General features: G+C 41.7%; 2 protein-coding genes across 7 annotated transcripts in view; one reads left to right on the forward strand and one right to left on the reverse strand.

The window, feature by feature from the left end:
- Window positions 1–11,448: 11,448 nt before the first annotated feature.
- On the reverse strand, window positions 11,449–39,921 carry csnk1a1 (casein kinase 1, alpha 1). 6 transcript variants are annotated; one of them, XM_070836300.1, is made up of 11 exons: window positions 39,181–39,921; window positions 38,818–38,924; window positions 30,338–30,464; window positions 29,829–29,927; window positions 24,285–24,368; window positions 20,672–20,811; window positions 20,328–20,406; window positions 19,875–19,949; window positions 19,687–19,793; window positions 18,937–19,049; window positions 11,449–12,225 (listed from the first exon to the last, which is right to left on the reverse strand). In XM_070836300.1, exons 1-11 carry the CDS (start codon window positions 39,301–39,303, stop codon window positions 12,218–12,220), a joined length of 1,062 nt encoding a protein of 353 aa, XP_070692401.1. In that variant the 5' UTR covers window positions 39,304–39,921; the 3' UTR covers window positions 11,449–12,217. The 6 variants fall into 6 exon arrangements, with proteins under 6 accessions (XP_070692401.1, XP_070692399.1, XP_070692400.1 ...); XM_070836298.1 differs by having other exon boundaries at window positions 18,901–19,049; XM_070836299.1 differs by lacking the exon at window positions 11,449–12,225 and adding an exon at window positions 17,515–17,774.
- Window positions 39,922–66,123: 26,202 nt separating this feature from the next.
- Window positions 66,124–72,089, forward strand: part of LOC139207243 (storkhead-box protein 2-like) — a 78,972-nt gene continuing 73,006 nt past the window's right edge. Inside the window, exon 1 of the mRNA XM_070836903.1 lies at window positions 66,124–66,577. Within this exon, the coding sequence (XP_070693004.1) occupies window positions 66,238–66,577 (340 nt within the window). The 5' untranslated portion in view covers window positions 66,124–66,237. The remainder of the gene's footprint in view (window positions 66,578–72,089) is intronic.

Genomic DNA, 72,089 nt, shown 5'->3' on the forward strand with positions numbered 1-72,089 from the left:
AACACCTCCGTCTGAGGACTTCCTGTTTGAAGCCTCCAGTGTTGAGGTGCTGTTGATCAACTGTTAGGTGTCGTCTTGGTCTCATGATGTCAGAATGTGAACAGCACGATGAGGAGGACTGTTTAAATACCAATTCTAACTGAAGCAGGAAATGTATTGGTGGATTCATGGATCAAACCTGTTGTGAATGTTGCTGTTAAGCTTCTTGTTAGAGAACAGCAACTTGTGCAGAAAGTACTGAAACACTGAACAGTTGGACATGTGCATTCAAAAGTTTAGAGAAGGTCACATTAAGTTCACCTGGAAAGGTTAGAATGCATTTTAGGTTCATCCTGAAATTTCACCTGAAAGCTGAATATCCCTAACTTTTTGTGAGTAGTGTATATGTGTGAGAACATTGTGTGTGTTGGGGCTCCTCCTGCAAACATAAAATCTGAATATTACACAGATCCAGTGTGGTGTGGGACCAGAGGGTGGTGCAGTTGCAGCACGGAGCTGCACGCAGCTAAACTAGACCCGGGAACACGTGGGGCCTTTCTCTTGTGCAAGAGCTCAACATCTCGGACATGAAGAATGCGCGCTGGGATGGGACGTTCTCAGCTGTCAGCCTGCCGATCGTTTCCCGTGACTTCATGTCATGAGCCGACATCAGTAAAGAGACACAATCCTCTCATGCCGCTGTCAGCTGTAGAAGTATGGGACATTGTAACACTCCTGTCTTTCCTGTTCTAGTCCACGCAGGTGTTTTAAAGGTGCGGCTGCCACGCACGCAGCATATTGAGGGCCTTTCTTGAGGACGACTACGGCACGTGTATGTTAAAACTGAATTTGATCGAAATGTTCTGAATTTAAAGTAGTTACATGTAGTTATAAATCTCTGACGGTGCCACCCTCAGCAGAAGTATGAAGAAAAGGGGGGGGGGGGCAGGAAGACGCGAACAGGTGAAACCACCTGAATCCCAGTCGGCACCAAGCAAGCTGAGCGCTGAAGGAAATATGACATAAGGTATGATGGAGGGGAACAAGACGGGGCAGGCTGGTGGGATTTTGGCAGCTGGTCTCCACCCACAGGCAGGTAGAGTCTCTCCTGTCACAACACGCAGAGCAGGTTCCAGTCGCAGGCACAGCAGCTGTGGGGGGTTTGGAAGAGGACGGTGTGTTCTGCACAGGCGCCGTTCAGAATCATAGAAACCACCACTTGCTTCTCTACAAAGTACAAGAGCTGCTGTGTTTGAAGTTTTCACAGCCAGATATCAGTTACAGACATTCACACCTGAAGCCCCCCCCCAGTATAAAAAAAGTGTCCATCTCTCTACATAAAACAACTGCATAATGACCCTTGACAGCAGCTCGAGAGACAAACGTCCCGCTTCACCAATCACGGATTCACAGTATAAAAAGTACCTGCTGTATAAATTCTTGTCAAGTTCCCAGAATCTCATCCACTTATGTCTTGTATCTTACATGCAAGTATCAGTTCATACTGTACTGGTGCAGAATTCTGCTGCAGGTTGCAGGTTATAAAGTTAAAAAATAAAAAGTATACAAGGAGAAGCAGTTGAATTTAAACTTTGAAAAATATGGTTCACTCAGCGAACGTACAAATATAGGTTTAGCGGAGAGTACCACAAAATCAGAGAGTTGCTGAGTGGCAAGGACATGAGACAGACACACAGACAGAGATCATATAAGACCCCCCCCCCCCCCTCAGTGATATAGTGTATCACTGCAACAGAATATTAGAAGTTAAAGAACTGGCTTATTTGGGGCCAAAAAAAAATTCAAATTCAAAACACTACTGTGCTCATTAATTGAAGGAAGAGAATTTAGAAGTTACATTAATGTTAAATGAATAAGATAAAAGATCGACTAAAAACTTACAAGGCGGGGAATCATGTGGAAACTCACCATCCACCGAGGGCAGCGCGGTGACTGTTGTACTGGTCGAAGAGGAAAAAAACACATAAATAACATCTATAAATAAGAGGAAACAGGGAATTTGGCCGAGGGCGTTTCTTCAGTCACATCTCATATGGAAAGCAAACAGCGTGAGCGCTAAACATTCCCACTGCTTCACTTGGTCATGTGATCAGAACAGTTCAGGTCCCTTTGGAAGACCAGATATTGTATCCTGGTTTTGAAAAGCCACCTGTGTTTCTCTACAAACTCACTCAGTGCTTGTAAAATAGCCAATAAGTAGATATAACAGTGAAACTCCCAGATTTGAACGCTGTGGGGACAATGTGGGAGTTAACAGTGATATAAAAACTGATGTCCATGTGTCCGAGAGCATATATGGCAATGTTATACTGCAAGTACCCTACAGCACATAGAATACTATCTATTTACTTTTCTTAAATCGATCAGCACCGTGGCTCATAAACACTCTGCAGCGTGGAGAGACCTCACTACAGAACACAGTCAGCACAAACAAGCACACGCTATTTTCTAATGATTCCAGTTATTCGGGACTCTCGAACTGCAGCAGCAACAAATGCACGGTTTACTACATTTGGTATTTAACTATATCCCTTATAAAGCTCATTAAAAAACCATCCACGGGGGCTGCAAACACAACACATTTATTTACTTACAGTCCATAAAAGTTCAAACCTCCAGCACAAGGGATCTCTTGTTCCCTCATGCTTGCTCTTGAGTTCTTCACTTTGGAATTTTGTGCCATATAGATAAGAAAAAAAATTGCTTGATGAATTGATTCAGTGATCAGTTTATTGTGTGCAGAGTTGATCACATTTACATAACATCGTACGTCGTGTCTGAACTTGTCCCTTTGCTTCAGAGCTACAGAGCCCCCCCCCCCGTGAAGGTCTCTTGGAGCAGATGCTGACTAACCTTTACTCACTCCCCACAATGATGTGTACTATAGTCATGTGTACCATAGTCGGAGCATGTGATGGGGTGACCGAGTGCTGACTAACACTGAGTAAACAACGTTGGTAGCACTTATTCTCTGAAGCTCCTCCTTGATGTGCTGTGACTCAGACTGTACCGAGGCTCGTGTGTGTGTGTGTGTGTGTGTGTGTGTGTGTGTGTGTGTGTGTGTGTGTGTGTGTGTGTGTGTGTGTGTGTGTGTGTGTGTGTGTGTGTGGAATAAAGCCTGTGATGAATGGATGGATGTCAATATCAACCCAAATATTTGTTTGGTGAGGGAGAAGTTCAGGGTTCTGTAGTTACAGGATATATTGTGTCTATGGGAAGTCCCCACAGAGATAATCCACACATGGTGTGTGTGTGTGTATGTGTGTGTGTGTGTTTGGTGTGTTTGAGGTGTCAGCAGGTAAAAGCTTGTCCCACAGCAGACACACAGTCTGTTGAAACTCAGTGAGAGGATCTGTCAGAAAGGAGTGGCCCACACACACACACACACACACACACACACACACACACACACTAATATATCCTTCCGCATTTGTGCATATCTACATGAGCGGTAAACTTCTTGCTGGGTGTGGCCCTCCTGAACTTTCACTGACTCATTACACTGCCATGGGCACACACACACACACACACACACACACACACACACACACACACACACACACACACACACACACACACACACACACACACACACTCATTGTACGCCTCCACTGTCATGCTGCGTACCTGGGGAGGGGCGCGGTAGTCGCCTGCAGGTTCAGGACACGGACCTGCAGCGTTCCTTACGTCACATGCTGCTGTCCCTCCTCCTGTTTTCTGACTCTACCGCAGCCAAAATGGCGCCTGAGTTAGCAGCTAGACCTCACAAGTTCAGCTCAACTATAGGAGGTTTGAAGCTACCGCAGTGTTCATACAGGGACATGTTATTTTCTTGATCTCCGCTAAGATCAGGCGAGCGACTCTGACCGTGTCCTGAAAGACTGCTCTCCTTTCTCACCCTCTTCTTATGAAGGATGGTTTCCAGTGATAACTTCACCCTGACATGCACTACTCATGTCTGCTCGTCGTTTTCCTCTCCACTAACTCAAACAGCGTAGCTGACCTGAATCCTCAGCTCTCTCTCGCCCCTTTGACGCCGACTAACACACATCACCAGGAGAGAGAGAGAGAAGATGCCACACAAGCCCCATGCTGAGCTTTCACAACGCAACTTAGACCTGAATGGAACATGTACCGTTTCTTGGCTGGCAGCCTACTACTCTCTCTACTGTAGTGACACCTTCAAGATGATGGAGGGGGTGGGGGTGGGGGTGGGGGACTGATTGGTGTCATTGCTCCCTTTCCAGCAGAGTGGTCACACACACACACACACACACACACACCTTTTTTACAGAACCCAAAAGTCTGGCAAGCAAACTTATTTTGGGTTAGGGTTGAGTGTCTTCCTCTTCATGGTCATCTTGAAAGGGCAGCAGTAGCCACATACTGTGGTAGTACATTAGCTAGCCAGGGGTGTGTGTGTGTGTGTGTGTGTGTGTGTGTGTGTGTGTGTCCAGAGTGGAATGAAAGTGAAATTTTCAAAGGTGCTTGTCCGTCTCTGTGTGTTGGTCCTGCGACTGTCTCTCACCCACAGTCACGGTACAGACAATGGATGGCTGGATGTTTATTGTCAACACTGGTATATCGCGACAACCCTAAATCCCACAATGCAATGCACTTGATGGACATGAAAATTACACTGGCGTGACACGTTCTCCGTGCCTACCCTTACTCCTAGCCCTCAGCCTGACCTGAATCACTGAACTAAACTCAGGACACTGCCTCTGTTCCTCACTGCACAAGTCTTCCCCAACCAACTGGTCCTAAGTATGAGCATCCCTGAAAGTGACAGTCACACACACACACACACACACACACACACACACGGAGGCAGAGGCTGTAGAATTCGGAAGAACAGAATGCAGGAGGAGTTGTTCCATGCTAGGCTATCAGATATCTGCTGTCTGGACACAAGGGGTGCGTTCAGTGTCCGTTTGGATGACGTTCTATACATCTACAAACAATGCAGTGGAAAGAAGGTTTTCAACATAATTCCCATTTTCCTAAAACATTTGCAAATGTTTTCATATTTTGAAGGTGACACAGTTATCAGGCAGTGGTGTTCTCTTCTCCTTTACATCACATTGGAATATTGCTCTTAATATCACCACCCGTTGTGTGGATGTGCAATGTTGCTGGTGTTTCGTGAAACTTGCAGTAAAAAAAAAAGAAAAACACCTGTGGAATCCTGTTTGAGCACCACTTGTGTGGTAGAGCAGTGTCATGATGAGCAGGTCCAAGGGTACAAGGGTTACCTTACCTTCTAGTCTGGTCCAACACCACCACAACTGCAGAGCCACTCGTTAAGGTTCGGCTCAGCCTGAAGGGCTCAGACTGGTACAGAATGTTCTGTTCACAGTCCGCACCTTTACTTGTCTGACCGCTTTCTGTTTCCTCTTTGGAGGGGTGGCTTCAGAGGTTGTCGGAGAGGCTTCCTCCAAACTTCTGCTACAGGGCTGTGAAGGCAACACAAACCATATGTACCATATATGTAGGCGTAGACTTTTAAACCACAGCATTTTTAAACTTGAGCCCCGTATTTACATATTTTGGATTCGAAATGACCACACAAAAATCTGTTACTGAACACACACACACAATGCTCATTTTGACCACTGGCTCCATCGCTTCAGAGTTCTTTCAATGCAGCGGGTGTATATTTTCAGTATTTGTAATTGTGATGTTGTCCTCTGAAAAGTGTGTAATATCATTGATTAATCTACTTTGCTGTAAGCGGAGAGGTGAGTCATGTGTCAGGAGGCAAAGTACCGCCCCAGTGTGTATGTGTGTGTGTGTGATCAGTCACAGCACACTGGCTTTTGGGTCACAAAAGAGGCGCGACATGTAAGACAGCAGATGTCCCGTTCTGCAAGCACACTTTTTTTTAAACACTTCATTAGACTCTGTAACTACCTCCGCTGCCTCCATGAAAATCTAATTTCATAATCTCAATAATTTGCTTCATGTATTTTTGTGTCAGCTGGCACTGAGCTGCTGAGGAGGACAGTGTACGCACAGCAGTACTGAGCACGGTCAAAATGTTCACACTGGAGAATAACAAGGTAATAGTAAGCACATCAGCTATGACCTCCCCTGGAACAATCTTTGGACCTATAACAATATTATGAAAAATATGTTCCAAAATATAGTTTATTTTCATCAACTGACAAAATTTAAAGACAGCGAACAGAAGTCTGAATCAAATCAATATTTAGTGTGACCGCCCTTTGCCCTCAAACAGCATCGATTCTTCCAGGTACACACAGTCAGGGATTTTGTAGGATCATAGTCACGTGTGTGATTAACCAGTTATACCAAATAGGTGCTAATTATCATCAATGTCATATGTAGGTTGAAGCACAGTGATTAACTGAAACGGAAACTGTAGGAGGCTTCAAACTGGGTGAGGAACAGTCAAACTCTGCTACCAAGGAGAGGATAGAAGACAGTTTCATGTCTCAGGTCATCATGTTCAGACCGAGCACAGCAACAAGACACCAGGTGGTTCTACTGCATCAGCAAGGTCTCCCCCAGGCAGAGACTTCAAAGCAGGCTGGAGTTTCAAGAGGTGCTGTACACAGCGGTCTCCCCAGGACACTTAGTGCAGCAGATGAAAATCAGAGAATGTCCAGCAGAGCCAGTAGAAGCCACTGAGAGCCAGTTACACCATCTACTGTCTGGAGAAGTCTGGCCAGAAGTGGTCTTCACGGAAGAACTGTGGCCAAAAAAAGCCAAACCTCTGAGGTGAACATGGCCAAGAGACTCAACTATGCAGAAGAACGTAAGAACAGAAAAATGGCAGCAGGAGCACTGATGAGTGAAATTTTGAAATATTTGCCTGCAGCAGAACAGTTTGTTCACTGAAGGGGTGGAGAGCAGCACAATAATGACACGCTGGAGGTTCCCTGCAAGTTTGGAGCTGCATTTCTGCAAATGGAGTTGGGGATTTGGTCAGAGTTAATGGGTCCTCAATGCTGAGAGATACATGCAGATACCTTACCCATCATGCAATACCATCAGGGAGGCGTCTGACTGGCCCCAAATGTATCGCACCGCACATCATCCGGGTCTGTCTGAGATCACATGAGGAGACATGTCTAGAAAAACCTTCCTGCTGAGTTCCTGATACTGTTTTGAAGGCAGAGGGAGGTCACAGCACATGTTGATTTGATTTAGATTCTTCTTCTGTTCGCTCACTTTGCATTTTGTAAATATATCCATATTAAATGTTACTATTTTTGAAAGCATTCTTTACTGCATTTCTTCACACCTGCCTAAAACTCTTGCACAGTACTGTCCATGCAGAGCCAGACCGAGCAGGCGGAGGAGGGATCTACCTCTGACAAACACGAGAGCAAAGTGAGGACAAATGCGTCGAGTTTAAGAATTTTAAAAAAAAAAAAAAAAAAAAGGAGGAACTAGCAGATATAAGGAGTTACTGAAGGCTCAGACATTTTGGAGGGAGATGTTGGATTTATTGTCAGGTTTCCTTCTTCAGCTAGAACAAGCCCATAAGTGCCTCCAGTAGAGCCTGTCTGATGAGAAGGCTCCTTAACCCTTTCATGCACAGAGGTCACTACAGTGCACAGCTATTCAAAAGCTTTCCTTATAAAAAAGTTTTCTTGTATACACACTACTCACTAAAGTTAGGGATATTCGGCTTTCAGGTGAAATATATGGAAAATGTAAAAAAGTGAATGCTACAGTGACATTATATCATGAAAGTAGGACATTTAAGTAGAAGCATGCAATGGTCATTTTATTCATCCTAAACAATTTATTGAAAGAAAATCTAACAACAGTGGTAGGTATACCACAACAAAACATTTTCAGTGTCTCAATAAATTGGGATGTGGCCAAAGGACGTCCACTCCTCTCCTTTCTGTGACTCTTCCAGTCTCTGTATCACTGTTACAACCTCCTGATGACACTCTGTGACCCTCTAAGCTCAGTGAACACCTCCGTCTGAGGACTTCCTGTTTGAAGCCTCCAGTGTTGAGGTGCTGCTGATCAACTGTTAGGTGTCGTCTTGGTCTCATGGTGTCAGAATGTGAACAGCTTGATGAGGAGGACTGTTTAAATATCAATTCTAACTGAAGCAGGAAATGTATTGGTGGATTCATGGATCAAACCTGTTGTGAATGTTGCTGTTAAGCTTCTTGTTAGAGAACAGCAACTTGTGCAAAAAGTACTGAAACACTGAACAGTTGGACATGTGCATTCAAAAGTTTAGAGAAGGTCACATTAAGTTCACCTGGAAAGGTTAGAATGCATTTTAGGTTCATCCTGAAATTTCACCTGAAAGCTGAATATCCCTAACTTTTTGTGAATAGTGTATATGAGTTTTGGTGGCATAGTTGCACCTCAGCCACTACAGTGGATGTTATTGCATCATCTCGTCCACTGCCACCCAGTACCAAGAGTGAAGCCGAAGATGGTCGACAGACAGCCAGAAACACCAAGTTGTTGGAGTCATGCAATGGCTAAATTTTCCAAGTATTGATTTTATATTGGGAGGAAATGATGATTAATCACACGTCCACTGAAGTGTACATCATGCATCAGTAGCTAGATTTCAACTACTGGACATGTAAATATATCTAAAAAAAAAATAAAGTTCAAACCTTGTTTTTCATGGCTAAAGATGAATACAAAATCCTGACTGAGGTTATCATAATTCATGCATGAAAGGGTTAAGGTTGCTGTGAGATTTGTCAACCACCAACATTAGCAACAGGTATTCAACCAATGCCCGGCACATCGTGTATGGACAGCGACTACTCACCAGCCACACAAAAAGAAGAGATGTGAGGTAAGCCAGGATCAAGAAACACCTGAGGGAGAGAAATACCTGGTTCACTCTGTTAGTTTTGGCAAAATGTACAAACTTTCAACTGTGTTCAATGAACAACTCAAATTAGAACAACTGAAATAGCTCAACTAACATTACAAGTAGGTTTGTCCAAATCCAACACGATATGGCTCTTTAGATGGCTACTGCAGTCTCTAAATGATTCAGCCCCCTGAATAGAATCCATCAAAAGATCATTTATTTGCAAATCAGCTGTTGTCTCAAACACACCTGATGCAGCTAATCAAAGGCCTCAATTAGTTGCATCAGGTGTGTTTGAGATAGAACACATGGAACACCAGGGGTTCACAGTGGGGCATGTCAGAAATATGGGTCAAGAGAATCGTCCAAAAGGTTAAGAGAGGAGAGATCGTTGCCTTGCCCAAACAAAAAAAAGGAGACAAAAAGACAGCAAAGGCACTGACTGTTCTTAGAGATACTGTTGGAAGGTCAAAGCTAAAGGAACACTGGCTGCACTACGTTGATGTGGCAGAAAGAGGAAGCTGTTAATGGCTGCTACCAGATTTCTGAGGAGGCAGGAGGACAAAAACCTTGGAGCAACTGTATGAATGATGTGTGAATGAGGATGTGATGTAAAGCGCTTCGAGTAGTTGAAATAACTAGAAAGGAGCTGTACAAATACAGACCATTTACCATAACTGCAAAAGACCTGCAGCAGGACTTGGTGGCAGCAGACACTGAGGTTTCAGTTCCTACAGTAAGGAGCATACTAAAAGCTGAAGGCCTCCATGCCTGAGCTCCAAGAAGTAACCACTACTGACCCAAAGGCACAAGACAAGTCGGCTCAAATAAATGAGCTACAGAAGTTTTGGGATTCTGTTCTGATTAAACAAAACTGGAACTTTTCAGGTCTATGGATCAGTAGTACGTCTGGAGGAGGAGGAGGAGGAGGAGGAATGAGGCAGACGCTGAAAAGAACACCTGCATCATTTGGAGGTCAAAGATGGATTCAACCAAGTTTCAGGAAATCCAGGAGAAAACATCATGCCGTCTGTGAGGAAGCTGAAGCTTGGGCGTCACTGGACAATGATCCCAAACATACCTTTAAGTCCATCAGGGCTTCAGAAAATGTCCCGGAACGTTTTAGAACGGCCGTCACAGTCTCCTGACTTGAATACCTTCGAAAAACTCTGTGGAGGGTTTGGAGAAGGCAGTTGCAGCACACAAACCCAAGAATATTAGCGTATAGCATAGAGAGCTGGAGGCTGTGGCCCATGGGACTCAGAATGGGTTGAATCATTTTGAGACTGCAGTAGACATTTAAAGTGGCATTATTAAGAAAAAAAATAAATAAATAAATCAACATTAATCCCCAACATCTCATGATCAACTAAGGAAGCTGTTTTTAAACTTCAGTGACCTGTGCTTTGATAAAACAAGGTTCGCTCTCATGATTCCAGCACACTTTGACTCTTCAAACAAAGCAAAATAAACAGAAGAGGAAGAGCAGAGGGCTATCTGAAGTCACTCAGGCACATGAGCTGACCCACTTTAGGTATCACATTTAACAAGTGCTGTTTCAAATGGAATTAAGGAGACTAATCTGTAGGTTCATCTACTTTGACTGCATTACGTTCATTACTGCATCTGTTACAGTTTGTACACTCAGCCGGTAGGGATGTAGCGAAAGTTTACAGTGCGAGTTTACATGCACCAGTTGTCCCATCAACTGTAGCGTGCTAGTTGGCTTAGCCTGGGCAGCTGCAGCAAAAACAGATGATTAAGTATAAAGGTGCATGCTGAACACTATTTTAGGAGGACATCAGTTGAATGTGCTGAAAAACAGAACGAGACAAAAAGAGTAGAAGAGGAGTCCTTTTCCTCACAGCATGCACACGGCCTCTCACTGCTGATTCAGACCGTGTCAAAGTAAAAACTAATACTAGGAAAGTATCTATCACTGCCAATATGTGGAGAATACAGGATTTAAGAACATGGTCAAACACTGGAGTTCTGCCCCTTTAGTCCGTCTGGTCTCATTTTGAACCGTGCTTCTGCTGGTTCATTCTACGACAGAGAGAGTTCACTAAAGTTCTGCGTGATAGGATGTGAAGAAATCCCCGTTTGTTATATATGCTGCAAGTCTTTTTTGACAACTTTAAAGTTACAGGATATTACAATCACAAACACATCATGAGGACTTTAAGTTGTAATAAAAGAAAAAAGATTTGAAATGCAGTTAAATATCTTGTAAAGCTCACAGTGGTCGTGGGTATAGGTTAGCTTATGGTTCCGCACAGCAAAGAGTATTATCACAGACATAATCACATCATACCAGGAGTTTTGGGTATCATTACATCCTCATCAGCCGGTCAGAGTGATAGCAACAGATTAACAAGGACAAAATCAGCAGTGCAAAAGAGGAATATCATTGGAAAACTGTCTTTAAGTATGTGTACAATGAAAAAATATGGATACGAGTGACTTGGTAGTATCAGTGCCATTCATAGAGCGTGAACAGGTCCACTTAGCTGGGCCTGTCCAGACACATATTCACCACTGGTATTTATCAGGTTCTTCTCAGGCAGTTCTCATTGTGCGGTTGGTTTAGAATGACTTGTGCTTGGAAGTCTGAGTTATGTCATGTTTTTATTGGTATTTTTGAAGACCATAGGTTTTACAACAGATTTAATAATAATTCAGAGCTCTAAAGAGAGGGAGAGAGCCAGAGTATCATTCTACCATTGACTTTGTTGCCATCAGCTGCTTATATTGTCAACAGGCAAACTCCTAATCACCATAGGAAAACAAAAAGAAAACAAGAAAAAAAAATCCAACATTTTTTCGATTTTTTAGTAAATAACATCCAGGGTTGCATCATTCAATTATTTCAGAAACAAAAAGGGACAACAGTTCTCAGGTTTACATGTTTTAACATTTGCTTGGTAAAAGGAGGGAGTGAAATAATGAAGGAGTGAGGGGGGAAAGAGACGCTTTGAGATGTTTCCACTGGTAGAGAAAAACAGAGGGTCAGCTGACTATCTTCTTAACTTCAGTTTCCAGAGAAACCTTACAAAAAGTCAACACTGAAAGGAGGACAAAGATGGGGATGGATGGGAGAGGGGTGTATGTGGGGTGGGGGGTGTAGGGCTACAGCCTCCACATCCAAAAAAACCTGTTTCATTCTTCTTTTCTTTCGGAGTGCAGAGTTTTATTATATATACACATATGAATATATAGATAACACAGCTGACAAAGGCATGTGTAAATCTATACATTTCCATTACATAGATAGTTATTATGGAAGGAGAGACACAGACTTTCTGTTTGTCGCTTGTCCAGGAAGAGAGACTTGTTGGTCCTGGTCACCAACGCTTCTGCAGCTCTGCTCTGGGCAGAGACCACTCAAAAACCTACAGGCACAGACAGAAACACAGGAAGCATCATTAACACAGTGTCCACGAGCCCAGAGAGAGAGAGAGAGCCACGCTGAAAGCAAGAGGTAAGCAGGTCAGCAACAAGAAGGGAAGACTGGCACATGAAAGAGTAGGAATAGTCTCATTTAAAAGCTGCAGAAAATAAGTTGAAGTTTGTTATCACAGATACAAAGAGTGAATATTGGCTAGTGACAGAAACAGGTTTCAAGCTACTACACTCTCCAGATGCATAAAGCATCTTCAAATATTTTGACGTCACAGATTTTAAAACTTTCAGTCGAGCCACGTGCTTAAACACAAAAGGAATAAGAAACAAGGACACTCCGGTATCTTTACACTTTGGAGAGAGGGAAACCATACGCAATACTTTGATTATATCTTGTGTCAGACTGCAATCATTTCTTCATTCTTCACTATGCCACTCATCTGCTGCGAAGCATGGCTGCTACTTGACGGAATGTGAGCGTAAATATGAGAACTGCGAAGGCATTGGCACAATGTTTGCAGATGGTGGGCAGAGTTTAAGTGGCAGTTGTGAACCTGAATAAAAATCTTCAGTCTTCCTGAAACTGTCGCTCTGTGACAAAATGAGCTTTACCTTGGCCTTTCCCAGTGCTGCTAATTCATTTGCAAGAATCCACTGCACCCGAATTTAAACAATCGGAGAGGGAGCAGTGTCTAAGGCACTGTAGATCCCTGCTCATGCTCTCAGTCAGTCAATGCCAACCCCACTGCTCAAGGCAGGGCAGCAAATCCGCTCTCCCCTCGATCTCCCTACCTGCTGCTGTAAAGCCAAATGCATACTGGATGCCCCAACAGGTTTTGACCCACGTTACTACTGCAGTGTTCTCTCCCCTTATTCAGTCAGCTCTTCTCCCACAGCAAAGTGCTGTCCCAACTCTTTTAGCTCAAAGAAACAACAAGTGCTACAATTTCTGTTTTGAGTGTTACCAGCAAGTCTACGGACTATCAAATGAACCTGGTGCATCTCAGTGATAAATCAGGCACCATGGACAGGCTCTACTGAGAACTGATGTGATAATTTAGTTGTTTAGTTAGTTGCGATAAATGGAGATTTAAGTCGAGCATGAGATGAGTGCATATCCAATGGATACACAGAGGGCAATGTGCACATGGTAAGGATCAGGGGTCACAGGAGCTCAGTGCTGTTCTTCAGCCATGTTCAATGTGTTCAAAAATGTTTAACTCATTGCACAACTCTACCCAGAGAATTCTGTAAAGAATCAAACACAAAACACAGACTCAACCAACAACAATGCCGATTGAGAGAGATGAATTCAAGACTGAATTCAGACACTTCACACAGATGGTGCTTTAGTCATTTCTCAAATGACAAATGTCAACACTCAGCGTTTGCATTCAGTCACATGGCAATAAAACCTTGAAAACATTACTAACTCAAATGTAAAAAAAAAATACCACTTTAGAAAACCTGAACTATCTGACAATATTGTCTCATGAAGGTAAAACTGCTGTTGATCTTCACCACTTTCCAGAAACAAAAGGATATGTGACAGCCTGTTGACATTTTGATCTGCTGGGGTAATTTGCATCACGTGTGGAGCAACAGAACTAAAATATTCTATTGTAAACTACATGGAAAGATTTGATTAAAACTGGTAGAACGGCAGTAATTCATTTGTGGCCTTCAACTGTTTAACAGAGTTTCATATACTGACAAAGCAGCGGACAGACAATGAAAATGAATGTGGCTTGTCAGAGGGGGCTGAAAGGCTCTAAATGGTAAATGTAGTTCCTTTCTAGTCATTTCGACCACTCAAAGTGCTTTTCCATTACATCCTCATTCACCCATTCACACATCATTCATTCATTCATTCATTCAGCAGGACACCAAGTTGGAGGAGACTATTCTTTCACACACATTCACACACTGAAGCTGCTTCAGGACCAAGGACACGCTGACTTAAGAGGAGCCGGGATTGAACCTCCAACTTTCCAACTGATGGACGACCTCTGAGCCACAGAATGTGGATTCACACTACTGAAAATTGCCGAATTCTACATAATATTGTACTCATAACCTCCAGCTTCCTGTCTTTTTACACCATCCTTCAGCTCAACATAAAGGACTAAACAAATGGGTAAAAAAAAAAAAAAAAAAAAACTCTACATAGCTACACAGACACATTGGTGTTGTCTAGCTTCATGCAATTTTTTTCAACAGAGATTACGATATGAGAAAGTGGGTAGATGTTTCCGGGTGTGCTAGTGGAGGAAGAAATGGGACACGTCGAAGCATCCAATGAGCCTGGGGTTTTCCTCGTCAGATGAGGTGTCGCACATTGTGATGCTGCACTCATAAGGACGGTGACATTGTACAACACCGCAAGAGCGGGCAGGACGGAAGTGTTTAGCGTTAGGCTTCCGTTCTGTAATTGCATACACCACTATGCACAACTCATTTCCTTGTCATTGTGCTTGTTCAGCTTCTGGACCAGTGTCATACCATGTTCAGACTGACACACTGTTGGTGCTAAATCAGTACTTTCTGTTGGTGCAACAAAGTCGGAGCAGACTGTTGGCCGTATTCTGTTGTTTGTTATTGATGGTTTATAGAGGTTATACGTGCAGACTGCAGTTTATAGAACGCAGGCTATACTGCAGTTTAGATACATTCATTGTCTTCAAATTACAGAAACAATGCAAGTTGTTCAGTATCACAATGAGCTCCATCGGAAATTCATGTAAGATAAAATTAATGAGGAAAAAAAAAAAAAATCACTCTGGAAAAAGTCATTTATTTTATTGGTTTTTAAATTATATATTAGGGGGAGCCAATAATGTCATCTAGTTAATGTTCATTATATTATAGTAGATAATGCGTATGTTAGGATATAAAGCATCTATCTTTAATAGCTAATGACTGAGCAAGAGAAACAGCAGCATGCCAGGAACTCCTGACTGCTTGACTGTTCATGCAGGAGCTAATGAAGCCAAAGCTGAACAGCAAAACACCAGTGGAGGAACTACGAGGAGGAAGTGCAGAAAGTGCAACTCAAACTTGGCTCTCCAAAGTTCAACCTTGTATCATTTATAAAATGGACAGACAAAAGGAAGTTGGCCTTGAAATGCATAACATTGCAACATTGGACATAACACAACAAAACCGAAAACACAGTATTCAATAAAGCTGAAATGGTGGGGACAACAGCTCTTGTTCATGATTAGTCACCATATATGGAAGCTAACTCCCAACCATTAGTCACATGACAGCCCATGGGGGAAAAAAAAAACATCAGTGTGACTTTCACTACCAGAAGCCCCGTAATAGCTTGTACCTTTTTGAACTTCCATTAAGACAATGGCGTACCATCATAGTAGCAATAGTCTTCCACCATCCATCCATGGCCAGATGGTGGGACTTCTGCATTAGATCACTGACCAGTCTTGATTCCACTCTGAAATGAGCTGGGTTCAGTCTAGCCACAAACATGAACTGTTGTCCTTCCCATTAACGTTTAAAGTAACTTTGTCACGTTTAAGTGAAACATTGTTTGTGAATTGTGTTTATTCTAAAATGTGTTTTCTGTTATGTTTTCAACACTGGAAGTGAGATGTCTGATGTCGCAGTGCTTTGGACATCAGGACCACTGCACAAAACAGTCCATGCAAAGCAAACAAGTAATATTAAACCACCCTGATGAAATTCTTACTGCTTTGTGTTTGTGAGGCTGTTGCAACAGAAAAGGGAGGATATTTGGGGAAAGAAATCTATAAATTCTTTGGGAATTTAATTGAATGGGACAGCACATGTTGTCTGACCTGCTTTGCAGCCCTACTCTGGGCTGGACCACCGGTTTTCATCAACTCTACCAGAAAAGGGAATGCCAGGTAATCTGTTTGTTTTAAGACATTTATGTAACTGACAACTGTTTTTTTTTTTTTTTTTTTTTTTTTAAATACCATCAAACACAAAGTAGGTGAGAGATGCCAACAGAAGCTATAAGTATTTCATGTTCGCAGCAATGCATGTGGAAATAGCTGCCAGAGTCACTGCCAATTTTGCTGTTTGATCATATATGCAGTAAAAAATTACCATATCTCTATCAAATAAAATGGAATGTTTAAAAAAAAAAACATGTTGCATTGCTCGTCACAGAAATCCAAATCCAAATCCAAATCCACTGGAAGCAACATCAGCACACACCGCGCTTCAAAACATGAGTTTCCATGGCCGAGCAGCGACATGCGAGCCTCACATCACTGTGAGCAATGGCAAGCGTTGGCTAGAGTGGTGCGACCGCCCCAGGAGGTGAGGTTAGAGAGCTGGGATAAGAGCTAAGCTAACCCAGCTTGGAAGGTGGAGTGGATGGAATAAGACTTGGGGCAAACTAAGGGAAACCAGAGACTATGTGCACTTACATCTTCACATGGCTCCATCACAACACCTTGGATCAAGCTATTGCTCTTGATGGGAGGACCACAGTAGTCACAGCATGCAAAAACAGAACGCTTTAAACCAAACATAGCTTCATGCGCTGCCCTACAGCTTCTCAATGCTAAGGAAACATTTATCTGTTCATAGCTATTGAACATATGTAAGCGGTGCAAGAAGAGATGATCTGTCCGTCTCCTACACACACAGAGATGTTCACATAGGAAGTATAACATTCTTGTGACTCCAAATGTCAGTGTTGTCAGCAGCTGTATTGCGTCACCCCGTACCCACAGCAACCCTGTCAGTTTGCAAGAGAATGGCTTTAACTTTGAAAACTGTTGCATCTGGCAAGTCACAAAAGTGTTGCTGCTAGCTACAAATTGCCGATTATGTCTAAGGTGTCCTAGGCGGTCTGGAAGGCAGTGAGAAAGAATGTCTTGTGCCCTGGCAGCCATTAGGAGGTGAATGTGTCATGTGCCAGTATCAAAATTGGTTTGTACAGTGTTCAAAAAAAGTCTATAAATGTTCCCACTGTCGCCTCACAGTAAGAGGGTTCCAGCTTCTAAACCTGCTGGAGATGTCTGACACAGGACCTCTCTCAAAGAAAGAGCCATGACGACATCATTCTTGGCATGCACGCCTTGCCAGTGACTCCTGTAGTCACTGCCTCAAGCATGTGCCTTGCTTAAGCCAGCAGCAAGTATAAAAACAGTTAAAAAAAAAAGGTATGGAACATGAAAATATCCTTAATATTATAGCAATCAATTTCAAATATGTCTGGAAGTCAGCGTTCATTGGTTTTTGTGTTTTGTCCACCCGTGTTTCTGACTATGTAAATCAATCAATCAATCAGTCATCAATCTTTATTTATACAGCGCCAATTCATTACAGTGTTATCTCAAGACGCTTTCCATAAAGAGCAGGTCTAGACCAAACTCTTTAATGAAGAGAGACGATTCAACGATTCAGGAATTCAAAGGGTTATGGTTAAGGATTCAAGAATGAGCAGCATCAGATATTATATTAGGCAACAGTGGCAAAGAAAAACTCCCCTTTAACGGGAAGAAACCTCAAACAGAACCAGGCTCAGAAGGGGGGCGGCTTTCTGTCGGGGTCCGTGTTGGGTGGAGGTTGGGGGGAGAGGGAGGGGGAGGGAGGGAGAGAGAGAGAGAAAGAGAGAGAACAACAATTTAATGACCCCCTCCGCTGTGTTATGAACTTAATATCTCCGGTAGTGGCTAACAACCTCTCTGCTGCAACATTAGTACCTGGGCCAGCCATCAGAATGCTGTAGAAGTGGTGGTCAACATAACTTTATTATTGAGAATATTCCTGTTTGTCTGTGGACAGGCTTGTAAAAATGTTTCATTAAGAAAACCAGTTCATTAATGTTTAATTAACTTCAAACTTCACTTCACCTGGCCTCTCTTCTATTGAGCTGTCAAAGGTTATGATTGAATTTTTTTTTCTGAACCAGACCTCACACTCAATCCGCAAACAGCTTTAAGCAATTCTCCATCTTTTTGCTTTCCGTGTGAACTCATTGTAGCAGACGTGACTTCATATTTGCCACTCTGGAGAGTGGAAACGTCTGCTTACAGTAGCATCATGGGTATAGCCTTTATTTCAGTCCCCGCAAGACCACATTCCTCAAGTCGCACCTAGTCCTTATTTGCTTTACACCAGGTGTGGATGATTCATGTCACAGTCAAATTGCAGGAAATTAAGACAATGTATTGAGTAAGGAAGGAAAAACAATGAAAGTATTTTCAACATTATCCAGTTTGGAGAGGGAATGTTAATAAAGAGAGACTGCAGAAGAGTCATAGGTGTGTGATCAGAGCAAGTTGTTCAGGATTAAAGCAGATAAACCAGCCCCAACAAAGGAATGGAATAGCATGGCAGCAAAGTTAGTAGTCAAATTCCCCAAGGACGTCTTTGCTTCTGCAAGACAGACCAATTGTGCTAAATCCTTTTATTTTGAATTTTCTGTTCTTTTACGGTGCCACCTCCAACTTATAATGCCGTTTGGCTTCATCATTCCAACGGGAATAATAAGCTTTATTTGCATTTAATTACCAATTTGGTGTCTAAACTGTTATTTTTTTAAGGGGGCACTGGGGTGTAGGTTAGGGAATAAAACAATATCTATTAGTCCTTAATACAATGCTGAATGAATATATGAGCAATTGGTGTCTGTAAAAAACGTCGCTTGGCTGTTTGCTACTAACCTTTCATGTTAGGCTTGGGTTTGTCAGTTTGCTTGCCTGTGGGGGTTTGTGCCTGTTGGCCCTGGCCCCCGGAGGAGGCCCCCTGCTGGGCTGCTTTCTGTTTTAGCATGGTCCAGTCAAATGTGTAGTCATACTGGTGGTTCAGGGTCCTATAACAGACAGACACACATCATCAACACAGTATTCACCACAATCAGTTGTTTGAAAAAGATTACTGAAGGACAACATGACAAGGACTGCAGAGGGACAGAAACGAGGGGCAAAACTGGAAAGAAGAGGAAAGAAAGGTAGAACGGGTAGCAAGAACAGAGCAAATGCATTCCCATATGGCGATGGCAAGTTAGCCTGCACTTAATGTAGCAGATATAGCAGTGGACAAAAAGAAAACCAAACTGAACCAAAACTTGAGCATTCGTGGACAGTTTTACTCAACTCTCTGACCTTCTGCTGAGCAAATAGTGTTATCAACAATAATGAAATCAATAATGAATGTCAGAACCTATACAAATATGTTGCTGATGTGGATAGAGGCTGTTACGCAGCATCAACTCAGTGACCAGAAAATGCAAAAAAGTCATCATTGTAGCAAACAAGTGATGGCGCTGGGCAGCCTATAATGACTTATCTACTTTGCAAACTTGTCCTTTAACTTCATTTTGTAGTAGTTGTAGTACAGAAGACAGACTTAAATCAGAACCAATATCAAAACTGGCCAATGAAAAAAAAAAAAAAAAGCCTTTTTCCTTAAGTATCTGTATGTGTGTGTGTGTGTGTGTGTGTGTTCACCTGAAGAGGATGCGGAACAGTTGGCGCAGGTACATGTAGTCTGGGGCCTCCTCAAAGCGCAAGCCACGGCAGTAGTTCAGATACATAGCAAACTCTGCTGGGAAACCCTGGGAACACGTATTCATACATGAGTGGTGTGGTCGTGAAGATAACCAGATTACCACTCTCCTGGTTTAACAGCTTCTTACCTTACAGAGGACCTCAACTGGGGTCGACATCTTCTTCTCTGAGATCTTCTCATACTTCTGCTTCTTTGTGGCAGCCTGACAAATGCGCATAAACATTTACAATGCTACTAGCAAAACACACCACTGAAACATCGTGTCTTTTTAGACTCTGTGGCACTGATAACATTTGCCATTGCAACACGAATGCAGTATCGGAGTTACTATTTCTGCAACAAAATCATGTTGGCAACAAGGTTATACTACTAACCTGGACATGCAAAGTGGATCACTGACCAGAGTTAAGTCCCAAATGCTTTAAACACTATGCACACCCCAACACTATCGACCATTTAGCGTAAAACTGTGTACTTGAACAAAAATCAACAAATATAAGACAAACTGCAAAAAGAAACACAAAAAGACAACAATAAACTGAGAATACAGGTGGACAAATTCACTGGCACAATTTCATACCTTTAGTCCCTGCCATGGCAGACTGGTTCTGTTGAAGTACATCAGCACGTAGCCTAGTGACTCCATGTCATCACGGCGACTGCAGACAATACAAATACAAAATCACATATAGTGGGTGCCATTTATTGCTGTTGTGGAAATTCAAAAGGTTAGTGAAAGGCTGGTTGCACCAAACTGCAACTTCAGCAGATTACTCAGTAAACCAACTTAAGTTTTGCTTGGGTTTCTCTGCTAAACTCAGAAACCTATTCCCACACATTAGTAGCTTGATTTGTAGAAACATTTTGTCTCGAAAGGAGCATTTTTTTGTTTTGGAGAATCAAATATTTAATGTGATCACAGACCTCTGTTCAATGCCCAGGTGTGCATTGATGGAGGCATAGCGTGCTGTGCCAGTCAGGTTCTTGTCTTCTCTGTATGGGATGTGCTGTCGTGTCCGGTTGTCTCTGTACTTCTTCGCCAAACCAAAGTCGATAAGGAACAACTGACAGAGATGGATAGAACACATGGTGGTTATCTGTCATGCCATCCCACACACCATAATCCAAAAGTTTATCAAAAATGAAGACGCACAAATTAATGTCAACATATTTTCTTCACTTTAGACACAAAACCTGCTGAATCCTGCTGTAAAACACATATCGAAAACATTGCATTAATTGAGTACATCCCTGTGACAACATTAATATTTAGAGGCTAGAGAGTGATATTAACTAATAATATGAAGTCCCCTCTAATGGTGTCCAGATGAGTTCAGTGAAAGCTGCGTCAGACAATTTATTTCTATACAGTATGATGGTGCGTTTTGTTCTTATCAGTCAAGAACCTTTTTAAGATGTTGGAAAACAAAAGCATACAAATGAATAAAGTTAGTGTTCGATTACCACCTACTGTTGGTCACTAGGCTGTGCGACCACATTCAGTCCAAAGCACTTTTTAATAGCTGTAAGAACAGTTTAGTGCGGAGGCTATCAAGATGGTTAACACATGATTTCCACATATAACAGATTCTGTGGTTGAACAGTGTTAGCACAGTGCTCCATTTTATGCTTAACTTTGGAGTTGCTCAGTTTTGCACTCGACTCAACATCAAGCTACTAATTTTCCTACCATGTATTGGGTGGCTTACTTGTCCAGTTAAGGACCTGCCTTCCTAAAGCTAAATTGTTCAGTTACTTTTTTTGTTGGACCCTGAGCCCACTTAGTTAAACTCTTATGTTGAGAGCTTGGGTTATGTGGTTAACTTTGTTACAGCGACTGACTTTATTCAGACATCATATGAACGACAGTAAAGATAAAGTGTAAGTTGAACACTTTACGAACAAGCAGACCAGAAACTCATTAAGTCCACCCAACCTCTACAAGCCTTTGTGGCGACGGCTAATCTAAACATGTAGCCAGATGACCAGACTTTATGTTGGCTTTTCAGACCAAAAAACCAATGTATATACATTCTAGGACCCATTCCAGTTTCTGTTTCAGCAGTGCAGGGCACACAATGACAGGCTGAGGGAGCAGGGCCGAGGAGCAGTGCTGTACACTCTCTCCTCACCTCTGCTGCTGAAAAAGTGTTTCCATCTTCCAGGCTAGCTTGCTAAATTGCTTGCTTGCTAATGTGCACTGTGCTATGCACGTACTTGCAGCTACATAAATGAATCCAGGAATGTGAAGTGGATTATTAGATGTCTTCTAGCGATTAATCTTCTCTTGGTTCACTACAGGATCATGGGACAAAAAAGTTGAAACTACTTATTTTTTGGGGGGTTAACTGTAATTGCAGAAGATCGTAATATCATCTATTACTGCCCGACACTGCCCGTGTCAGCTTATCCAGCTGCGTACTTCCTTAATAGATAACACATAGCTGATCAAAGTTTGTAGCCGCTCCTGAAAATGAATGTTACTTGAGTAAATAAAGTCCACAGAACACATCTCAGCAGCCAAAGTCAGTTCAGCCAGTGCAGTCTCATATCAAGATGCATGTCAAACATCACCAGGTTTTATGTTGTTCAGAATGCTGCTATTACAACAGTTCTTGGTCAATATAAATCTACGTGATTTGTGGAACTGGAACATTTAGTGTTTCGAGTGTCCCTTATAATTGCATGTGCCATGTTTGCAAATGTTAACAGTGCAGATGTTTTGTTTATCTACAAAGTATGTCCACATTAAGGTCTTTTCATACGAACCTTGGCGTCAGGGTTTTTACTGCCATGAAGGTAAGAACATAATAAATACTGATGACATCTTACACTGAAGAAGCTGTAACGTCCAGGATCGAGACAGAAGCTGATTTACGACCTTAACCGCTACGGTCAAAGGGACAACTAGAAGTGAAACAGACCCCTAATTCTTTCACACAGAAGTTACCACAACATAGAAACCATGGTGACATTACACTGCCATAATGTACGGTAATTCCATGTCCATACACACTAACATTCTTCAACCAAATGTGACCATACCAGACAATTTGGAATAGCAGCTTACACCTAGTGTCACAAAGTTCTACTAAGTGAGACAGAACAATAGGTGTGAATAGACAGCATTTCTGCAAATTTAGGAGCACCTCCTCCCCAGTAAGCCAGAAGTACATCACCGTACCGGCCTGTCCAATATTTCTTACAACTATCAAATCACTTGATCATTATGCAAACTGCTTCAGGGAGATGTTCACCCATCTGCATATTAAAGTTATACTTGTTCCAAATTCTGAATGCAACTACATCTTCCTGTTTGTGGAACATAGACTTGCTAAGATGCATTGTTGCCAATGGTTAATTTCATTTGCACACCAAGAATTAAATTAAAATAGTCTTATCCACCCATGTTTGGGGAGTTGAAGCAAAAGCAGCAAGTGCCAATGTGAGACGCTAATTCATGGTTATGATTACTGATGTTTACACTGGCCTGAGAATGGTTGTAGGAACCTTTGGGAGAAAAAGATCTAGTGGTTAGGTTTGTTGCATAACCACCACCAAAACTTCAAAAACACAGGGCGTGGGTGTTGTGGTGCTAACCACTGCCTGATCAAAACCCTCTGGAGCTAATGCTAAATGAATGAGAGCTGCACGCTTTCATGGACACCCATGAAAAAGAGACTGCATTTCAAGTTAAACCAGCTGGACAAAGACAGTTCAAGTTTTTAAAAATAACACCGTCCATAAGTTTGCTTGTATAGCTTTAAATGACTGCACTTTATCAAAGAATAGTTTGTGTTGCTGTTTGCGTTGTACTATTACTGAGCATATTATCAATTTCTAAATAAATATGCAGCTTTCAGCTCAGCTGGAATCTCATGAAAGTAGTACAGAGTCAAGTAACTGAAATATACACATTTTATAAACAACATTAAATTATTACATTGCTCTGGCTGTGTGGAGGTATAATTTTAGTATTATTAGTTGCCTAATAACATACTCATTGAAGAGCTTTAATGTCCTTCCTTTTTCATGAGATACATACTGCTTTGGTGTTCCTCACTTAAACAGGTTTGGGTGCCACACTGCTATGTCTTGCAAAATTTTAGTCAGCTAGCCTCCTATCTAATAGTACGAAGACCTGAGATTAGGCTTGATTTTAGTTTAATATAAATTAGTATTGGATGAATCCACTGAAATAAATGCTTACACTACTGTAAGGTCAACCATCGCATTAAGAGACTGCAACTATCTTTACTTTTAATGTGGGTGAGAAGCCATTTAAGCCACAATTAGAAGGACTAGGACCCCTTGTTACAACAAATAGGGCAATAGCTACGCTAGGCAAGGCTGATGGAAGGTGTGCCTCCCCTCCCACTGTAATAAAGTGCACACTGGTTGGAGGAGTGCATACATTGGGTATGAGTGCAAGATGGGTGCTGGTGATCTGATTCACTTTAAACCAGTGTAGTTAGGCATGATTGCAAAGCAACAACTGCTGTTGAGAGGCAGCTGGTGTTGAGGTAAAAGGTCACACCTGGTTTAATCCTGAGAAAGATGGGTCCTGAGAAGAGCTAACAGCCAAGCTTCTTTTCCTCTTCCCCACTGACGAGTCTAAACACTAGGGCAGACAGTAGAGGGGCAGGGGTCAAAATCACACAGCCTCTATTGACCTTCAGTCACAGTTAGCATGAGTACAACAGGCACTTCTGATTGTACCCACATGGTTTGCTTCCTTTGATACAACTAACAGTGTCTTGTGAAGCTAAGATAGGCACCTCCTTCTGTAAATCCAAGACTGGACCTACACAGGCGGGAAAAAAAAAAAAAAAATCCACTCTAAATCGTTATGGTACAGATATGATCTGACTGGCCATCAGTCTAGAAGAAATCACATGTGATTTTCTTCTGTCAGGACAACCATGAAAGATCAATCCTGTACAACAAGAAGTGTCTCTGGAGACATGGCAATGTTTTAACCTCAATATTATGTCTGACAGTGACAATAAAGGCCAGTGCAGACAGGCAACTCCAGGGGCGATTTGGGCAGCAAGTGGTAAAGACCCCATGGTTGTCCATCCTCCTCCAGCAAAACAAATAAGGCATATAAAATGTCTACTAAGAAAGCTTTAATAGGCCCCTGAAGAGTCCTAAAGCTGACATCATTTTAACCAGGTTGTTCATAGGCAACCAGGGAGAGTTCCTGCTTCTTGTTTACATGACAAATTTAAATTCCACGCACCTAAATCAGCACAAATAATAGGTTGAATCTTCTCATGCTGGGTGGGGGTGGGGGAGCTTTGAATATTCTTTGAATAGTTCATAGTGACTATGGCATAGTATTTTTGCTTGAAACGCACATCCCTACTCTATGATGTACAAAAGCTCCATACATACGCTTAGATGTAAAATAATATTCTGGTTTAGCCACAGACTCAAGTCTTGGGGCACAAATGGCTAATGTAAGTACTTGGTACTGTAGTTACACAAGCTCAGAGGCTACTAAAAGTGGTACCATAACCACTGCGATTTGAGCCTCCCCCCTCAAATCGGACACACCGGCTGATGTATTGAGGCCTGTTTACAAAGAAAGGACACAACCCTAAACTGTACTAAGCCCTGGTCTAACCTGAGCCAGAGGTGTAGCGGAGATAGAGAGTACATGAGATACCATAGACTGCCCAACAATACATTCTTTAAAGAATTAATGTACAAAAACTTGCATCATGTTTACCGTTTGCTGTGTTTACCTCCACATTTCAGCATGGCAGTTTGCCCCACTACAAATCAAATGCCTGCTGAATATCAAATACCAAACATTAAACAATTTAGAAGATGGACAACAAGTACTGAAAAGTATAGTTTTTGCTCATCAATATCAGCACTAGTACTCATCAGGTGTTGATAGTAGTTGGTAGTTCGTATTTGCAGTCCCCAGACTGCAAGACCAATAAATATAAAAACAATGGCAAAAGTGAAAAAAATGCTTTGTACATTTTATGCTCAAGGAGGAATTAAGAAACACTAATAGCATATTCTATTTCAAACTACGCTAAAAGTCAGTCTAACAATTGGTGAGCCCTGTAATGCTGAACAAAACAAACCACGAGCCGAAGGTACCGTTACATCACTAGTGCTAGAAAAGCACCATTTATCTATGCTCATCCCTGCAAATCCTGGAAAGTCCTTCTACACACTTCATGTTGTGCCTCTGAGTTCTATAGTTGTATAGTTTATTTTCTACTAGCAATCATCCTAATTTCCTTCTTAGACAGCCAGGCCATACCTACCAAACAGTTCTACTCCCTCTACCTGTTGTGATAATTACTCATGCGATATATTGACATGATCTGACCTCAATAATTGCTGTTAACATCAGAGTGCCACCAAGATTTTCCTCAACATGATGCCTTAAATAAATAGTAGGGTTTTCCCAACCATTGAAAGCCTTGGAAGCGGAGACTATGCATTTTGCCACAGCCGAACAGAAGAACACTATGCTGAGACATGTTTTTGCTGTCATTGCTGGCACTGCTGCTTCTGTCCTCTCATCTTCTCTCTGTGTATGTGTTTTATTGTGGGTGGTAGCACCTCTATACACAAGAACAGCAAACCAGGTGAAGAGATAACATGTTACTTGAGGCCAAGGCCGGCAGTTGTTATGGGTAAAACGTGTGTCTTGCCCACCCAATCAAAAGTAAAGAGGAAGAGAGCTCTGTACAAATGTCTCCCGGTCCAATATGGCAGTGACACTTGTGTCACGCAGCAACAGGCTGAAGCAGTCTGCAGGGCCTTTACGTATCCCTAAAACAACTCCTCCAGTATGCACAGACAGAACTAATTCCATCCAACACCTGCCTGGTCTGTAACTGCTCAGAACTGTCATGTGGCTATGGGACGAAAATTCTCAATTTTCTTGTGCAGTCGAACTGGTTTCACTTCAACTGTGCATATTCTTTAGTTCAATAAATTGCAATTCATACCACAGTAACAAATTCTGTCATCTGGCATGGACATAAATAATGCAGAAAAGTTGTGCATGTAGAATGTAGATTATCGTGCTTTCTAGTTCCACATTCAATGATTGGCTGATATTGTTAAGATATTTAATACTGACATTAAACACAACCTAGCATCATGTAATGTCAGAGGGATCTGACATACACACTCATCTTGTCCTCAATTTAATCTGAGAGGACGCAGTGTTCTATGGTACACCATGAATAAACTCACCATCACTGAGGGCCCTGACAACACCAAGCAGTCCTCAAAAACTACTGCCAACAATAGCTGCCTGATCAAATGCTCCACACTGCATCGCGTCTTCTGTTAACAGTTTCACTTAAACAATGCTAACACTGCAGCCAGCTGATGGTCACCGACCTTGTCCATTTGCTTTATAATAAACTAAGACTTCTGCGTCATGGTATACAGTGGTCCCAGTGTTGAATAAGTTCAACAATTCCATTATGTTTGAAAAATTTCATGTCAACATAAACCATTCCCATCAATAGTACAAATGAACAAATTAACATTTGTCTGCAACAAACAAACCTGGCTAGGCTGCAGAGTCAGCCGTGCTGCAGCTAGTCCTCCATCCCTGTCACATCCAATGTAAATTCGCAGCAAATGTCAATGAGGTTGAGCTGAGGTTGCACACCTGTTATGCAGCAGAATGCACATTCCTTTAGAAATGTGTAAAATATGCATCCCATGCTTAACTAATCAAATGTTGCCTGTCTGCAAAGGCTACAAAAGTGGATACAGAGTATTCAAATTCAGGCAACTTGATTATGCACATCTCTTACCAGGCACAAACAGGAAAGACATCACAATAAGGTAAAATATTTTTGTTATGTGGGTAGCTTGAAAGCCAGCATCATTGTCTAGCATGCAAAATCAGTTGTTGAGCAAGAATCCAGTACAGTGAAAGTGGACTACCACCCTGCCACCGTCTGACATCAACATTTATCTTTATAATAAAAGCAATTGAAGAACTCAAAGACAATTTGTTTACATAGTTAGTCTTAATTTGATCATGTTGGCCATTCCAGCTTCCTACAAAAGGTATCTTAGTGACAACACTATTGTGTGACCCTCTATATTGAACACCTACAAATCATGAAAATCAAAAGTGAATAGGATCAATTATTTTGTTAGGGGTTTCATCTTTTTCCTTCCATTTAATCATATTAGTGGAGGCGAACCTTTGTAGAACAATTTGAAAACAATGGTGTGTTTTAAACTTGTTGAATTTAGAAGCATTAGTGTGGACATGGTAGGTTCTCTCAAATAGCACATAAATATTCTCAGCTGACTGCAGTGCCACCCAAATACAGGTTAAAATGCCCTTTTCAAACCTAGAACACAAGGACAGGTTCAAAATGAATGACTAAATCTATAGAAATGCTGTCTATGTTTGTCTGAACCCACTTTTTTATTTCATAAAAGACCATTTGTGTGGTTTAGACCTTTGACAACTCCATGTTAACATGCATTAGGGGCACTTTATATTGCTTTTCCTCTGTCTCCCAATATTCTGTGAAAACATACAGAACGTGTCTGATTGTTCCGCGCCTTTCAAAATTGTATCATGTAAAGTGCAGAATATATTGCAATGCAATATTGTATATCAGAGAAGTACCTATGCTGTGACAACATCATTATCATGTTTAAAATATTGTCTTTTATTGTCTAGTATGCAGCCAACATTTTTACAGCTAAGATTTAATCTTCATGTGTTGTACCATTTCACAATAATGGAACTGTAACAAGTAACAATAACGCAAATATTGGTGAGCAAGAATTAATGCTATCATTGGTGACTCAAATTTACTAAGAGTGCTTTAGAGTCATGGGTTAAGTTTAAATATACTGACGGCTAAGATAAAATTATTTTCTTGCTGCTAGTGGCTAAACATTTAACCAATATTGTACTACCTCTAACATTTTCCTGTGTTTGTGTATGTTCAGCCACTAACTTGTGTACTACAATGAGTAACTGGTGACAGATATTGTATCCAAAGTTCAGGTTCTGACAGACGTATCGCTAGCTTGAAAGAGAGAGAAACTCCAGAAAGGCCAGAACAGGCCGACAGGAGCACACACAAAAAAAATTTAACCTAAAATGAGGGAAAACCAACCCTGTTGCATTGTTTTTAAAAAAAGTTAAACTTTATGAATTGTGTTGTCAGTTTTAGTCAAATTAAAGATTCAAAGGAAATAGAGTGTGCTCTGTAATGAAATATCTTCTCTCATTAACTCCATTCAGTAATTGTGCATTGATAACTTTTTTGTTCTGTTTAAACAGGTAGACCTGATGATTCCAAGCATAAATAGTTGACAGTATTAAAAGAGTTCTACCTGTTAAATGCTTAAAAACGTGATAGAATTTAGATATTATATAATTAGAGCCTTTGGAGTATTAACGATTTTAAAGCTGTGGTATTTTTGATGTCATTGGGGAAAACAGGTTTCTCTCAGACCGCTATGCTGAAAGGTTCTTATAGAATTTCTGGCACCAAAAATACACTGGCTACCGCAGCTTTAATATAAGTATGACCCATTATGACCCCCCCCCCCCCCCCCCCCATGAAGATAGAACAACTTTAGAATTCTAAGGTGACATGTTTTTGTGCTTGCACTTCTGATTTCTATCAATAACTGACTAACCAGAGGTCTTGTGATTGTCATGCACATCTGTTGTTCAAGAGTTACTTGACTGATCAATATTGACCTACTACAGACATGATAATGTTGACTGTTGTTTTCATTAAATCTACACTTGACACTAGGCAAGTGTTACCTGGTGTTTGCAACATGTATGTTGCACTTCTGTTTTTCAGAACTGCTCCACTAGTTGCACTACATATGTCCTTTTTAGATTATTTTTCATGTTGCTGAAGTGATAAACGTACAACATTTAATGATGTTTGCAGGTTGACCAAACGACAATTAGAAGGGTTTTCTGAAACAGCAGTGACCGTGGGACATGTGCTACCATAACATACAGCTGTCTCTCCAGACAACAGACCTTAAATAATCCATACTTACAGTACGTATAGGACCTGGACAGTCTTACCTTGTTACAGTGACGGCCAATGCCCATAAGAAAGTTGTCTGGTTTGATATCTCTGTGGATGAAGTTCTTTGTGTGCACATATTCAATTCTGCTGATCATCTGAGGATGAAAAGAAGGCCAAGATTGAATAATTCTGGTTATTTACCATCTTCAGAATTATCTACATGACGTACTGAAATCTGTTTACAGTTTAACAAAGGGTCCCATCAATTCAACTTGGAAACAAATGGTTTATTCTGTCTAGGGTTGTTGGGGCACCAAACGGATCACAGTTCACACTGACATACACAAACATGGACCATTTAGTCACCAGTAGACATTTTTTAGAGAGGAAATTCAAGCAGAGATCATATATACTCCGCACAGAGAGACAAAAGCTAGCAGGATGGAACTAGGACTTTGTTGCTAAGAGGCAGCACCACCACCTTACTACTTAAATTAAATTATGTTCCTCGGGCACATTCTCTGCTTCAAAAGAGCAGACAGAGGTAAGTGTAAGTGCTAGCTACCTGGTCTGCCAGCATAAGGACCGTCTTCATGGTGAAGCGGCGAGAGCAGAAGTTGAACAGGTCCTCCAGACTGGGTCCAAGCAGGTCCATGACTAGGACATTGTAGTCCTTCTCTTGGCCATACCACCTGGTGAAAATAGTGAGATGAGAGTGGGTCTGTGATTGCAATGAATATATCATAGTACTATTATTAACAGCGTGAAGATTTAATCAACTTAATTCACTCAACAGGTTCTTTGTCCTGTCTGGTCTTATTTTCTGTAATAGCACAGCATAGAACACATTTAACAACACATTAAGTCTGATTTTACTGACCATGAAAATGGCATTTTAAGAAGATAGAGCTCAAACAGACTCAACACAAATGACTCAATATCCCTCCTTGGCAGAGGTCTGTGCTCTACTGAGCTCATTTTCAATTAATAGATAGAATTCACAAGATGAAGATTCTTGCCACATTGACAAGTTAGCTGAAATATTAAAGCCAAAATAAACACTGCCCTTAAATACCATGTTAAACTCCAATGGTGAAAAGTTAACTTATAACAAAATATATCACACTTGTTCAACTTCTATTTGAGGGCCTGTAATCATGTTATCACACTACACAACCTGTCTCTCTTTGAATTCCTTGAACAGGTTAGGGTTAGGGTCTGCATGGGTTTAAAACACCTTTTACAGACGGGCTGTGTGGTGTGGGATTGCCCCGACTGTTGACTAAATAAGCAAAATAATGCCACATTTCACTCCATGCAGCTGCTTTGTCAACAAGCTGTGGATTGTCAGCAACAACACCTGTACTTCCAGCCATGGCTCTCGTTTTGTCACCATGAAAGCTGCAGCATGTAAATGAGAGAAGTGGGCACGCCCACTTTGCCTTCAGGCAGTGGAAGCAGAGCGCTGCACACGGTCACACACACATTCAGTTCCCCACTGTTGCTGAAACACTGCTCTTACTCAAACACTGTCCTTCTTAAAACTATCAATGCTAAGAAAATAGGGTCTAGTATCGTTTTTAGAGGCCGTCAGCTATCAGCATACTGTGCAACACTAGCCAGCTCTCAACGTCTGTGTACCACGGCAGAACTTGTAGTTAGCTTAATAGTTTTACAGTTATATATTTGTCAGTAGCAGTAATAAGACAGTAAGCTAGGTTAGCACCACTGGTGGAATGCAAAGAAGCACTAAAGAGCACATGAGCTTTCGTTACCCCAGTGGAAACCCTGTATCTCCAGATGTGGGGATTTTGAATGTTTCTAATAAATTGAAGAATTAAGTGTTGCTTTATGTGCTGAGAACTACTCCTTTATCTACATAAACTATTTAAAACACTCTTGGCTGGAAAATGCATCACCACACAGCTGGAAACAGGGCGTGTTTCTGACCTTATAAAAAGTCTTAAGACTTTAGTGATACCTGATTCTCATACCATAGTGACAATACATTTGATGGTCTTATCGAATATGATGCAGTGACCCAACAGTAAATAGTAAGATAAACAGTAAACATCTACCGTAGTAAAATGCAACACACACTACAATGCAGCAGTAACATTAATCCAAAAACATCCAATGTAATAGTAAAACACTAATAGGCTCCCTTTTAACTGCACTTTAAACAAAGTTTGCTTTAATACTTACATGCTTTTACCGTAGTAGGGTTTAGAATGCACAACTTTCACTTGTAGTGGAGTATTTTCAAAGTGAGGTATCACTACTAAGAAATTGACTTGAACACTTTGCCCACCTCCAGTTACTACACCCATAGCCTGACTGAATATGTGTTACTGACCAAGCCTCCCCATGTAAGGTGTCATTGTGGTTAACCTGTGCGTGTGACAGAGTCTAGTGGGTTTCTCTTAGTGTGTGGAAGAAGTACTGGCAGGTTGCCACAGCAGCAGTAAAGTTCATGCTATTAACGGTAGTTGAATTAAGCTTTTTGCCGTCACAGAAAAGAAATAAAGTCACTGTTTAGTAAGTTAACTTACTATGGCGTCTCCAGCAGCATTGCCAAAATGAACACGATAATTGATCATGTTTTGTTTTTTTTTTTTAACTTGAGCAAACAGTCTAACTACATCCATCTTTTACCAGCTGTGTTTCACCTCCCCCACCCCTCTTTATGGAAGGTATCCTTTGTGGATGTCCTGCACGCGTGACGAATCCTAGCAGTTTTGTAGCCACAGTGAGTCTCTCCTGGTGTGTATGAGAGGTAAAAGCATGAAAAGGTACTTGCTATTAGAAGCAGTTGTGTTGATTTAAGCCATCACAGGTTTAGATTGTAGCACACAGAAGAGTCATAGAACAAGTCCCTGTTCTTGTAATGTATTTACAGCATCTTCCTGCAAAGTGAAATGTCAACCCATATGGAAACCCTACATGCCTACTACAATATGACTACAATATAATCATATTGTAGTAAGTGTAGTCATATTGTAGTTTTTAAAGCTTAAGATTTATATTTTAAAAAAAGTGATTTATGACATGGCAGCTCAGTTCCTCAAATTAAGAACAGTGTAATAAAAAAGTGAAGTGTTGGCTAACTGCACAATACTAATGAGCATCTCCACCGACTCAATCACTTGCTCCTTGCTTAGTATGAATGTTGCATCACCCTTGATGATGCCATCACTTCACAGTGACACAGTGAATAGTTTCATCAGTTGTCTCTATAAATGCCAACAGACGATCAGATGACGCAAGACAGGACTGGTTTGACTGACAGGCCACACGCAATGAAAAGGAGACATTGGTGGCTTCCCAGTCGAGAGGTCTGTGGAGACATGCTGAGCTTGAGCTTGAGCTCTGTGTTAACAGTGTTTTACGTTCAATTTGGTTGTAAACAGACTGGATAAGCCCTTAAAACTAACAAGACGACAAACTAGAGACAGAGGTCGTTACCAAACCAGTCTTTATGAACTGTGTACACACAACAGACAGCAGCCCAGAGGGGTACACTATGAAGCATGATTAGTGTTAGCGTTGTAATGGGAACCCACAGCATTCAGTTGGTGAGGCAGAATATCTGTAATATCATCCACATTCACAGCATCCATACATATGAAAGCCACTCTTTTTCTATTGCAGCAAAACTAAACTGTTCCAGTAATACTGATGGCCAATGAGCATTGCTGGATATTTAGATTTTTGAGAAGACTAAAATGTTTTTTTTCTGCTGAAGCCGCACAGAAAACATGATAAAGACCAAGGTACATATCGAACTGTGAATTTTGTGTAATGTTACATCCTTAATGTGAACTGCTCTTTCCTGTGGCCCAGGCCTACTTGTTATGAGGAAATGTGATTCATTGATGAGGGATGAACCAATGCCATTTCAGTTCCACTACTATTTCATTAGGACCCCATTGCTCTTGTGTCAGTGGCACCTATCACTCCACTGACGCTTAGATGCCAGGTGACAATAACTGCCAAAAGTAATTATTCCTTAAGAGAGAACAAAAAGTAGATCATGGTTGCTTACCATGTAGCGTGGGGTCAGTGCACATCAGTGATTGTCGTTCTGTACACAACCATTGCCTGACAGCCTCTCTTAGGTATTCAGTCTAACAAATAAACAACTCTGTTAAATGCCTCAATCATATGGACATATGAAACGTTACCCTCAGTCCAAAGCAACTGCTCACTCGGCTTAGAGTCTGTGCTTTATGCTGCCAGGTCACTAAACAACAGTCTGTCAGCAGTGGCTCCCTGGTTCTTTAGCTCAGAGGGTGTTAGCATGTCGTGAGTTACTCAGCAGGAAGCAGTCACCGAGCCTTCATTTAAATTTTGGCCATTCATGTGCACCTAGCTTACTAGCTTTAGCCTGATGGAAGACTCCAGTCATGCGCAATAGGTGAACTTGCAGCATGTGCACGGAGTTTATTACAGTCCTGTGACAGACGCAGACACTTCATTTTGTGCTGTCGGGTATGTCTGGTATATATTTCAGCCAATATGACAAAATGTGCTTCTAAAATACGTTACAGACTCTGCCTTTAATGATAAGAGATTGATTTTACAAACCTGATATGACTGGCTGGCTGTTTCCAGTAGGAACAGTCTACTAGTTCCTACTCCAGCCGTGTTGCAATTAATGCTTGCTTCAAGTTTTATGCTACAGGTCAGTTACAGGCAATGCATTTCATGTCCACGTGTCAATAATGTGCCACATCATTCAAGTGCCCCTACCCATCTGCTGGACACAGTGGTGATGTTCATGTGGAAAAAAGAGGCCGTGCCTGGTCAGCTACACTGATGCCTAGTCACCGTTGAAGTGGTGCTCAGTCACTCGCTGACATGATTATCGCCACGGGCTGTTACTTTAAGATAATCTTTAATGATTAATGATAATTTAGTATACACCGTAGCAAACATTGCTAGCATAGTGTCCGTTAGCTTAATAAAACACGATCACAACTTGCCATTGTGATTTAAAAATGTTCATTTCATACATGTACGTTACATAAACATTACTGCAACAATACGCTGCCACCCTCCTCAAAGCTGCATTTGTTTAAGTGTCTGTAAATAATACAGTAAGGCTAAATAGCACAGGGAGCCTGCTCATAACAATGGTGAAACAAAAACATTTGATTGGTTGATGCTTATTGGAGTGCTGAAAAACGTTAAGGCCAGTTAACCTTTATTTGTTGAGCATCACGCCCCTCACCCTGTCACAAGTGCTGGTATCAGTTTGTAACTTGATGTCTCAAGTTTCCAGTTCAAATGACAGCACTTAATGACAACATAAAGGCATTGAGCCAAGTTCCTTCAGTTTGAGTCAGAGGAAGAAAGAGGACAAGACAAGAAACTACAATGGGCGGTGACTATAAAAGGTGAGTTAGGTTGTATTAGCAGTGGAGGAGGGGCAGCAGGACCAGCCGGTTGGACAGGCTCCAACAGGAATTTGCTGCGACATAAAACACGTATAACTAGTACAAAGACTCAATGAACAGTCCATGCTTGCATAACAGTAAAAGTGCAAAAGTTTTGCTCCAAACTTCCTGCAGAAAAAGTGGAGCAGAACATCCACAAACGTGACTGCTTACCCAGCTTCAGTTGATATTCATCGTCATTACAGGGGATATGCATTTCAAGCAAAAATGCCACCCTCTAGCTGGGCTAGCTTAGCTTAGTGGGAGGATCAGCTGGATGAAATGGGACTCAGGCTGCCTGAGCAGAGACAAATCAGAGACTGTTTGTGCCCACATCTTTACAGAGCTCCCTGGATCAATCTAGTGCTGCCAATGGGCGTACTGCCAGGCACGGGTAAAAATACACCTCTGAAAACAAGACCATAGTCAGAAATTATTCCATTTTTTATAATTTAAGATAATTTAACAATATTCCAAAATCATGACCCATCCCTAAGACTAATGGACCTGAATACTTCTCCCACCTCTGGTTAGCACACCCACAGTGTGACTGCACCTGTGTGCTACCTTATGGGTAACCTGTGTGTGTGAGAGTGAATGTCTCCCTCGTGTGAGAGGAGTTAATGCCATTAGGGTTATAGTTGCATTACGCTCCAGTTTGCAGTACAATAGTTACTTAAAGGCTGTGCGTCGTCTTTGCTGCTACAGAAAAGACATAGAAATAAGCCCTGCTTCTGTTCTGATGTTAGTCTTCACAGTTGCCCAAATTGTGTCACGCTAACATTGGGGAGCTACGAGTCAGTTTGAAAATCAATTCAAAACAGCCAACAAATGGTTTGTAACTCTGGAGGTGGGAGCTCCAGTACTAACAATCACATTAGCCTTGATCACAGACAGAAGTATTGTGGCTTGTGGTTTTTATATTGATTAGCAGCAGACTTGCACACTATGCTCCACACTGATTTTCCTTGCGCATATCTATTTTTAGGGACAAATGTGAGTGAAATCTCCACACTGTAGAGCCATGAGGAATTGGTGTGTGTTCAAGCTTCAGGTTTCAACCAAGTCATCAAGTCTTAGCGGCTCCACTCATTGTCTCTTTCCCATCTGTACTGTATATGGCCGTGCATGTAAGCCAGATATAGAACAGGGAAGGAAAATCAACACCAGCCAAATGTTGGTATTTAGTTTCTGTTTCACAGGTACAGGGCAGATACTTTGTGCTAAAAAACATGATAATACTTCATAAAAATATGCCCATCACAACCTGGTAAGATTTCAACAAGAAAACAGGATGTCAGGACGGAAATGCACTTTTCTAAATTTTCAAAAACATATGTATGATGGATCCTGCATATGTTGTAAATGTGGTGATAATACACAGAAGGTGCAAGAGCATATCAATTCAAAAGGTATTTTCTGTGGACAACTGCAGTTTGTTACAGGTAGCTCATTCATTTTAAAGCCTCCATTCCATAGGTTGAAAGATTAAGACAAGCCAAAGCAGGTAATGTGCAGATACAGGTTGGGGCATCGAACACACCAAATGCACAGTTAGGTAGATTCTCTCAACCCCCCCCAACTAAATTCAAACAATTGTGACTAGGAGAATAAAAGACTATTCACAGTGTCCAGAGTGATCTAGGAAACACATTCTAGTAGAAGCAATTCATGCATTAAGCACTACTTTAAATGATGTGCCATCATAACCAAGGTCTTCATTCCAACCCTATAATAGTCCATTTGACAGAGCTCCTCTGCTCTATGGTTGCATAAGTTACTCAGATTTGAACTATTTCAGGAGCCTGTAGACAAACAGAGGGTGTTAAGAATGCCTAGCTACTTTCTAAGCAGGCTGGGATCAGGTTTTAATTGAGGGTTTGCAGTAGACACACAGAGGGAGGAATGCAAAGCCTAGCGTTTCCATTTTTCTATAGAACGAGACAGAAGGCTGTGCATTACTTTTTTTGCACATAGCACTCATACAGCGGTTGACATTTTTTCAGCACAAGCCACAAAACTGTAATAAGTACTAAACGTCTGTTGCTACTCATTAGTCGTGCAGTTTGCTACTTAAACAGGCACGTGACTGGCAGAGAACGTTTAAGTTGCATGCAGGAAACACAAATTCCAAACTAACAAGAAAAGTTTCCAGGCACATTTCCTGTATTCGTCCATGATTGTAAATTGCGGGAACATAACACCCCTATGGCTCTATGAAACATTCATATACTACACTTCAAATGAGCATCAAAATACAATATTATTTACATATAAATATATATAATATACAGCAGTTTGATTTTTTTTCCTTCAAAATCTGCTTGCAATCAATACAAATAACTTACTTAAATTACACCATATAGCTCGAAACACGTAGAGGTAAAGGAAAAAGATTAATGGGATTGCTCTGTAAGGATTGTGGAAATGCTGTTAAACGCAGCCTTGGACATATCTGTTAATCATTTTAATTACCTAGTAAAATAGGGTGCAGCATCACCCTTCACCTCGCAGACCTGACATGAAACCAGCCCTGCCATCAAACAGCTGGATGCTGCTACTGCTGCAATGTTGTTTGTCTCTCACACACACACACACACACACACACACACACACTGTGTGCCATGTCACACTCCACAGCTCTGACACACAGAATGACTTTAAAAAAAAAAAAAAGTAGTGGCTGACAATCATTGTCCACATCAAAACACGAGGAGCACAGCGAGGGCCGAAACGATCCATTTCACTTGTTCAACACCGAAGTGCAAACACAGCTGTCACGATCACACTGTAAATGCTTCCTTCTTATTGTTGCTGTGCCGCAGCTACTGTTCTGCCCCGACGGGCCCACTGTGCATGCCAGCTCAGAACAGTAACCACACAGAGATCGACCCGCAGACTAGAAATGCAGTGTATCATCCACAGTGTCGGTAGTGGAACTGGAGGAGGGGGGGGGACAACTTGTGATTCTCCTATATTCCCACTCAGTCTAGTGTGCCACACGCCGCTGACAAAAACGACGTGAACACGACTAAAACACGTAGCGCGGCCCGACGAGGCGAGGCCACGTCGGGGCACCAGTCACGCAGCGAAAACAGCCTCTAACGTGGGGCTAGGATTGTTGTTTTCGCATCTGTGCTCCGCCGCCATTTTCTAACAGGGTAGAGGAGGACATGTTGGGAGCTAACACAACAAAAGAGGAGCGGCCATTTCCAACCACATAGCCGCTTTTACTCGATCGCTGCAACCGCTGCACGCGATAAAAGTGCACATCCGAACCCCCCCACACACACATACACACACTCGGGACGCAACACGGAGAATCTTCGGATGTTAAGCCATAACGTGACTGATTTTTTTTAAAGGATTAGCGGGAAATATGTCGTCAACGTTGCTAAAACGGACTAACTCACGTCAGGCAGATTAGCAGGCCTTAATGCCAGTGAGGTCCCAACATCGGTTGTCTGTTTTCCAAAGCAGACTTTAACCACACCGATGCAGACTGACGCGGAAATAGAACACCGATATGACACTTCATTGACAGTAACGACAGCACGATGACAAAATAATAACAATAATGATAATAATAATAAAACCATCTTCTTACCTGATGTGTGGGATCCCGACACCACCTTGAAGAATTTTGTACAGCTTGCTTTCGTATAACAACTGTGGATGTCTGGCTTTCTGTGATTCCAATTTTACAGCTACCTCCTGGAAATAACAAACGATAAAAAAAACGTACATTTACAGCTTTGTAGCGACTGTAGAAGAAATGACACCACTTCATGCACAGCGTAGCCCCCGTTAGCCCCACAAGCTAAGCCCTGCTAGCTTCCTAAGCTATGTTGCAACCTGCCTTACTCGCTCAATCACTCACTCACTCGGCCACCGTTGTCCTCGCTAAGAAAATTAGCTTTCAACTTTCCCGAGAGAACAAAGAACACAGACGGCCGATGCAGTAAATTACCTCTCCATTTGTGATGTTGATGGCCAGATATATGTCACCGAAGGATCCTGATCCGATTTTTCTGACGAGCTTGTATTTTCCACCGACTATAAATTCGGCTTTGGAGCCACTGCTGCTCGCCATAGTATCCACCAAATAAAAAAAACAATCTCCGACCGATTCACTTTAGGAAATTGTGTGTGGCAAGTCTAGCCCGGTGCTCGACAGAATACACAGTCCTGTATGTCCAGTCGGTGTTGGTGGGAATTAGAATTCTGGACTAGCTGTTACTCCAAACGATATTACCGACAACTAACGTAACAAGCAAGTTGGAAAATAGATCTCTCCTGGTGGTATTTGCTTTACTCATAGGACACCGGCTACAACGGATCTTCGTTCAAATAAAACCTCCCGACGAACTGCTGTGTCAATATCGAAGCGAATACATCCAAAACTAACTCCAAAAAAAAAAACCTTACGGCCTTCAACAACCACCCAGCTACCTCGAAGTAGCAGCTAGTGTAATCTAACGTTGGCTAACGTTAGCATCAAGCTAACGCTGTCGCAAGGACCGCTGCGGAAAACAGCCCGGACCTCCTCCGTGTTGAGGGGCAGAGACTGCCTTTTTTAATTACACGTCCGATGGTGTCGTGGCTTTTTCGATCTTTTCAGTCCGTTAAGAGCGTTTTCGGCCAACTTCGAGGGTCGCAACCGTCAGTACAAAGCGCAACCCACTCACACCGCCATCTTGTCTTCTCTACCCTTTCTCTCAGCTGGTTTCCGTTGGAGGCGATTAGCTAAGGTTAGATCTCTCATGACCCCTTCATGTTCTACCGGAAATAATAGAATCAAGACTCATGGCACACATGAATGCCGCGATAAAATGATACTTAGATGTGCCTGGAAAAGGAAATGTGTTTAGTATTGTAGCCTCAACGACAGTCAACACCGGCAAAGTTAAAAAAGTGTTGTTGTTTTTTTTTATGCCATCAAGTTTGCTGCGTAGGATGCGAGTTTCTACAAAATCCTTCGTTGCATGTATTTTGAACTTTTGTACACTTGTGCGTCTTATTGCCTCGGATTTTTTTTTACTGTCAAATACAAATAAAGCAACAATCAACTGCACTAGGGTAGTTCTGTCCAAAATTATATGTATGCGAAATGCTTAGCGTTTGTGTCAGATGGACCCTAAAGCCCTTGAATGCAACCACAGGTAGTATTTACGAGGAGTGATTAGAGCTGACTTGAGATCAGACTGCATCACTCAGTGTCTCTGCTGTCCACTGGTAGGACCAGTAGAGTTCACAGGCATTCAACCTCTCAACAGATATTTATTGGGCTGTTTAATTCATTTTTCCATCCCTTCTTTAATTACACTAGTTTTTGTGCGCTCTCTCAATTCAGTTCAACTTACTGAGACTGAGAGAGACTTTCTTTATTTGATCCCCCATAGGGGGAAATTTTCTTGTTACAGCAGCAACAATATAAACAGGGAGAGTGAAAAAACAAAGCAATAGAAAAGACAAAAATAAATATAAATATAAATATAAATATATGGTTGTGATGAAATGAAATAAATATTTACACCATAGGATATTTACACTTTAGACAGGAATGGAATGACATGGATGGTAGGCAGTATATTAACATCAGCCAGTGATGCTGGTGTTATAGAGTCTGATGGCTGATGGGAGAAATGACAGGCTTTATTGGCAAGACGTGTGTTAACATGTTGCCAAAGCACATACACGAAGAACGTCAGCGAACAAAATCATAGGCCTACGCTGTTTCAAATCTGGTTTAACTTGTTAACAAATCCTATGAAGATGACTCAACTAAAGATTATCTAGGCTGTGGGGTAACTATCTTGTAATAATGTGTCAACATTTCCAAATTGGACATGTGAGAGCAGCAAAGATCAGGTTCCAAACTGTCTGATGTTAGAAACTGACCTCAGAATCCCCAGAGAAGATGAATTACTCAGTGTGCCATCAGGAAGACAGGCGTTTGATACACCCTCTCACAGCTCGAGGCAATGATGTGACATGCATAACGGGAGTATTTCTATCAGTTTGAGCATGAGATATGTCAAATAATGCGGTACAAATCCCAGCAGACTCACCGTTTGACTGATCTGAACACCATTTGAAACACTTGATATCTAATGTCCAAAGAATGTCAACGTCAAGTTTAATAGCATATGAATGAAGACTTGTGGAGATACAGATGTTACAAATGTAGAGTTAGAATGTGCAGGTAATTTGTTTAGATTTTGGGATGTGAAATGTCTAGAAATTTAGATTTATTGCAATAAGCCACAGCCAGTAATCAATTATTACCAAATTCTGATCCTAGATAGTGCAAAATGAATTTCATATGAATCCATGTAGTTGTTTATGGCTGTGGCAACCCTCAGGTGTGAAGCGTAATGCACTTTGATATGTAAGTTCAGTGAAAACTGGTGAACACGTGTCTCAAATGTCAGGTTGATATTGAAACAGTGACGTACAGAAATTACCTTGATAACTTTAGATCGGTCAGGTCCGTGGATGACCTGCAAAGTTTCAGGACAAACGTCCCAATGGTTTCTTACGAGCCACAAAGTGTGACATTTTTTGAGCAGAAGAGTGAAACAAAGATGCAGATGACCTGAGATGATTAAAATGATAAAAGATGGTCTCCAGGCTAAGCCATTTTTCAGATTATTAGTTTAGTTTCTTGTTTATTTGTCAGGGACAATGTACAAATACGTTAATCTCAAGGAGAAGAGATGCTTTGCACCAGAGTTAGCTACAAGCTACTTTCCATCTGCTGTCCCCGGGCAGGTGTGCACACCATACAGAACATTTACATTACATACAATACAAAACTAACCGTAGCTCATAATTACAATAGTTAAGAACATCAATTTCATCATTTTCATGTTGTTTCCTAAAAAAAAAGCAATTTCAGCATATTTCATTCCAAAAACACAGGTTTTAAAATCATACTTAAAAAGTCACTTTGTCAATAGTCAAGTCAACATTTACCAGAGAATATATACCACTACTCTATATTAAAAACATGTCAGTGCTTACTGTTAAAATGTAATGTAAAGTAATGTAATGTTAAAAAAAAAAAAAAGATTTGTCTGTTCTAACAATGTATGGCAAATAAGATCTGTTAATGTCTCATCCTTCAATAAAAACAAAATAAAATTTAAAAAAAAACATGTCAGTGCATCTCATGTTGGCATGATTTTTAATTTTGTGAATAACTGTTCAGATCACAGTGATCTGAATAGTTGTGATAAAGTAAGCTTGATTGTTGCAGCGCCACCTTGAGGTCAAAGAGTGTTCCATTCGCTACTGCGCCCGAGTAGTGAATGGAATTTGCAACCCACGTGCCAATTTTTTTAACTTTTGGTCCAAACAAACACTCTTAGTGGACAAAAATAATGAGAATGAGGATAAAAACTAGAGGGCTCTAGCAGTGAGTGACGCTGCCTGGGCCTCTAAAGAATCAGGAGCCTTAAAAAAAATGCAAGAAAATGATTATTTCAATGGCACATGCTAATTCATGTTCGTCACTGTTAGTGGGGTCGTGGCTGTTGTACTGGCATATACACTATACCGTTTATAAATTATATTGTTGGCATCTTGGCATATGCCAGTGCTGACCCCCAAATTCAAATGCTAATTCATTTTTTTATGTCCCAAATGTCAAGTCCTTAAAAATATGAAAAAATATATTTTCATATCATTTATTTTTCACAAAATCTAAAAAACAGAAAGGATAAAGGAAAGATTAGAAGGATGAATTAAAAAAAGACCTGTGCAATTACACAGTCTCTAGACCCTGCAGTTGTTTAATTGGAGGGTATTAGCCAGTCCACTGGCACCACCCACAGCTGATCCACTTTTCACAACACGTATTCAGTGTAATGGTAGGGAAAAACAAACTAATTACAGTGATTCAGTTATTGTAAGTAGTATAGTGCACTGAAATAAATGAAATATCATATTGTTAATGCTAATGATATTGTTTAATTCTGCAGGAGGGGATGTAAGCAGGTCTCCAATTACACACACATGAAATACAAAAAACACACAGTTAATCACAAAACTAAAGACAAACAAAAGCAATGAAATATACACTTAAAATTGGTCATTGAAAACAATAAATCATGATATATGTCTCCAAACATATTTAAAGAAAAAAATAAAGTACAATGTGAAAAAGAGAAATAGATAGAGGCCCCAGACGGCTGATGAGATGGAAGGGCGAGGAAAAAACAGGGGGAGGAGGAAGAATAGAGAAAGAAAAAGAGGGAGATAAGCATACAGCTTCGATGTTCATGTGCTTGTGAAACAGAAACAGAGCAGGGGTGTGCGTTTCCCCCCCCTGATGTGCCGATCCAATACGGATCTAGATACACGGGCTATGATTCCATTCAGGGCTAACACCTTTTAATACAAAACAATACGATTCGATTCGATGGGACTCGATTCAAAGCAATCTGAATCTATTTGTACGGAAAAATGGAAAAAAATCCTTTCAGAATAACACGTCGTTGTGTTGACTTTTTCAAACAGTCACAGATAAAACAGACTTGATGTATGAAATATGAAAACATATTGAGACTCTAACCCCTTCAGTACATTGCAATTCATAAACTTTGCAAAACACTGCAAACAAAACGTATTATCCAGTAATGGGACATATTAGAGACAAAGAATCTATAAAAAAAAAAAAAAAGATGAAAACAAAATACCTTTGGACAGATTTCTGTGTGTTCAGGTGGTCGAGCAATAACCGTCAAAGATTTCTCATAATGTTAGAAATGCTGCAGTCGAGTCATGTGGACTCACAGTAACTTAAGTGAAACACGAATCACTGAAAATAGGACACAATGAAGTGTCAGACTGTAAACTAGTGTCTTTACACCAAAGTGAGAGCTCAGTCCTCATTCTTGGCACAAAGTCAGAAACATTCTCAGTTCGTGTTGGACTCAGCCGAGGTTGGCTGGCAAGACAAGGTGTCTCGTTGTGACCGGAGGCTCACAAAGGAGACGGACTCAAATGCTTGACGCCAGGCACAGAGATGGGAAAAGGTGCAGTTTATTGTTGAAGATCAAGAAAGACGAGGCACCAAAAACGGACATGATCCCAAAAAAATACTTACTGACAAATACTAACGCTGACTAGGATGCCGGAAAGCTCGACACAAGGGCACGAGAAAATCTGGCACAGGAGAGGGGAAAACACAGACAATATATACACCAGGGAAGGGAGCACAGGTGGAAACAACCGAGGCGTGGCAGACAATCACAGGAGCGGGAAACACACACGGGCAGGAAGTCAAAGAGCCTGAAACGAGAGGGAAAAGTTTAACGGCACAATAAAACAGGAAATACATAACACAAACGAACTAACCTGACATAACATGTCTGGGCTCAGCCGTAGAGATTGGGTAGAGGAGCTTGGACATCCGGGGGGAGCTTGGAGTAGAGCTGCTGCTCCTTCGCATTGAAAGAAGCCAGCTGAGGTGGTTCAGGCATGTGGTTAGGGTGCCTCCTGGGCGCCTCTTCTGGGCACGTCCAACTGGGAGGAGACCCCAAGGCAGACCAGAATTAGGGATTATATATGTCATCTGGCCTGGGAACAACCTCGTGAACAACCCCCAGGAGGAGCTGGAAAGCATTGCTCGGAAGAAGGATGTCTGGAGTGTCCTGCTCCACCTGTTGTTTAGATTTGAAGGCACCAACAGAGTAAGGCTTGCTGATGTCATCGGAGAGTTTATTCCCTATAAACTGCTAAACAGGTCTGTATTTGTATGCCGCCTTTCTAGTCAGTTCGACTACTCAAAGCGCTTTCACATCACATCCTCATTCACCCATTTACACTCTTAGAAATTCCCCCTGTTAAAAAACGGTAAACAACTGGCAGTAGGGTTGCCAGGAAATTACTGTAAAATTAACGGTATATTGCTGTTGCTGAAATTTACAGTTAACTACTGTTAGTATAAATACAGCAACAAGCTGTTACTTTAAACCTTTACAGGAAAGTACTGTTGAAAAGATTAGCAGTTTATTACCGTTTATTTACACTTTTTCTACACCTTGTTGTTAATTCATTTCCTTCTAGCAAAATAGACAATATATTTATTTTTCTAAACCTAGTGATTTGATAAATTACTTCTTGCATGTCATGTTATAAACGCCATGTTTTAATGTGATAAAGAAACATAGCCTTTGAAACTGCAACTTAAAATGCCAAGACAAATAATAAAACTGTGTCTTCTCAAACCATGTCTCTTTATTGAAATTGAACAAAGTATCAACAAGAACAAGTATTGCACTGCCTTGCCAAAACCTTGTGCAAAAAGGTCACCTTTTTAAGGTTAAACAAAAAGAGTTTGGTGGCTCTTAGGATTAACACACTTTCTTATAACATAGAGAACAACTTCAAACTTAAATTCTTCTTAAAACACTAACAAAACAAAAAAGTTGCTTGAGAACTGAGAACAGCAGCAACTACGTGTGTGTCTGTGTGTCTGTGTGTGTGTGTGCATGTCTATGTGTGTGTATGTGTGTAACTGACTATATGAAGTCCCACTCAAAATCCATCAGTCTCTTCAGGAGACTTGAGACCGGAGGGCTGACGGAGGGAGAAGCTCTGTTCTTGCCTTTTCCTTTGCCCCCTGCAGCCTTTGTGCCCCGCTCAGGGTTGATCCCGATGAACTGCCTGAAAAACAAGAATGCATGTTCAGAGTTGGTGTTGAAAAACATATACTGTAATTATATCCATGTGTTTAATGTTCTTGATATTCCATATTGTAGTTGATTTACTAAGCCCAGCCAGGGTATGAATTGAACCAATATTAATATGTCTCAAGGCATTGCATACCCATATAACAACCCCTACCAACATTTGAAATTACAAGAAAATGTTTTGTGGGGTTTTCCCCTTTAGCAACTGTTAAGATCGCGCTAGCTTGTTAGCTAGCAAAGAATTTACTCACGGTGTGCCTAGCTAATGCTAATCTAACAAATGACTCCAACTTAAGTAAGTGATGGTTTTTGCCTATTCTAATTAGCAAAGCGGTAAGAAACTCACCTGTTTGTTGTGGTGATGGAACTAGATAACAATTTGGCTTCAAACTCCACTCTCCAACGTGTCTCCTCCTCTCTCACCTTCTTGTTCCCAAAATGCATTGCAAAAAATACAAGAAATTACTGTTTTCTTTTCTTGAAGTAATAATACAGTAAAATAATGTTATAAACTGTTATTATACAGGGTAACCCTGTATTTAAACATAACAGGATCTTACTGTTGAAATTTCACCGTAGATTTACAGCAATTTCTTAGATTGTACACAACACTCGTTCAGGAGGAATCTAAGCTGGAGGAGGAGGATTCTTTCACACACATTCACACAGGAGCAAACTGGGGGGGTTCTGTGTCTTGCCTCAAGGACACTTGGGCTCGAACCACCGACCCTTTGATTGATGGACGACCCACTCTACCTCCGAGCTACAGCCGCCTGCCGCCTGCTTTTTCACTCCAAGGACAGATCCTGTATTCTGAGAGTGGAGAGCGTGGGACGGTTCCGTAAGTACTCGAAAGCACCTTAAAATCTGATCTGGCATGGACAGGGAGCCAAACAGGGAAGCTGAAATTGGCAGTATGGTCAAATTTGCCACTAATGGGCCCTATTGTTTTTGTTCTCATTACCATTCTGCCCGTCTTCTTCTTATTTGCCACGAAAAGAAAAGACCCAGCTTTAACTATGTCGTGTTGATGACAAAAAGACGGTCTTGGTGATTCTTTTAATGTGCCGATCAATAGAGAGAAAGTCTCCTGGCTGTCGACATAGTTGCTGAGAGGTACCGTTGCTTCATCATCAAACCGGTGTTCGTCTTGAGCACTGCAAGTGACCAGCATCTCGATTTGATCCGAATTCAGGAGCGAGACATTATATGGCGTCCAGTTTGGCTAAGAGGTGAATAGGGAGGAGAAAGAAAAGCAGAGGGTCATGAACAGTGTATGTAGTATTAGTACAGGAGACACAATTTAAGATAAGCAATACATTGATTGCCAGACTGATTTCCAGTCAGTTTAGGACTGTACTGGTGAAATCTATGGGGTGAAAAGCCCTACTGAGATACAGTAATAGAGGCACTGAGGTGGAATCTGAATCCATAGTGCGCAGAAGACCATTCAGCACTCTAGGAAGTGCAGTTTACGGTCTAAAACTCAGTGGATGAATTCCTCTAGCTTCCCCTTTTTCCGTCATGTTGTCTGAGTGTTGTCGCTATAGTTCCCATGCATCCCTTCCCATGAAACCAGTAGCTTTTACAAGTTGGCAGTCCTCAACTTTTGTTAGAGGGTTGCGGTTTGACGCGTTAGCCTCGCAGTGTGAAAGTGAAAGTCTCGAAATGGATGATTGGATGATTCGTGCGTAACGCATGCGTTTCACGTCGCATTCGGGTCACACAAAATGCTTCTGAGGGCCACACTTAGAGAAACTAGAACTCAGAGAATCAAATCTCGTGTCAGTGTCAGCATCTTGCCACAAGGTGGAACGAGTCAGGCGCTCTGGAGAAAGAAAGCCATGGGTGATGGAGATGATTTGAATACACGGTAATTATAATAGCAAATTAAATTGGACATATATTTATAAAATGACAACACCCCCCACCTCACTTAGAAGACCGAGCAACATGGGCACTGGTATTCAGCTTCATTTAATCGCGTGAAAACATTTAGTTTAAGCCATGTTTCACATTGAGCGGCACATCCAGAGTATGTTGGAGACAACGGTGCCCTCCACTTGGTTGGTCTGGGCGGCACCCTGAAAGACGGCCAGCTCTCTCAAACAAAACCAAGTCGTCGCTACGTGCCTGAGGCCGAAGCTGTCGTGAGTGGCAATGATATAACGTCAGCAGAGGGTTGTTCTGCCTGATGGACGTGTCTCTGTAGAAGGCCGTGTCTGCAAAAATGGAAATGAACACAAACTTACGTCACGTGTTTCTTGACACAGTAACTGTAATAATATTATGGAAAAGCTTTTGTAACCTGTCGACCCCAACACAGTGGACAAACAGGTCAGGAGGGGGCCGGGCCGAAAAGGTGTTCACCAAGGTCAACTGAAGAACACACTTCTTCACTAGAATTTTGGAATTTCTGGGCAGGAAAACAATGGTGACCCTGGCACCATGCCAAGCCTTATTCTGACCATCCCCGCTGCTTGTGGGACAGTGGTACGATTTTGTACCTTAGAAAAGACTTCAGACCTCTCAAGAGAAGGTATATGAGATTATTTTGATACTTCCCATTAGAGGTCACCTTGATCCATCCCACTTTGAGAGTATTCTGTAGTGGGGTCAATATCACCATAAGGTGCCTTTGAGACTTCCCGATTTCCCCCCCAAAAAAGCTGAGATTTTCCATTTAACTTCACATTTATTGTATTAAGTAGATGTTATTACGGTGGCCGGGAGGTGCAAAACAATTTTACAATACAAGAAACACTTTTACAAAGCTGGAGACAAATTTACATTTTAGAAAACATTTTTACAAATCAGAAAACAAAATTATATTGCCATAACACATTTACAAGTCCTGAGACAAATTTACATTTGAGAAAACAAATTTACAAGACGTGAAACACTTTTACAAACGCCGAGACAAATTTACAAGTGACGAAACACTTTTACAAGCGGCCGAAACAAATTTACAAGTAACTTTTTCAACCGGAAAGGGAATGTACCGCGTTAATCGGCTCATATGTTCGCCACAAAACGGGCAAAAGACCGCTTGACTGCCGTCCATCGTGGGTCGCCATGAACTCCTTATCACTTCCGGTTCTACTCGACAGTTGGTACATTCCCTTTCCGGTTGAAAAAGTTACTTGCGGCCGAAACAAATTTACAAGTAACCCCTAAGGAACTAAGGAGTTCATGGCGACCCACGATGGATGGCAGTCAAGCGGTCTTTTGCCCGTTTTGTGGCGAACATATGAGCCGATTAACGCGGTACATTCCCTTTCCGGTTGAAAAAGTTACTTGTAAATTTGTTTCGGCCGCTTGTAAAAGTGTTTCGTCACTTGTAAATTTGTTTTGGCGTTTGTAAAAGTGTTTCACGTCTTGTAAATTTGTTTTCTCAAATGTAAATTTGTCTCAGGACTTGTAAATGTGTTATGGCAATGTAATTTTGTTTTCTGATTTGTAAAAATGTTTTCTAAAATGTAAATTTGTCTCCAGCTTTGTAAAAGTGTTTCTTGTATTGTAAAATTGTTTTGCACCTCCCGGCCACCGTATGTTATGCTGTTAGAAATGCATGTTGGTCAAGCTCCCACACTTTTTTTATGAATTAACTGCAAGCAGACAATGTACACGCAAACAGCAAAATATGTCAACCCTGTCAGGGACAATTTCAAAGTAGAATAAATACATTGTAATTACATAGTGATTATAAAATGTATATTTTCAGAAAGCTATTTAGTCCCTTTCTCAACACTATGTTTTAGTTAATGGGAAAAGTATTTGGATAGTAATGAAATTAGGGCAACCATGTCCACCCTGTCATGGAAGGCTTGCTGACAGGGTGGACATTTTTGAATAATGTTAGCATTTAATGAGCACATGGTGGACCTTCACTTAGCAACATGATTCAGTTAGCAAGCGGACTGTGTGCTGTTTAACACATATATTTAGAATTTCTGAAAGGTTTTTATATTAATTGATATTTCACTATGACAGAGCGGACACGTTAAGCTTGACAACATCTAACTAAACACCTAATATGATGAAAATTACGAAACATAAGTGTAAATACCCACTCTGCAACTAGCCACTGTTTCAGTCTCCACTGAAGAAAGACAAAATGCTGGTTGTGACCTCACTGAAAACATCAGCGGGTTTCTTAAAGGGGCATTTAGCCCAAAATGACAGGGTGGACAGCAATTTCAGGGACACATGCAAAATGTTCAATACTATTATGAAAATAGAATACACATGATCAAAATGACTTGTTTTATCAAATAACTTGCTGTGACAATAAAACCACGTAAAAAGAATTTGATTTAGTATCATTTAACCACTTATTACACACACTGAAGTTAGCAGAACAGTGTGTGGGACATGCCAAAATCACGTACATCCAAAGAAAAAAAATGGTATAAAATGAAGGAAACACATTTTAAGAGACATATTATTGTACTGATATGTGTGCAAATCTTTGGTCACTCATAATAAGACCTCAGAGTTTAATTATTCTGCTACATTTTCATGATGACTGAGTGATTCTGATGGGGACACCAAAGGCACTTTATAGTGATATTGACCCAGTGGAAAGTGCAGGAAAGAGTCTCTCGGTTGTGTAAGTAAGTTGTGTACATTATATGGGGTCGTGCATGGTGCTATTACTCCTCATTGATAGAGGAAAACAAAAAGAACCCTAGATTCCTGTTCAGCACGTTAGCCAGGCTGGGAAAGAGCCACAACTCCATCGATCCTTGTGTTCCTTCAGAGCTCAGTAGCAAAAAACTCCACAAGCTTCTTTAATGATGACATTTTTGATGATTAGAGACAAAATTCATCACCTCCTGTCCTCAACAGGCTCTAACTCAACCTCAAACTTGGCCTCCCACTGCTGTGCCCGCTTCTACACCAGCGCCGCAAAGGCCTCCAGCCTGCCTCTCTGACCACCCTTCCCCACTATCCTGGCCAGACACAGCAAAGCCCGCAACACTGTTCTTCAGATAGGCTGCAATGGGATCCCAGGTCAGACCTCTGAACTCTTCTATAAAGAGACATTATCAAACTCCTGGACTGATTCGCTGTGTGGGTGGTTTTAGCCCCACTCTCAGCCTCCATACACGGCGGCTGTCCACTTATATTCCGTGAAATGTAATGTTTATTGGCAATTTTAACCTCTACTGGAAACGTCCGCCCCTTTTTTTTTCCGTCAGGGTGGCTAACCTCCACCGCTGCTCCTCATCCTCACCTGGTCACCACCAGCCATCACCAGCAAAACACCACCCTTAGCTCCCTCTTGTGGTCACAAGTGCCAACTACAATGTCTGCTGTTCCTGTATCAACCGGTATCAGAAGGAGAGCTACTATTACACGCCATCTACAGTCCGCCTCTGACACTGATTTTAGGACTTTAAAGTTAGCGTTACTAAACATCAGGTCTCAAGTCACAGCTGATCAATGATTACATGAACGTTTTCAGAATGTACTTGTGCTTTTTTTTGCACCAAAACAAAGGGAAAAATTTGGAGTTGTCATTATTTATAGGTTATTATGCTGTGGTTTTACTGGTCGGGCCCACTTGAGAACAGATTGGGCTGTATGTGGCCCCTGAACTAAAATGAGTTTGACACCCCTGCTTTAAAAATGGCCATTCCCAACAACATTAGCAGAAGTACAACCGAAACTATCAGGAAATGCTCGACGAAAAAAACGTGTTTTTCACCCGGGCCTTTACACCCACACCAGTTCTGCCTTCATTTTCAGTCAGTGAATTTGTGGACAATTTCATTTTTAATATCATTAATGTTTTGGATGCCATCGCCCCCTCGACGACCAAAGTAAGAGAAAAGCCCTATGGAGGAACGCCACACTGGTGAAGGCTCATAAAAGAAGGTGGCGAAAAACCAAACCCCAGGTGCATGGGGATATTTTCAAAGTGAGACTTTGCTTTTTACAACATTGAATTAAAAAGGCAAAGGCAGTCTTTTTTCTCTGAGATTATTAACAAAAATAATAATGACGCATGCACTTTATTTGCTGTTGTTGACAGCCTAATAAACCCCTCAGCCTCAACCCCTCAGTCTGTAACTCTGGGCAAAATGTGTATACCAGCTGTGTAATATACTGTGTGTTATTACTCAAGGTTTTCTGAAGCTTTCAGCCTCATCTTAATATTTATTTACTCGTCAAACTACTTTTCATTTATCCCACATCAAAGATGAACTTTCCATCTGCTCATCCACACACAGCATGTGTGACCGTGTTATGTCGATTGTGAAGGCTAAAACTCTGAATGTAGTTCTCTCGCCTGGTCAGTGTGTTCCTATCTGCAGCCATCACTGCATATTTGTGTTTCAACCCAGCTCTGTTAAACCAGTTATGTAATCTTGTGGCCCAAATGATCTTGTTTGAGGACAGTGCAGCCAATCAGGGAGCAGCTCCAACCAGCTCCAGCTTGATATGTTGTTGAAAAAAGTTGTGTGAAACTAACACCTGTTGCCCAAGAACCACAAAGACATACAGGAAGCCATGAAGCCGACTATGCTGCTATGTTGTGTCCTGCTGTTCTCTGTTTGTGGTGAGTTCATTCCTAAAAAAGATTATTTAGATCTTGTCATTTAGTCCAAGTCCTGGGATTTTCTGCGTGCTCTTGATCTAATTTCCCTGTAGAAACGTGATTTTCTAGCCATGAGATACAGCGTGACAAAGTAAGGCCCGAGTGAAGCAGGGCGCCGCACTGTTGTCTGGAAAAATGACAAAATGAAAGAAAAGATGTTGTAAAAGGTGAAATCTCACCCTGCTGTTTTAAGGAGACAAGATTGTAGTTGTGATTAACCCCTTGAAGGTCCTCAGAAATAATCACGTTAAAGATCCTTACACACATAAATGTGTATGCATAAAAACAAGCCATAAAAATGTTAAAAATCTTTCTTTTTTTAAAATTTTTTTTAAATAGTTTTTTAGACCAGCATCAGCCCTAATCATACATATCAAATTTTAATTAGTTTTTTAAAAAATTAACCCTTAAATTGCCATGTTTTTGTCATGATGCGCATCATTTTATGGTCTAAAATACACAAAAAATACTTGAAAAAAATTGAGAACTCTGAAAAATTCACCATCTTGCAAAATTATAAGCAATATGCATGAAAAACCGATAAAATATGCTAAAAATAAAAATCATAACACACTAGAAAGTGCTGAAGACCCTCAAAGGGTTAAGGAGACAAGATTGTAGTTGTGATTAAGAGACAAAATGACTCGTTGAGATGGGGTTTTATTTGTCAGTGTGTTGTTGAGAGACTGTAACATGAAAGAATGGTTCCTATATGGAGTCACAGTGACAAAGGGGTTAACCTGGTAAAGATCTTTCTTTATGTCAAAATGCTGAAAGTACAAGGGCAGGGTGCAGTCAGGTGGGTGGGTTAAGGTATGGTAAAGGAGAGTGATTATGGTTGGAGTAATAGATGGGGGGTGGGTTAACCGGAGGGGCAGGGCAGGGAACACTTAGTCATGGGAAAAGCCCCTAACGTCCCAGCGATACAGGTGACCAGACAAAGAGATAAACCAGTTTGAATCTGGGGCTTTCCTGTAAGGAGTTTGTATGTCTCCCCCCCCCCCTCACATGTACAAAAGTACAAACGTGTGTGTGTGTGTGTGTGTGTGTGTGTGTGTGTGTGTAGTCCTGTCCCTGGAGAATGACGCCTCAGACCGTGATGAGAAGATGATGTCTGGAGCAGCTGAACCCAGAGAGGTGAAAATGGAACATTTTCCAACTACTGTTTAAAAAGACAAAAAGGTGGATTTTCTGACTTTACTGCACAATAATACACTGTTGCCCATAAAGTTGGAATAATTGTTCAATACAACCAATTTTGTTAAAGCCTGAATACACAGTTTGCAAAGGTTCATTGTGGTTTAAGTTTCACTGTGATATGTTTGGAAGAGTTTGATCAATAAAGTTGAGAAGATATATACACTTTATTTATCAAGAATAAATCACATTGTCACAATCCTTTCATGAGAAGAGGTAAAAAACATTTGATTCCAACTTTATGGGCAACAGTGTAGATACTGAGGTCATGACGAAACTAAACTACTTTAATCTCAAAACTTATCTTTAACTATTTTGTCTATCAACCTATGCTGATGTTTTAACCTTTAAACATGCACTTTGACATTTGACAAGTTTGTCGTAAATAGATAATATCTATTGAATATATCAACTATCTAGTGCAGCCGAATTAGTAATAGCACTGCATCTAGATGGTCTATGTTGAGAAAAATGAAATATATGAGTTTATGTCAGACAATCAAACTAGTATTCTAGAAAACGAGGTTTTAGTTGTACTGCTCTCACAGTACAGAGCAGCTACAGCTGAACTGTTCTCTGTGAGTGTGAGCTCTCCTTATTCACCAGCTGGAATCCTGCGACTCTGAACCAGGTTGTTGTTCTAGACTACATTCACCTGCCAAGCGCAATAAAAGTGACTCTGAGTCTTCGCTGATGTCCTGTGTGCTACATTTGGGTCCTAAACACTCCCGTTACAAGCGGTGGAAGAAACAACAGCAGAGCTTTTGTACTGCCAAGCCGAAGACGTCCGACTGGCAGGAAAAAGACGTGCTAAGGGCATGAAAAGATAGATTCAAGATGTTTATTTGTCATGTGCACAGTAAGAACACGATGGTGACACTGAGCCATGAAATTCTTACTTTGTTCGTTTCCCTCCACACAGACACAAGAATAAAAAAAAAGAAAAAACAATTAGAAATATAAAAAAAAAGAGGGCAATGTACAGAAGAATAATTTAAAAGGATAGTGCAAATATAGTGTGCAAAAAGTATTCAAGTATTTATGGTTGTGGAGGTTAGATAATCCCATAGAAAAACATTCGTTTGAAAATCGTGAGGAGGCACCAGACGCAGATGAATAGGTTCAATTTCATGACGATTTCACAAACCTCTGTGAGACCGGGTTGGCAGGGCTAAAGCGGAGCAAGAAACCTCAGGCGGATGACCTCAGCGCTGGTAACCAGTGCAGCAGCGGAAGGTGGTGATATAATTGGAACCCACTCTTTAGACCGATGCTCAGGCCAGACCAGGAGGCAGCAGCACCAGGGCCGCCAGCCAGAACCAGTACCAATCATTATTCTGACCCGTGTTTTCAGATTTCAAGCATAAAGAAACTTCCTAAATAACTGCTCCTCATTACCAAACAATTACAACACAGACGTCCATAGGATTGAAAAGAGATTAAACATCACATTTAAGACTGATGGTTCAGATATAGATATGAATTTTAACATTCAGTCAGCTTGTGGCGTAGTTCTAAGTGATAACAACACTTCTGATCTAGTTAAAAATACAAATACAAACATAGAGATTCAGACAAAGTAGTAAAATAATTAGACAGCAGCATTTGGCTTTCTTTTAGATATGAAGTTGTAAGAAACTCCAGGGTGAGGTGTGAAGATTGTAGGGCTCACCGTCCTCATGCTGTTACAGGACTGGAGTATCATTGGGGAAAGATCTCCAAAGCTATTTATCAGTCACCTGAGAATTCTTACCTCTTCTCACCCCCCTTGTTTGGAGGTGTTTAAGAAATAGCAATCTTTTGTCTAGTATCTGGCCTCCAGGTCGGCTTCAGGATGACAGTTCAGCCTGTCTGGGTGTTCTGTGTGTTCTGCCCAGCCAATGTTCTACAGGGAACAGAAACATGGGGATTGTTGCAACTGAGCAGGGCCAGGAGAATCGCTGAAGCTCAAGAGAAACATGAGATTACTGTGGCCGAGCGGTAACAGGACATTGCCGCGTCCCAGCAGGAACAGGACAAAAGCTCACAGCTCAAAGAAAAACTGGGCTTCTTTTGTCAGTGTCTGCGAGGCAAAAATCAAAAGGATCTCCCAGGCCTAGGATGGTACACAGGAATGGGTTTACATGTGGAGCCGGAGCAGGACGGGCAGGCTGCAGACCCACAAAAACCAAGTCTGTAGTTGACTTGAGTGTAGGCTGAGATGCGGCGACGTTTATTGTGCTGGTTTGCAGCCAATAGTTGAGCTTCTCACTCAGGTGGGGAACAAAATGATTCATCCACAGTTTCTCCTCTACGGATATGGAGCTCCTCTGGCTCTGAGATTTGAGAAAAGGCGCCCGCTGGATCCAGATGTGATCATTTCATGCCATTAAGGTTGGTACCAGGGGCCACAAGGGAAGGACCCGAATGGCAGGGGGAGGCAGAGGATGATCTTCTGAGATTTAAATATGAAAATACCTCACGAGCGAAACAGGCAGGCAGGAACAGGTTAAAAAAAAAAAAAACTGCTCACAGGAACAGAAGCCAACAATGAATACAGTGCCAAGGAACAAAGGGTGCGGTCTGGAACAAGAGCTGACCGACTGATAAGGGAAGTGAAGACAATCACAATGGTACAACAATCAAAGGCAGGAAGTAACTGAGAACTGAGGACATGCAACATCAACATCAAATGCTTGTTAGACACTTCCCAACTTAATGAAGAAAAAAAAAACCAAATGAAATCTTATATACTATAATGATTCAAGTCCTAACTGTAAAACTAAACTAATCAAGAGTCATGCTACTGCCTGTGTTTGTGTCCAGCCGGCCTGTGAGAAGTATGGAGGAATCTGCACCAAGGAGTATGATCCAGTGTGTGGCAGCGACGGAAAAACATACAGCACGGAGTGTGTTCTCTGCCAGCTGAACAGGCATGTAACATGCACCAACTCACACAAGACACACACACAGGCGCACATGTGCGGGTGTTACTGTAGCAATTCAACCGATCTCCTCACCGCTGTCTACCACAGTCAGACCCGTGTGTCTAATTTGCACCACTTGTATTCTGATTTTGTTTTTGCTATCATTAATCCGATGATGACACGACGTTATATGAGGTGCCACCTCTTATACTTCCGTGCTCTCCATGATTTAGCTGCTTGTTGCTTCTAGGCATTTGAATATTTGATTGTGTCTCCACGTGCAGTTTCACCTTTCACCTACTTAGAATGCACCTAAGTACAGCTTACGTTGTACATTTCAAGTCAGACCCTCTCCTGTGACTTTGAAGTGGTTTCTCTGACACTTTTGGAATTGGCTCTCCAATGACGATCCTCCAGCTTGCCTTTAACTATCAAGGTGCTCCTTCATTTCGATAGCTTGATTTTCTTTCTGGCCCCTGTGATGCTCTCCTGTAGTTTCCCTAGTAGCCATGGGGTGCAAGGTGCCGTCGATGTCATGGTCATCATGTCATCCACGTGGAGGTAGACGCGCTCCAGATTTCTTGCCACCGATTACCCCCTAGAAAGCTCTGGTGATTACCTCCATGGCTATGGTGAAGGCCAGTGGGGAGGTGATACAACCTGCCATGGTGCCACTCTCCAGGTGATGCCACGTGGTGCTAAATCTGACGAGAGTGTTTGACAAGCACTGAAGACAATCGTACCCTTAACGCTGAAAGATTACACATTTGAAGGGGTCCTCAAGGAAACGTGATCTTGCTAGCTCTCTCATTTTCTGTGTTTTCTGCAAGTTCTCTGCTCAACTCAGTTTTGTTAAGGGGAATTTAACTTGCTTTGTAATACTTGTTTCTTTTCCTTTCTGACCCTTCTGATTCCATATCATTCTGCTCCATACTGTACATAATAACTTGTTGAGCTTTCTTTCACCTGAGCCAATCAAGTTTTCCAGGGCACTGGTCAGGTCAGCATGCATGGTCTCCCTACTCTGCCTTTTCCAAGGTTCCATTTTTATTTACCCTACCATACCATTATCTTCTGCTAGCAGTTTATAGCGAGCCTAAAACACTGCAGGTCCTCAGGTTGTCAGGTTAGCAACGCTAAAGAGTCACTCACTAGATGACAAACACGAACATGCTGTTAGAGCAGTTAGGACCAGTACAGTGACATTTCTGACTCCATTGCATCATTTCAACTCCTGCCGTCACCTGTGGGTGCGGAAGTTCTTTAATGACAATGGTCGGCAAAGCAGCACGAGCCTGTGAGGTGAAGAAAAGCAGACATTCCAGATTGCCACACACATTTGCAAATCACGGGAGGAGTGTGGCAAAAGATCACATGTGAAAAGTGCAACAGAATTGTGTGTTTTTTTTTCCAATTTTTGTAGCTAATTACTCTGATTTTTCTATCATTACATTTTTGAGTACATATTTTCAGTGTCTTCAGTACATTTTACTGTATATGGTATAAATGCTGAATGTGCTGTAACGCCATGCACTGTGTTTTTTCCTACAGAAAACAGAAGAATGTGAAAGTGGCGAGCAACGGGCCATGTCCTCTTAACTGACCGGGGTGTGCAGTGTAACACGCAGGTCATATCCATTCCCTGTACCTTGCCTTCTCAATAAAGTCATATAAAGCAACACGTCCTCCACCTTGTGAAGCATGATATTAATCCTTGTAAATGTAACATAAAATTGATAAGCATCTTAACCTGGGACCAGGGTGAGTGGATAATGTTCACAGTATGTCAGAGTGATGAATACATGTGCATATAAGGCAGACAGTGCAGCAAGGAAAGTTCAGATTGCTTAGTCGAGCAGGCAAATCAGGCAAAACAGGTAAACAAATCTGATAAGAGATAGGCAGGGAAATCCACGGTGAAAGGGTCAAACAGTCTGGTCAGGTAGGGCAGGCAAAACAAGAATGAGAAATGCTTTTATTACTTTCAGTATTGTTATTCGTTTGAAGTATTCTCTTATTTTCTTGTAATGGTTCTAATAATGGCAGTGCTCCAGATTAGAATCTGTCAGTCCAAAGACATACAGGTTATGTTAACTGGTGACTTTAGATTGCCTGTAGGTGTGGGTGTGAGCGTGAGTGGTTGTCTTGTCTCTGTGTGTTGGCCCTGTGATTGACTAGTGACCAGTCCAGGGTGGACCCCGCCAAACCAGGTGAGGGGAATGAGGCAGGACAAAATGATAAGATCTGAAACCAAAGGAGATGGTGCATAACACAGAAGCTGGTTTGACTGGTTTGACCTTAAAAACATGAAAGGCACTATGGATCCTCGTGGACCGTGGCAGTCGCAGGTGGATGGTTGAAGGCTTGATGACCCTCAAGATGGGAAATGACCCCACGAACTGTGATGACAATACCATTGGTGACGGCATGCACATGAAATATAACTATGGTTTCCCTGCCAGTAGGTAATTTGGCGAATGGGATCTACTGGGCAGTCACAACAGCGAAGGTAACAGTCTTACCATCAGAGGGGGGGTCTAACGGGATGTGGACAATGAGGAACTAGCAAAGGATGATGAAGGCCGTAGTAAATTAAATTGATTGATAAAGTAATTCAGGTTAATTCATTCAGAATGGATTTCATGTTGTGGTTCACTGCCCCATGTACAGTGACTTTACATATTCACAAGTGCACACACACACACACACACAGAAGAAGAACTCTCTGCACAACTTAGGGATTGCTCACATTATTGCCCAAACATAAGCACCATGGACGCGACTGTGTGCCAACTCCAGCCATGACTTAGTGAACTGTGCGACATTTTGGCTGGTTCTGGTAAAAAACTGGCAGCCTAGAGTACTGATGGTGCTACATGACGACATGTTAGTCAGAGTGCTTAGCAGGTGTGGGCAGGAAACAGAGGCTTTGAGGATCGGCACTGAAGTCAAGCAAGGCTGTGAGACTGTCTCAACCGTGTTCTGTTTTTACAGCTGCCATCCCCCACCTCCCTCCACAGGGGAAAATCTGCCGCATGGTGTCACGATAACCTAACTCACAGGATAACAGAGCTCATGGAAACCTGAAGCCGGAAACAGCGCAGGGCAAGAAGCAAGAAAACCACCACATCCAACATGGAGATGTAGTACACAGATGACAACACCTTGGCGTCTCTCTCTCACTTGTGATAGATTCCAAGTGCCTTTGCAAAGGATACAAACACCTCTGTCTGGCCACACTGCCCCCAAGATACGTGGGTCTACGACTGGCCACCCAACGTGTGCTCTCCTGTCTCCGTGCTGCACACCAAACATCTACTTTTAACCGATTTCACAGACTGCTGCTGCTGGAGACAAGGTTGGTGAGAGCAGTCGGATTTTAAATCTCACAACTGTGAGCTGAAAGAGCCGAAAGATTCAATAGAACTGATCGATCCCCCTGTGTTTGTCACACCCACATGACCCCTTTTCCAAAAAGGGTTTTCAGTCTTTGATGCATTTTATGTCACTCCGGCTTTTCATTCCTTGTGACTTCTATTACGTTAATATCATTCTGTGTGTATATGTGACGCTATTGTCATTGGACACTGCACATCTTCTCTCATTGGATATTGCTCTTTTATTGTCTCCCACTAATTTCTAAGGTGTCCTGACTACAAGGAGTTTTTGGCCAAAGGCACTGAGTGTTCGTAGAGATATCGTATAGCATAGTTTGCGAGTTCAAAGCTAAAGGAACACTGGCAGAAAGAGGAAGTCCCCAACAGCTGCCACCAGATTTCTGAGGAGGCAGGAGGCCAAAAACCCTAAACTGACTGCAAAAAGACCTGCAGCAAGGCTGAGGTTTCAGTGTTTACAGTAAGGTGCATGCTGAACTCTGAAGGCCTTCATGCCCGAGCTCCAAGACGTACACCACTACTGACAAGTCGGCTCCAGTACACTCAAAACCATACAAATAGGCCACAGAAGCCAAACACGCCCTTCCAACAGGACAATGATCACAAGCATACCTCAAAGTCCACCAAGGCTTGGCTTCAGAGAAAGTCCTGGAGGATACTAGAGTGTCTGTAACTGTCTCTAATCCCCAACAAAATCTTGAGTGGGATTTGAAGAAGGCAGTATTGGCGGATTGTGTGGAATTTGGAGAAAACTAATACCTGTAGTATTAGTTGTGTTGAGCTATTTAAATTGTTCTTGTTTGAGTTGTTCATTGAACACAGCTGAAAGCTTGTAAACTTTGTCAATACGCACTGGGGGTTGAATAATTTTGAGTGGAACTGTGTGAGTCAACAGAATACTAGAAACACTAATATAAAGCCATCGGATTAACAACACCACAATATCCGCAATCTTATGTGCATTCTTTGTCATCAGGAGATTCATTAGACTTTTTAGACTAGACATTTTACCAGTTTGTCATTAGAACTATTGCATGCCATCCCACACGTCTTTCATCAAAGAAAGTGAACAGAAGTCATGATCTATCTGAAAGCTTCAAACTAAATATATCAGATATGTCAGATGACTCACTTTAGACTTCATTTTAGCTGATTTCACTACAGAAATCTGTGTATTTTTTCTGATGATTGTTCCATGATCATATTTTTTACTGACCAGCATTGGTGTATTAGTGCTGCAGTTGCTCACTGTTACCACTTGAGGTCAGAGCTCACTCAGTCTAAATGGATTCACATACACTACTCACAAAAAGTTAGGGATATTCGACTTTCAGGTGAAATATATGGAAAATGTAAAAAGTGAATGCTACAGTGATATTATATCATGAAAGTAGGGCATTTAAGTAGAAGCATGCAATGGTAGTTTCTTCATTTTAAACAATTTATTGAAAGAAAATCTAACAACAGTGGTAGGTATACCACAACAAAACATTTTCAGTGTCTCAATAAATTGGGATGTGGCCAAAGGACGTCCACTCCTCTCCTTTCTGTGACTCTTCCAGTCTCTCTGTATCACTGTTACAACCTCCTGATGACACTCTGTGACCCTCTACGCTCAGTGAACACCTCCGTCTGAGGACTTCCTGTTTGAAGCCTCCAGTGTTGAGGTGCTGCTGATCAACTGTTAGGTGTCGTCTTGGTCTCATGATGTCAGAATGTGAACAGCATGATGAGGAGGACTGTTTAAATACCAATTCTAACTGAAGCAGGAAATGTATTGGTGGATTCATGGATCAAACCTGTTGTGAATGTTGCTGTTAAGCTTCTTGTTAGAGAACAGCAACTTGTGCAGAAAGTACTGAAACACTGAACAGTTGGACATGTGCATTCAAAAGTTTAGAGAAGGTCACATTAAGTTCACCTGGAAAGGTTAGAATGCATTTTAGGTTCATCCTGAAATTTCACCTGAAAGCTGAATATCCCTAACTTTTTGTGAGTAGTGTAAGTTCCATAATATCAATATTATAACCAGGATTAATATCAAGATTCATATGTATCAGGGCTAAATGAATAGAAAAGAATGTATTTACTGTCATAGGCAGTGCACCTACATTTCAATGAATACTGAACAGAGTTCAAATATACAAGCTATAAAAACAATTTTCCATCTACGTAATGTTGCTAAAATCAGGCCCATCTTGTTTATAGATGGTGCAAAAAATTAGTCCATGCATTAGTCACTTCTAGGTTGGACTATTGTAACTCCTTATTATCAGGCTGCCCCAATAAATCCTTAAAGACTCCAGCTGGTCCAGAACACTGCTGCTCGTGTTCTGGTTGACTATGTGAGATCTTCCAGAACTTGGGTGCCTGTGGACCTGAAACTGCGTACTCTCTCCACTCTTTCTCCATTTACGTGCGATGGAGGATGGTCATCCTGCTTCTTCCTGATGTGGTGTTCTTCTGGTGTTAAGCACTAACTTATTTTCAGAGCACCGACCTCCTCCCTGTAAGCTGACTCATCGCCCTCAGCTGTCAACCCCGCCACGTCATGTCATCTGCAAAATGTAATGCTTGTGTTTGTGCTGTGGGTTGGTATACAGTCATGGGTCTACAGAGATTAGAGGGGCGGGCTCCACACAGGGCCTTATGGAGGCTCTGTGCTGAAGTGAGAGTGGTGGGGGCCCCATCCTGACTGCGAACAGCCCTAAACTATGGGCTTTATCAAAAAGGAAGGTTTTTAGCCTAATCTTAACTGGCTGCTCTACCAGTTAGGCACTACTGCTGGTGGTCAGGTAACTGGTGATGTGCCGTAAGCCTTACCACGCATGCAGGTCGGACCTGGCCTCATTGTACAGCTCTGTGTTGCCATGTTGCAGTTTTTTAAGTTGGATGTCTTCAGTTATCCGTGGTCTCACATGGCCGCATTCTGTGGCAGTGACTTAAAGTAGCTGTCTTAAAAGCTTTTTATGTCAAACAACGCAGCGGGAGCGTAGGTGTTAATGGCGTCACCTTCAGAACTCCCTCAGGCCGTACTTGCGCGTCTCCAGCCGATGGTCTGACTATGTCGATGAGAGGTCTGAATGCTGGGGTTAAAAACAAGGAGGCCAGTGATGCTTCTTACCCTTGTTTAATGTCGCTATAAACATGGTTGAGTGTGGGGAACTGCATGTATGGCAATGATTTGCATCAACACACAACTGGATGCAGAATCCTCAGCCACAGCCCTGCACATGCACTCTGTCTCGTGCTGTCACTCGCTTACTTGGTCGCCTCCAAAGTCCTTTTGATTTTTTTCCAGTAGCCTCGACTTTGACCTTGGTTGGCTGTTCTTGTTTTCTGTTGGAACAATTAATAATAATGCTTCTTTTTGATTGGACGCTGTTCGTGATCAATGATGAGACCTAATATGAGTTTGAATGTCACATTTTTTAGCCATTGCATTTTTTTTTTTGTAGCACTCGTGAATATAATTTCTATTCACATGGCTTCTTTGAGAAACAGATTATGACATTCCAATTGTCCAGTTATGAAATCTGTTATCTGACACTCAACGGCATGTTTCTTCTAATGATATAAGAGCAGATATTGCTTTATTAGTCAAACGAAGATGTCACAATGTCACAGCAGACACGAGGAGATCTAAACAAATACGTTAGAGGAAGTATGAAAATAGAAAAAAGTATCGCACATTGTGAAGTGAAGAAATTACAACATTCCACAGTTGACTGTTGCACTTGTCGAATCCCGTCTGCTCTTTAGTCTCCTCATCATTGGTTGTGAGTCTTGGATTCTTTTGCTCCTTTTATCTGCTCTTGCTTTGCTTTGCTTTGTTTCGTCTTGTTTTGTTTTTGTGTGTTTCTCTGCTGGGGCCTCTCGCCAGGTCATAATTGTAAATGAGAAGCTGTTCTCAACTGATTTTACCTGGTAAAATAAAGGTTAAATAAAATAAAATAAAGTGAGGTAAAAATAGGAATAAATATATTGCACATTGGTGAACATTATAGTGCCAGGTTGTCAGCTTTGGTCCACTGGGAGCAGCGCTGCTTGTAGAGTCTGACTCCCACACACCCTCGGGGTGGAAAAGGGCTTTATGGATTACGTGATCGTCAAAAATCCTCACCAACTTCTACAGCTGCGTTGTTGAGTTCATCTTAACCGGCTGCATCACCATCATGGACCGTAAACGCCTGCAGAGAGTGGTGAAGACTGCGTCCAAGATCACCAGGACTCCCCTGCCTTCTCTGCAGAGCATCTACAGACACAGAGTCCACCGGAGGGCTGCCTCCATCATCAAGGACTCCATCCACCCCCAACACAAACTGTTCACTCTCCTCCCCTCAGGCCGGAGGTACAGGAGTCTGAAATGCAGGACGTCCAGACTCAGAAACTCCTTCTTTCCCTCCACCATCAGGCTCCTTAACAGCCGATAGAAGTCACAACTACCTCTAATCTGCACATTCATCTGCACACTGACTGTACTTTATGTTAAGTTGCACATTTTGTAAATATATTTATATGTTAAGCAATAGCAGTTTATTTAGCAATAGTAGTTTATATTTATATGTTTTTATATTTTATTCTATCCTCTTCTTTTTTTTACTCTTTGGCATTCAGTGTGGATGGCAAAGTAAGATTTTCATTGTACAGGGAAACCCGTTTCTGCACTGTACACTTGACAATAAACGCTTTGAATCTCTTTGAATCTCTTGAATCTCATTTTGAAAACTTCTACAAAGCTTTCTTTAGATATTCTTAACACACACTACCAATGTGTGTCATGAAAATATCTATTTGACTAAGTATAATGTAAATAGATATAGTGGTGCACTTTGTCACCTCATTACCTCCTGTAAATGTATTATTTGGCGTTTTTTTTTTTTACTTTCGTCACAACCACGATTGAGAGGCAACATTCAAATAATCAGTTGGTTCTTTATTATTGGTTCTTGTGGACTCTTGTGTGTCTGAGTGTGGAGGTTGGGGTTGGACCAGAGAGACCAACAAGGGAGAGGGAGGGAAACACAAGGGCACAAACCAAGACACGGCAGTAACCGTGACACTGTCAGACTTTTAACTTCTTCCTATATGTGTTTATGGAGGGTGTTTGGCAAATATCAATTTACCATTTTATTATTATGTTTTATTTTTTATCATAACTGAAATACGTTCGTCTGTCTCAGTGATTAGCTGGCGACCGGTCCTGGGTGTATCTCACCTAAAGTCAACTGGGTTCAACTCTGTTTTTTTTCTTTTCCCCAACATAAATGAATACTTAGAGACTGCTTCTAAACTGCTCTCCTTTCTGGCACAAGGTCAGTTATCAGTCATTTGACAGGATTTTTGATTTATCCTAAAACAGGCAGGCCACCACTTCAGGACACGGTGCTGTTCCCAGGACCCCCCCCCCGGGTTAATCCGACCATGAGCAGCATCTCTCTTCACTGCACCTGTTAACCCATCAGGGCTCTGCATGTGTCGTCAAATGAAAATCATGCGTCGAAACAACTAAAAATTTTAATTTGAAAATTTGGCCGGAAGCTAAGTGTTTCCTGCTTCGCTGTTGACGCGCTCTTCACACCGCTCCGTCCCGATGCCTGCCATCACCGTACTCGGATGAAACGGTCCTGCATCCAACCGTGTTCTCCGGCACCTCCGGAGCGGCGGGCGCCAGACGGGACGACGTTCACCGGCGGCGGCGGCTGCGGGATTCTCGCTACCTCGTTAACCGTAAAGACGAAAGGATACAGGTGTCCCACGAGACCCGGTGGCCGCCTACTGACGAGAAAAGGGGGGCTCACCGCATCTGTTGCCTAGGTGAACTCATTAACACGTTAGCATCCAGCTAGCTGCCTCGCGGAACAACGAGGTTTAAATTACACCGTATGTCACGAATGTCACCGCTCGTTTCTGGCGGACAGCGCTTCGTTTTCAGCAGCTACTGGCGTCGGTGTGGGGGGGACGTTTTCCACCAGGAGTAAAAGACCTGCTCCGAGGGTGCTGGAATGGGTCTCCGAATCTAGAGAGCTAATGGGGGCTAGCAGGCTAGCTTCACGTAAATACAGTTGAAGGCTATGCGGCTGGTGCAGAGCGTAGCTAGCAGCTACACACCCTGCTAACTAACATGGACGGTCTGTTTTCCACTCAGTCTGGCGGCGCCTCACACACGTTATTACAATGATACTACTGCTTTCGATAGTCAGCTAGAAAGCCGACGCGACAATGGAGTCTTTCCTGCAGATAGCTCCCCATTCCCTGGCCATAGTGCTGTCCAGGGTCGGGTCCGGGGAGGCGGTGGGGGCGGTCGGGGTGTCAGAGAGCGACGAGCTGCCGAAGCACCACACCGGCTACGAGATTTTTGCTGATTTCAAAGCAGAAAATACCCAGCAACACGTGTGGAACCAGCGGATTACCGAGGCTGTGTCCGAGACTTTCTTCCTGGGATGGATAGACGAGCATGTGCTGCTGATACAGGGGAAGGAGGACCATCTGGAGGTACTGAGGGAGGGATGGATGCGGAGGTCCCTCAATCCGCCACGAGGATTCACCATCAAATACCTGGGTAAGGCTCCTCCGTCCGCTGCCGTCTGCTTCCGTTTAGGCCGACTCGTTCTCAGCGCTTCACCGAGACGTTAGTGCGGCCCTCGGTGACCGCAGCTGGTGTAGCTGCTCCTCTGTAGCACTGGGGCTTAATTCTAACACTGGCTTATCATAAAGGTGAAGAAGCTGGAAAAGTTTATTATGAACGGTCCAGAGTAAAAGATTTCTCCAATGAATAGATAACAGCAGCACTGACATTTAAAGAAAACATGTCTGTAACCCTGTTTTTATGAAATAAAAGGCAAATAAAAAGTAATGATGCGCCTTTTTCCTCTACTTCTTCCTCCACGTGGAAGAGGATCAGGTGCGAAAAGTCATTTGAAATCTGATTCTGATGTCACAATTGAAATGATTTTTATTCTAAGAATCCTGGGTCTACATTGTGACTGTCTGGTTAAGCAGCTGACAGGGTGCAGGCCTCATCTGAACCCTGGAGATCTCAGCTCATGTCCTGTGGTTGCTTAGTTGCATCGTCTTTCTTTTGTCTTTTGGTTCCGGGTCATGTAGACATGCAGGAAAATGGACAGAATGAGAACCACTAAAGCAAATAAGCCAAAGTATTTCCAAACAGACATGTGGCGAGTGCCTGTGTGTGTGTGTGTGTGTGTGTGTGTGTGTGTGTGTGTGTGTGTGTGTGTGTGCAGGTGTGTGTGAGACAGCTCTGCCTCTGACTGATCTCAGAACTCATCAGGAACCGTGGTTCTTTCTGTTGTTCCTCTGGTCTCTCTCCTTTTTTTTTTTCCTCCTTTGATGTAATTGCTCGATTCACAAAGCTCTACGCACGAATCATTTTGCTCCAATTAAAATATTTTAAGTACGCGCAGACATGTCTTTGCCTCAATTTGCACGGCCCAGAGCAAATTTGTGACCATTTGCATATTTCCGTTGCGATCGTGCCACGGTTTCACGGTCCTGTGGGGACGTATTAGAAGCTCGACACATTCACGATGTCGTTTGTAGTGTTGTTAGAGTTTGCCAAGAGTTTTCATGCTTTACACGAGTGAGTACATATTTTCATCTCGTTTAGGTGCTTTGTGCCTGTGGCGAACGTGACAGCTTTGTGCTGTCTCGACTGTTCTAATGTGACTTGAGCATGGTATTTTGTTCTTGTAATAACAGGTGGTTGTGTATAGGAGAGGTCGTAACCTCTGCGTCCGTTCAAACATGGTCTCTGGTGTAAGATGGGACTGTTTCCCTTGATTTTTTTTTTTCCTCGGCCATCCACCGACTCCTGGTCGATGACCTTTGGCCTCTTCCCAGTGGATGCTGTGAGAGATATTGGACTGATGTTCACAGACAGACAGCAGTTATCTGTTTCTGGTGTTCATTCAGTTTTTTGTCCCAGTTCCTCGCTGTTTCATTGGGTTGGGTGATATATAGATACAGTCAGGTGGGGTCAGAGGTATTTGTCCTGTAAGTACAAATTATAAATGTACTATATAAAACACTTAGAACCAAAAGAACCAACCAAAGTTGAGGCTAAAATAAATAATTAACACTGGAAATAATAAATAAATCCTAATTATTCATATTTTATTATTTAAATTAAAGGTGGGTTCAGGTTTTTTGTTTCACTTCAAGTTCGTAGCAGCTTGCTGGGGTTGCAATCAGGTGTTGCATGGGGGTCACACGCCCCAAATATTTAAATCATGGATGTTTGAGAGTCCTTAAACTGCCAGAAAGCTCATCTGTTTCCCTTAATATTAAGTGTGTAAGTCCAGAAAGTGCATGTTCACTGAGCTGTTCCTGCTTTACGTCAGTGTCAACCTGCAACAGTGAACACAACAGCTTGTGTGCATGCCAAAGATCAACTTTTTCACTGATTTGGTCACCCCATTGTTTTGGTACAGCATGGTATTCGGCAATGACCTGATGAGTAGTTGCTGTAATTTTGATACCCTAGTTTTGTATTAATGTAAAGATTGATGGTGACTCAACTTAATATTTTCCAAATATTTTAATCTGAATAGAGAGTTTCTCTGCCCGAGCAGTGGCTGACATAAGGGGTCATCTTCTAATATAGAATCACAAAAAAACCCAGCAGGGTATTGAGTTTACTACATTTACTCAAATACTTTACTTAAGTACAAATTTGCGGTAATTCTTGTGCCACCTCATCCCTCTACTCTACTCCACTACATCAGAGGAAAGTATTGTACTTTTTACTACACTATATTTATCTGACAGCTTTAGTTACTGGCTAATTTGTGAAATCGGATTAACAATTCAAAATATGATATATAAATAAATTATATTATTACATCAGTAAGGCTTTATTGGTCCCCAGGGGGACTTAACAGTATGTATAAGTGAACACATTAACACATCAATAATTAGAATCTTAACTTACGGTGCGACTTCATGTCTACTCACATCTTTGTGTATGCTTTATGTAATCATGCAGTGCCAAAAATCTGTGAACACGGAAAATACTTTAGTACTTTTTCAGTGCAGGACGTAGTTGTACAGAGTATCTCCATGGTGTGGTATTACTATTTGGTATGTTTTGGTTTTTTTTTGGATTTACACTCATTATCATGCACTTGTATGAATGCAACCACGCGAAATTTTAACTCACACACCCAAAAACAATTGTGGTACATGTGACCAGTCTGGAGTTCTGCAAAGTTTTTGGTCTGTTCTGTTTCCTTCATTCATAGATCTGTGATCTACAAAAGTTTTTCACTTCACTATCATTGACATGTATGTTGGATATAAACCAGTCATTGGTGCTGTTCATTACATCTGGACTGGTGTTTGAGTGAGTTTCATTCTGTCACCTGTCTCTTGCAAAATTAGTTTTCAGTTGGTTTGTCACTAAACTCACTTTCAACTGACAATGGTCAAAATGTGCATGTTAGCAGATGACAACTCTTAATCTTCTGTGTGTGTGGGACACACATTGTTCCTGGCACATGGTGAATATCACTCTGTGTCCTGTGTGCAGAACAGAATTACTACAGCAGAGTTCCACTTGTAAAGTTTTGTTTACCAGCTGTAGCACGCTAGTCGGCTTAGTTACAGCAAAAGTACACAATGATTAGTGTCAAGTCAAGTTGGATGCCGTCATTGTTCAATTTAAGTCAGGTATGTCTGTGGAGCCACTGCAAACAGAAGAATAATAAAAATCTTTTTGTGCACCTTTCAGAACAAGGTTACAAGGTGCTTGTAAAAGGAAAACAGTGCAAATACATTGCAAAAAAAAGAAAAATCATTTATGCCAAAACAATCAGAGAAGACTGTTATAAACAAGCTTAGCAGAACTAGAATGGTAAACTGTGTAATCTCACCACTGGCGCTGCTTCACACTCACCCTTTGTCTCCAACATTATCAGTTCCCATCACTAGCGAGCGAGCTAGGTGGCAGACCATGAGGGGCTTTAAAAGTTAAAGCGCCGTGCTGCTTGCCTCCTTAAACTTGGATTCCCAGTTGTATGACTGTGTTTAGTTGTTGATTTGTGCAGTGTCTTAACAGGAGCTCAGCTTGTTTCTGTGTTAATACGGACTTCTGATGATTCAGATCTTTTAACCAGTGAAGAATATAGGTAAAATAATACCAAGACTTAAAAAACGTATAAAAATGCTAAAACTGTTAGTTAAAACTTTATAAAAAGTCAGTTTATGATGGAGACTCCGGCAGGCGCAGATGGACACACTTCTTATTGACACTATGTTTTTTTGTTGAATGTGTCAGTACACAGATGTGTCAGTGCTGGCTCTGTTTGACAAAAGGCAGCGTGATACACAACCTTAAGAAATGCAGAAGTGTTCATAAACACCATTTCTTATTCAGGCCTTATTCACAAAACTTCTTAAAAGTAAAGGTTGCTCAAAAATGGCTAAGTTAGTAAAAACCTCTAAAAATAAGGGCAATGTCTGCCCTAACTTTAGCACTCCTAAGTTTGTGGTCTGAGAGTAATTGCAAAAGTAGCTCCTGAGAGAATTGAAAGGCAGCGCAGAGGACTCTAAAATCACAAAGACCTGGTCACAATCAGTCAAATGCTGCAGGTAATGTGTCTGATTTCATCAGTATTTTGGAAAAATAAAACAATGAAGAGAATGCAACAAAATGATTTCAATGGGCAGCCGGCCAAACCTCAAATGGTTACTGCTCCACACATGGATGGTTTGGAAAACCCAACTATTACTGCTGGCTAATCAATGAAGCTGTCAGACAACATTGATAGGTAGGTAGCTAGTGTTGATACAGAAATGAGTAGGTGTGTGTGTAGGTGGACACATTTTCTTATTGATGGGTATTTGTTAGAATTAGGTGAACTTCCAACCGTGCTAATGAATAAGGTTCTTTGGCCAGTAGCGTTGCTTGTATGTAGCAGTTGCGACCCAATCACATGCTAACCTTTCTGTTGTGTGTTTAACAATTTGCCCACAGTTGGTGGATCCTGATATCAGATGGTGCATACACCCATACATGCAGAAGTGTTTTTGGGCCTGATCCAAGTCCAATCAATGTGTAAGAAACAGTTGTCTTTGATACAACAAATCTAAATACATGCGAAAACACTGATAATGGAATATAGTTGATTAGCTTAAATGATCAATATCACATGGATACAAGTTCAACTGGGAGGTATTTACTCACACATGTTCACAGAAACATTGTACTGAACTAACAGGAGCTGTTCATATTCAGAAATGTAATCTAAAAAAGATGTGATGTGTTTAAACTGCAATGTGTGACGGTGCAGGATGATGTTTTCTGTAACTTTAGTCTTCTCTGTCTAAGAAGGAGTATTGTTAATGATGATGATGATGGTGGAAATGAATTTTGACTTATAGATCATGGAGCAAGGAGATGTGAAAATTGGGATGTATATAACCTTTGCGTACTCATGGAGCATGCATGGTCCCCCTGTATTTGTTAGAAGACCACAAATGCTTATATAACTATTGTATTGATAACACAGGGAGCTGTTTGTCCTTTCTATAGTGAAACATTTCTTCTTTAGCCTGCAGTGATGGTGGTGTGTGTGTGTGCATGCGTCCATGTGTGGGTTTTCTGCTCTGATTAAAGAAAAGAAAGGCAGCAGTGCCATGAATGAAGGTCTTCTCCCCACCACCACAGGCATGTACAGACAAAGGACTGGTGGTGGTAGAATGGAGCTGTGCCACACAGACACACACATAATCTGTGGATCACATATTTAACCTGTGCTATACAGCTGAGATCAGTGTCCTGTCCTGTCTTTGGGATTCCCTACCCTAACTGAATGATTGTCATTTGTATTGAATGAATATATAGATATTAATAAATAAACTTGACATTTAAAGTTGAAATAATTCCACTGACCGGGCCAGTGAAGAAGAAAAAGCACCACTTGTATTATTGGATGTACTGCATTTATGTGTTTAGCACTATAATAATATCAATTTATTAATTAGTTTTATTTTGTATTGTTGATTTGATTCTGCAAAGTAACTAACCAGTAACTAAAGCTGTCAGACAAATGTGG

This window comes from Pempheris klunzingeri, chromosome 9 (genome assembly GCF_042242105.1).
Source record: "Pempheris klunzingeri isolate RE-2024b chromosome 9, fPemKlu1.hap1, whole genome shotgun sequence".
Classification (NCBI taxonomy): Eukaryota; Metazoa; Chordata; class Actinopteri; order Acropomatiformes; family Pempheridae; genus Pempheris; species Pempheris klunzingeri.

Excerpts from the sequence above, each read along its gene's own strand:
- csnk1a1 (XM_070836297.1), bottom strand. The coding sequence starts at position 39,303 with ATGGCGAGCAGCAGTGGCTCCAAAGCCGAATTTATAGTCGGTGGAAAA. Across the intron at positions 24,369-29,828 it reads TTGGCCGTCACTGTAACAAG|TGTTTAGACTCGTCAGTGGG; the intron begins GTAAGACTGTCC and ends TGTCTGCCCTAG. Across the intron at positions 19,050-19,686 it reads CTGTTCCGCATCCTCTTCAG|GACCCTGAACCACCAGTATG; the intron begins GTGAACACACAC and ends TGTCTGTTATAG.